Source organism: Sprattus sprattus, assembly GCF_963457725.1.
Source record: "Sprattus sprattus genome assembly, chromosome: 16".
Lineage (NCBI taxonomy): Eukaryota > Metazoa > Chordata > Actinopteri > Clupeiformes > Clupeidae > Sprattus > Sprattus sprattus.
In genome coordinates this window covers 5,796,611-5,867,119 of record NC_137914.1, presented here as the reverse complement: position 1 = coordinate 5,867,119, position 70,509 = coordinate 5,796,611, and the positions used below count along the sequence as shown (strand labels likewise).

Here is a 70,509-nt window from a genome sequence, read left to right as displayed (position 1 = left end):
GCTGTGTTTTGCACCAGTCTAGCTTCAGATAGCGGCGCTCCGTGACGTGAAGAGCCTCTTGGCTAGAATCCAGAACCTCCTCAGCGGGCGTAGGCGGCCCCATCCCTCTGAAGATGGTTTGTGGTGTCTGCGGCAATTGTTCCGACTGGTTAGGGTTGTATTTATTGGGATGGGGAATGGCGCCTTGAAATCCCCCGGTCCCTCTGCCCCTCGCTGGGCTCAGAAGTAGCCAGAAGACCACGACCGCAGCGATAGTTGTGTCTCTCTTCATCCTTGGATGGAGATTAAAAGCACTTTATGTTAGACACTGCTTCATGGAAATTTGTAATCGAATTTAACCGCTTTGCTTTGCGCGGAGACGTTTGTGTAAAACAAATGGAGAATTTCGAAAAGTGAACAAACGCTCAACACTCCAAATACAACTGGAAATCTGTAAAATATTCCATGAGCAAAATAAATGTACGTTTTATACGAGAATTTGGTCTAACAAAATTGTCATCAGCGCATACACATAGATTCACAGTGGCAAGTTACAATCAGTACACCTGAAAATGTTTGCGCTCACCTGTCGAACGTATGGCCACAAGCAGAAAACATGACCTGGTGTTCTTAGCAAGTCGAAGGGGCACCGGAGTGATGAAAACAAACACTGGACGAAACAGTAATGTAAAAAAGTTCATCTACAGCTTCTCTAGTTCAGATAGAAAGCACACACTAAGAGTTGTGCCACCATCGAGATGTCCCATTTAAATACATTGGCTTTGCATGATGCAGAGATGTCCACGCCCCCACATTTATCCCCCTCCCTCAGAGGGGGAAACAAAACAAAAAAACAAAACAGTCGACAGGGCCAGAGGAGTGCATAAGAACATAGATTTTATTAGATAGAATTTCAGTATACAGCAATCCCAACACAGATGTGAGCACAATGCCTTAGGTGTTTTGAAATTGAGTGACTAGTTAAAATATATTTTTGACTTGACATACACTGTTTTAACTTTGTAATATAGTAATGTGATGTCTGGGTTTAGGGCTTAGGGATGCTGGTCACTGTGTCTTCTTCCTGAGAGAAATTTGGGACTGATTTCTTGGCCACCACGTTGTCAAGACGCTTCCCCCTCAGGTATGGGTTGACGCTCTGAAATATCACAGGGCGAGACATGTTTGTGTTGATACTAGTTTCGGTTGGGTAAATGTGAAGTCAGTGGACTGGCTGAATTTCTCCCAGTCCCCAAATTCATCTCTCCCCTCTAAACCCATCCCACACAGGAAATCATGTGGTTTAAGAAAGATCACACAACAGATTTTCAGACAACGTCAAAGACAGACAACAATATACCCTTTTTCTTCTCTTTGGTCCACTCTTCAGTTTTTCATACAACAGCTCCTTGTTCTAAAAGAAAAGAAAGGAAAAAGTTCAACCTCTGTCCTCTGAGAGCAAATTGCTTTGTTTTGTATTAGGCAATAAGACATCGTTTTGTTTTTCCAAATACTTTCAATAGTTTAGTAAACTGCCCTGGCAATAGTTTAGTATACTGCCCTGGCTGAAAGGAAGTCATAATTTTTTACAGAGGGATTTAGTCAGCAAAAGATCAGCCTTCGAGTAAAATTATATTCTGTAAAAAAACAAATATATTTATAACCATTCAAAATGTCTGGCAGTTTGATTTCAGGTGACTTTCCCATGAAGCTGTATACACACACATACACACACATACACACACATACACACACGAGACGAGAAGTCTGAACAGTATATCTCAATGTACAGGATTATGAAAGCCATACTACCAGTAATACAAACTTATCAGACTACTTCATCAGTTATCAAAGAGAATGCAGGATAAGAAAGGAAAACTGCTGAGCGCAAAAAAAAGAGTGTGTACCCCCAGCGAGACAAACTGCAGGAGTTCTAAGACTAGGTCAATCAAATGGCGGTCATTTCACCATTTCAGTGCGATGGTGGCCGTGCACTAAAGTGACTTAAAAGAGTGAAGTAAGTGAGTCACTGTTCAGATGGGCATCTTCATCTGTTTCCACCACTTTCAGAACAAATGGCAGTCAGCTCATGGTTACATTGAGAAAAATCCATACAAAAAATACAAGAATACTTTATGAATTGGCTAAGATTTTGGCCTTGAAGGATGAGGACTCACCCACTGAGGACTGGCCCGTGCTGGATAGTCGTGCTCTGGGTCGTAGAGGTGCTGATGCTTCTGGAACTCACGGCTGAACTCTGCAGTGTCTGGGGCGTTCTCCAAACACTCATCGGCTGCTGAAACAAAGACTCAAAACATTCACCCAGGACAGAACACCATGGCTCAAGGCACATGAAAACATCCATTTGGATTAAAATACTACAGGCTGTATTTTATCTAACAGCATATTAATAATACAATCCTCCAAGCAATATTTCATCTACAATATATCATCTAAACCAGGATGGGATATGCCCTGATTATATAGCAAGCAGGAATGAGCTGATGGACCTCTCAGAATCTATGCATCAAGTGCGACCCTCACTCTCTCCGCAGTGTCCCCACACCTAGCAACCGTTTACCTGCTTCTTTACAGATAACATTGTTGCCCGGCGAAACGGTCAGAAGATAAGGAAAGGAAAGGTGGAGCAGAGGGGGAGAGAATAAAAAAGAGACGCAGCTAAATGCTGCAAAATAAGTAACGTAAAAATAAGTAATGTTCAGCAGTAAGGGACCAGGTAAGTCAAAAACAGTAGCTTAAACACACACACAGTGTGACTAGCTAAGTAACTAATAACAAAATGGACTCTATACACAGTTTGCTCGCTTACCTCTTTGTGAAGGAACTATAGCCCTCCACAAATATTGGCACCCTTAGTGAATATGAGCTAAACAGGCTATAAAAAAAATATGTCTGCTGTTTATCCTCTTGGTCTTTCTCTCAAAAAAGACTGAGAGGATAAACAGCAGACATATTTTTTTATAGCCTGTTTAGCTCATATTCACTAGGGGTGCCAATATTTGTGGAGGGCACTGTATCAAAGCAATGATGAGTGCAACCTAGCAGTCATATGACATTGAAGTCAATATGTTTCAGCTAGTTCAAAATAGTAATCCTGGACTATGGATTTGCCAGCAATCCGTCATACCACATAAACTAGGGAAACTGCACACACTGTACAGCGATAAAGGCTAGAGTAACGTAACCATGACACCCCATTACAATTAACACAGTAGCCAGTGTGCCACAGGCAATGAAAGATCATTAGCGCCATCTGCAGGTGCACTATAACATTACAAGTTACTATAATGATGATGCTTAAATTAGTCATTTGAACATTTGAGTCAACTCTTTATTTAATTCTCTTTTTTTTAAAGTGTAGGCTAATTGTTTTGTGTGTCTAGCCTTGTACATAGTATGTGCTATGATTGGTGTATTCCTTGTACTGAGTTTTTAGGGTGCACCCATAGGCAATGCATACCTTGAAAACTCAAGGCAGGCTACTTGTTGGTCATTCTAAATGTTTTTGTATTTTGTAATCTGGATAACTTGCCTCCTAGATAAACATAGCGGCGAAATGTATAGTCTGGTACCCGTTACATCAACAAATAGGGTTCTCCTACAAAATGTACGGTCTGGTGGTCTGCATGAAAAGGGTGGCCTGGGATGGAGTTGAATATCCGGGCCTGAATTAATGTTTCAGTCTGCCACTGTACAGTACCACGAATAACCTTTGTTCAGGTCTATAGTTCACATTTTAATGGTTCCACAATATTGCATTCAATTTAAGATACAAACCTGTCTTTCCTAGCGGGCACGGGTTGGGGGGGTCAGGGTACCCATGGTCTTCACTGAAGTCTTTAGGGACGTTGTCCCCTGTCAACTCTGCCACAATATTGGGGATGTTGCCGTACGGCCCGAGATGTTGAAGGCCCTCATGTGCTCCCCCTGGTGAACAAATATTGAAACAACATGGCGAATCGGAGCTAGATCCACATCATCAACGTATTTTTGGTGTGGTGACAGATGATGATAATGATCTAATACGCAAATTATTTGAACGTCAATTTGCCCTGAAATGTATATCAAAAATAAAAATCAACCCTGGGTGTAAAAATTGGCTTACCTTGGATACTCTGGGGACCAACAATATTGGTGGCCTGATGTGCAGGATACTCTACCCTGGGGCGAGCGATGCCCAGCTGTTCCATCACACCATGAAGCAAGCGCTGAATCTCATCCTGTGACACTTGATCCGCCGTGCGGGGGCTGTGGCCTGACACAACGGCCAACATACCCACCACTAGGCTCAGAAAAACGGCAAGTGTCGTCCTGATTGTCGAATCCATCGCCAATCCTCACTAAAAAGAAAACAATTGAACGGCGCTTGGATATCAGATAATTTAACCAACTTGAACCAAACGGTTATAATTTTCTATTTTAAGTGGCGACCCCCAAAAGAAAGACTAGATATTGATTTACGAATGAACCCATGATTTAGCTGTGACAAACAGTCATTACGTTAAAGTCTAAAAAAAAAAAGGTGTAGGCCTATTACTGTCTTCAACTGCTGAAAAATGTAGCTTACATGTAAAGGTTCGTAGGTAGTTGGCATATGCCTAACTCGGGCAGTAGCCTATAGGTTCATCAAGAAAATTAACAAAACAAAATACCCATTGTCGGACTATCGTCACTTTTATAGCCCGTGGTCCAAATTGCCACCATTTTATTTTCTTTTTTATTTGTTTGCATCAGCAACCTCGTAATAATGACAACCATATGGGGAAGCGCTCTCTGTCTCTGCGCAGTGGGCAAATAAACAGCAATGCCAGATCTAGACCACTGAAAAGATGGAGGATGCACCAGTCACCAGCAAGACACGCTCCGTCTAACATAACGCCGTCACTGTCGTTAAAACGGTACATGTGCAAACAGATTAAGTAGCTGTAAGAATAGTCAAAAACGTATAAAATGGTGGCGATGTTTACTCACGATGCAGTGTGGATGGTGTGAAATAAAACAGGTACAGCGAAGGATGCAGTCCCGTCCACTGCCTACATTACCACAGTTGCTACGCACTCCTATGACAGCCGTCTCCTGGATCGCCATTGGTTCACTCAGATGGGAAATTACGTTCGCTGCATTTCAGCCAGGTGGTATATTTCAGAGCCATGTTTTCTATGGCTCTGGTATATTTATTTCTGGCGCTAAGGCTACCTCTTCAGTCTTGGCATATACATTGCCCTCCACAATTATATAAGCAAAACATGCTATGAAAAAAAAATCTTTGCTGTTTATCCTCTTGGTCTTTCACTCAAAATATTCACAAACATCTTACCTTTTCATTGAAATAAAATTATTGAAAGAAAAAAAAACTGTTGACATTAAATAAATATGTTTCCCCAAAACATGTGTGCCACAACTATTCGCACCCCTAGAAAAATCTTACAATTAAAATCTAACTGAAGTATATTTCCAGCCATGTTTTACATTTTAAGTTCACCTGTTTGATTAGGAACTCTTAATAGGTCAACCATGACTTCCAGTTCCACTGGCGTAGAAATATGAGGTGACACAGGCCAAATTCTATTTGTCATTCATCACTATGGGAAAGACCCAAGAACACATTGGCAATATGCGGCGAAAAGTTCCACTATCATGGAAATAATTAAAGAGTTTAAAGCGATAGGATATGTTAAGAATCAGCCTGGAAGAGGACTTGTGTGTACATTGACCCCACGCACCGTGAGGAGGATGGTTCGATTGGCAAAAGAATCTCCCAAGGATCACAGCTGGAGAATTGCAGAGGTTAATTGAGTCTTGGGGTTAGAACGTTTTCAAAACTACCATCAGACACCTACATCATTGCAAGTTGTTTTGGAGGGTTGCCAGAAAAAAGCCTCTGCTGTCAGTCAACAACAAACTAAAACGCCTACAGTTTGCAAAATGTAAGTCAGTCTTTCAATGGGCCCAAGTTATATGGTCAGATGAGACCAAAATAAAGCTTTTTGGCAACATCAAAGGTGGTTTTGGCGTAGACAGAAAGATAGCCATACAGAAAAGCACCTCATACCCACTGTGAAGTATGGTAGCAGATCTTTGAATTTTTGGAGCTGTTTTTTTTCTTGTTAGGATACATGGTATCTTGGACTCCATATTAAATGAATACCTAACAGCCCCCTCTAGTGAGCTTAAAATGGGCCGTGGTTGGACCTTCCAGCAGGACAATGATCCGCACTGTAGACTCATCTATGAATACACCTTCAGGTTCTTCCACCAGCAAACATGGACACACAGAATGGCAATGCGCAGACTTTAATATTCCTTTTGATACAAAAACACACGGAACAATGCTGCAATTTCACATATTGATACAATTTGGGATTACAGTCAGACAACAATCTGATTAAAAACAATCATGAATAATAGTTATGATAATAACAATAAAACACTTAATCTTAAAACAAATTATTTAACTACACTACAACCACACAGTAAAGAACTGAAACAATTTAGACTGAGAGAAATCATAATAGTTTTACTAAACCTACGCCAAAGTTGTGAAACAATTGTGACAGTCTCAACACATGACAAAAAAACACAACTCTATATATAAAACACCTAAACTCAAGACAGAAAATCTCATCAGAGGCCAATTTATTTAATTTCTAGCCTGCCTCCAGAGGAATAGAGAGAGTGTATGTGTGTGTGTGTGTGTGTGTGTGTGTGTGTGGGGCAGTCTAGCTATTGTTAAGCGCCTTCATCTATGCCTCGTAGCAGCCCCTCATAAGCCAACCCTGTCCTTACAACCCCTCTCTATGAAGGAGTTTATCCTCTTCACATACTTGTAAACAGGGGTCCTCTGAAAATTAATAGGAGATCGGAATGCTTTTGGTGTTAGGGATCTGAAGTTAAGTCTGCTGAAGATTTTAACGTGGGCTGCCACCCTGCCTGTGGGAAGCCTTGTGGCTGTCGGTGTGCCCAGCACGATCTCTGAGGCACTAGTGCTTGGCTCCAGCAGACGCACACGCTCTTGGTCCTGGTGAGGGGCTGATCCACATGCAGTGTTCGCAGTAGTGTCTGACAGCATCTCCAGCTGCTGGATAGCCTCCACTAAGGCGTCGCTGCTTTGGTCAAGTCGTACGTCGTAACCACCACCGCCGCCGCCTTGAGTCGTTTCTTGAGTTGTTTCTGCATATTTGGACTCATTCAACTCGGTTGCCTGATAAATGGGGGTCGTAAACAGTGCTGCTCTAGCTATAATGGGGGTCGTAAACTGTGACGCTCCTGTATCCACGTGAGACAACGGAGTCCTCCCTGCAAACAAAGGGGAGTCACATGGTGACGAGGTGGGAGCTGAACATGCCGGGACTTCCTCTCCGACATGTGGATTGACTTGCGATGTGTTATTGTTTTGAGAATCCTTAAGCACACTACCACCATCTTGGATGAAACCACTCGTTTTAGAGGGGGAAGGTTCAGGCTCCACCATATGCCCTGGGTCAGAGGCACAGCACAGCACCCTCAGTAAGCCGGAGAGAGAGATTTTTCTTGGAGCACCGTCAGGCTTCAGGAGCTTTTCCGTAGTAGTCATTCCCAGAGGTGTCTCAGCAGAACAGCTTGGTGATGACCAAGCTGTTGGGATCGCTGGGTGATGATCCTCTTGTTTGCTTGTTGACAAACAGCGGATGTTTTCTTTAACAGTTCTACAAATAAGAGAAGACTAATTTGACCAATTTAGATTTTTAAAGACTAATTTTAAAATGTGTCTGTTAATATGAGTGTATACTAAACAGTTGTGAAAGTTGAAAGTTTTGAATAAAGGTATTTTTACCATAACCTATACCTAACCTTTTGACCTTTTCTACCTAAACCTTTACCTATAACTTACCCATTTGTACCTATACTTTTACCTATAACTTACCCATTTGTACCTATACTTTTACCTATACCTTACCCATTTGTACCTATACTTTTACCTATAAATTACACATTTGTACCTATACTTTTACCTATAGCTTTCCCATTTGTACCTATACCTTTACCTATAACTTACCTTTTGACCTTCTGGTAGACAGATGCACATCTGTTTATTTTTGTTGAGCCGCTAGATCTTTCGTTTTCAGCTACCAGAGGACATGAAGCGGTTGACTCTTCAGATACAAGAAAACAAGTAAACACTTGAAAAAGCAAATCATTCACTGGACAGGAAAATACATATTGTGTGTGTGTGTGTGTGTGTGTGTGTGTGTGTGTGTGTGTGTGTGTGTGTGTTTTACCCGAGTTGAAAAGAACACGTGGGAGCATTCCCAAACAGAAGCTGTGTCTCTCTCTAGGTCTCTGCTTTCTGCCCCGGCACCGTTCCTTCGAAGGCTGAGAGGAATGCCCTCCGAGTCCAGGAGTCACCTGCACTGGTTTTGGCAAAACTGAACCACACATACGCAAAAGATACATTTGGTACGTGTGTGATCCATACTCTTAAGGCTGATAGGGATAATATTTAGAACAGTGGTTCTTAATCTTATTGGAGGTATTGAACCCTGCAAGCTTCATCAGTGCATTCGCCGAACCCTTTGTAATTTGAAAAATAAAATATGATTTCTTCAAAACATAGGTATGTATAAAAACGCCCCGACATTGCTAGTGTGAATCGGGCTATACTGTGTGTGTCTTGACCCCTGCCGAACCCCTGAAAGTGACTCAACGAACCCCTGGGTTTCAATCGAACCCAGGTTAAGAACCACTGCTTTAGAACATCAAGTACCTGCATCAGAGACTCTTCGTCTCCTCTTCCGACTCAGGTCCATGTCTATCCCCTCTAACAGACATGCATCCAGTAGAGAGGGGACCGAGTTTATAACAATCTCAGGGATGACACCTAGACAAAACCGTCTACGTCATTAAAAGTCATATTTCTGACGGAGAGTATTGCTAAACACTCAATTTTTACAAAAAGGTTTGCAGTAGTTCTATGCTAACATACAATTACCTTAGTAAAGACACTTACAAACTGACTTAAGAAAAAAAAAAGAAATAGCTCTATGGTCATTTTAACTGGTTTTATAATAGACGTCTCTAACCAAACAGGTAATTTGACAAAGTGAGAGTCTTACCAATGTGGTGGGCATTTTCAATGAAGGTTTGCGTGACCGCAACTTTAAGCTTATCGTGGCCCTCAACAATCTTCAAACCGGTGTTGGAGGGGAAGAGGTTTGGAGCGAAGATCACTGACAAGTTATAAGCAGTCATTTTATTCTCAGTAGCTCTGAAACAAAACCACAAGGAAAGTTAAGAGATGGAACAAGGCAAGGCCAGTTACATTTAGTTATATGGGACATTTCATACACAGAGCCAATTGAATGTGCTCTACATTAATAAAAGCAAAATGAACATCCAAATTAAAAATGAAACCCGGTTGTGATTTATGGTAGCTGCACTTCTAAAAATTCATCCTGTAACTAAATGGAAGCCAGTGTGAAGATGTTAGAACTGGATTAATGTGCTCTGTTCTCTTGTTCCTGGTTAAAACTCTAGAAGCAGCTTTTTGAATGAGCTGTGGCTGTTTAATGGTCTTACTGGAAATAAAAGCATGAATGAGCTTCTCTTGGTCTTTTTGGGACACCACACCCTTGATTCTGGCTGTATTTTGAAGATGATTAAAAAGGCGGCTTTGGTGATTGCTTTGATATAGTTGGTGAAAAGGAGTTCTGGGGCTGTCTTTTTTTTGGGGGGGTGTGTAAGCTTGTCAACCATTACAAAAAAGAGTGCTGGTATTGCTGATACACAGGGCTGTAGTCTACGTGATACGCAGGTATACGCCGTATTACCACCTAAAACGTTCGTGGGTTTGCGTATATCCACTAAAACCTATGTCTCCACTAAAACCTAGGCCAGGGGGGAGCCGTGGCACCGACCCATCACAGACAGTATACCCACCACAGAAAACTAGACTACAGCACTGCTGATACATTGACAGTTAGTCATCATTAAACCTCTGGATTTCATGGACGACTGACTAACAGACACCTTTGTGAGAGCCTGTGGAGAAAGCTGGAGAGGAACCGAAGAGTGGCCGAGTTTCTCTCAGGCAGGAGACAGGACAGCAGCTGGGTGGCCGAGGACCTCTCCGTCTCAGTGGGGAGCTGCTGCGCTTGGAGCAGGGCCTGGCTCAACTCTGCTGGAAAGATGGGGTCTGGCAGCTCGCGGAAAAACTGCTTCACCAGGCTCGCCACATCACAAGGGAGGGCTGTGGTTAGGCAGTCCTCCTCCTCCCCCTGATCCAGCTTGGCCTGTGGAGATGCGTCATGAGATGAATGCATCCATCTATCTCAGTGGTTCTTAACCTTATAGGAGGTACTGAACCCTGCAAGCTTCATTAGTGCATTCACCGAACCCTTCGTAATTGGAAAAATAAACATTGCTAGTGTGAACTGGGCTATACTCCCAGTTCGAACCCCTGAGAGTGACTCAACGAACCCCTGGGGTTCGATCGAACCCAGGTTAAGAACCACTGATCTATCTACACAATGGAGAAGAAAACACTGCACTCACCTTAAGTAATTTCAGACGAATGACAGAGCTGGATTTCCTGAACAAGCCCTCAGTGTCAGCATACTTTGAAAGGTGCTGGCAAGCGTCAACCAAAAAGCTGAGGGAAATTCAAGCAGAAAATCCATGTATAAAAGGGGCCTAACTTCGCTGTATGTCAGTTTAGACTGTCTGAAATTATGTGAATTTACCTTGGTACCAGTCCATACTCAGTTACAGCACATGCATACACCTTTTCCAGTGGGACACCATAAACTTTCTAGAGTAGGGAAAACAGTGGTAAGGATGAAATTAACTAGGTTCGGTTATCCTTTCTTATTCATGCTTTACACCAACCTACTCATCACCCCAATATTCACACAGTATCGCGCAGATTGTCAGATACTCTTTTTTTAAACCAGCGTCGCAGCATTGTATGAAAATGAACAAATCTAAACCGGTGCAGACCGAACTATCCTGGGATGGTGTCCTCGAGCTTGAATTGTGTTGGAATCTCAGGGGAGTCTTCAGCTTGATTCCATATACAACACGAAGATGCTGCAACACTGCCAAACGAATGACGTTGTGGTCGGATATCTTCATCCTTGGATTGTTTACAGGAGTATCTCCTCTCCCTGATTTACCGTTTCACCACACGCAAACTAATTTTATTCCCCATTACCAATTCATTGATGCAACACAGGTGTGTCTAGACCGGCGGACGGGCTGGACCCTGCCGCCATCGTCTCGCGATAATTCATATCAAAATAAACGAATTAAAACAGGTGCCGACCGAACTCTCATATTATGATACTTCGGCACATCAAATTGATGATTGTAGCTATGCTGTACTATGCTTACAATACATTCAACTTGCTAGGACACAATGTCTGTTTCAGTGCAATTCCACCGAGTAATCGTATTTCCTGTTCATTTCCGGTTCCAAGCATTTCAAAACAATATTTAATTTGTTTCACATCTTACATTGTTCTCGTAAAGGCCACGCTTTATACTTGCATATGTTGTTAAGTGGATTAGCAGGAATTAAGGCAACAATAGAATTAGCTTCATCTGGACTTTTAGGCCTAATTACTTGTCCACACTATCAGAATCTGAAATTCAACTTCAATACCTGTTTTTCAAATAGTTGCAATAGTTGTATTGACATGCTCAAATTCATACATTTGAATCTATTCAAATTCAAACAGATGACAGAAAGTTCATGTACTGTTATGGGCAGCTATTTTTATTAAAACAGGACATATATATACAGTAAACGGCACAGTACAAATGCAGACACAGATGTGGGTGGAGAGGGGTGGGTTTGGTTGCTTAGAAGCACTTCCTGTGGACAATGGAGGGGCCTGCCTCATCGTACTCCTGCTTGCTGATCCACATCTGCTGGAAGGTGGACAGGGAAGCCAGGATGGAGCCACCGATCCAGACGGAGTACTTACGCTCGGGGGGAGCAATGATCTAGAGGGGGGAGAGGAGGAGACAGTAGTTGAATACCAGGGCTTTTGTTGGTGAATGGAGTTTGCTGAAATGCAGTAAAGTGTATGGCAGTAGACTGAGAGAGATGGCACGAGATCTCACCTTGATCTTCATGGTGCTGGGGGCCAGAGCAGTGATCTCCTTCTGCATGCGGTCAGCAATACCAGGGTACATGGTGGTACCACCAGACAAGACATTGTTGGCGTACAGGTCCTTGCGGATATCAATGTCGCACTTCATGATGCTGTTGTAGGCAGTCTCATGGATACCAGCAGACTCCATACCTGTCAGGTAAAGCAGACAAAGTTATACCCCATAGTTCACCCAGGTAAGTGTGGTCAGTGATAGCTTCAGATTATACCCAAGAGGTTGATGCTCGTCTTTGTACGTGCACTTTTTTCTTTGAACGCCAGAGGGCAATACAGTACTAAATGTTGTAAAATGCAGTAACGCGAAAAATGATCTAAAACAGTTTGAATAAATGACTGTGTCCGTCACTGTCAAGATGAATACTCACCAATGAAGGAAGGCTGGAAGAGAGTCTCGGGGCAGCGGAAACGCTCGTTACCGATGGTGATGACCTGGCCGTCGGGCAACTCGTAGGACTTCTCCAGGGAGGAGGAGGAGGCAGCGGTGGCCATCTCATTCTCAAAGTCCAGAGCGACGTAGCACAGCTTCTCCTTGATGTCACGCACGATCTCACGCTCAGCTGTAGGATACATGATTCACGAAAGTGTGAGTAAGTAAACATTGAAATTTAAATAAGAAAAAATGTAAAGTTATTTAACACAAAAATGGTAAGTCTTTTCCTTTTTTGGGAAAGAGAAGACAGATTGACTTGTGAAGCCACGCAAGTTCTTACCGGTTGTCACGAAAGAGTAACCACGCTCAGTCAGGATCTTCATCAGGTAGTCAGTCAGGTCGCGACCGGCCAGATCCAGACGCATGATGGCGTGGGGGAGAGCGTAACCCTCATAGATGGGGACATTGTGGGTCACACCATCACCAGAATCCAGCACGATACCTAAGGATCAGTGAATGAATAGTGAGACTGGTGAAGATACTGGAATTGTGTACAACTGAAATGGACATCATGTCTTTTATTATGATCAAATTCTAACTGTGTTTATGTTGTATTATAACCATGTGGCCAACATAATATTGTATCTTGCAATGCTTAGTACTACACTTCAAGGTTTAGTAAAAAAAAAAGGTTGTAATGGAAAAAATCTAGTTAAAAGATTTCTCTTCCTATATATATATCTCATTTGATCGATTGAAATTGCAAGTGGTGAGTAAATGGCAGAATATACTGACCAGTGGTACGGCCAGAGGCATACAGGGACAGGACAGCCTGGATGGCCACATACATGGCAGGGACGTTGAAGGTCTCAAACATGATCTACGGGCAGAGGAAAAGGAAGAGAGGCATGTTAGCTACACCATCATAGATTCTGTCCAATCTGACAGACATTCGACCTTGAGGAAGTGTTTGGCTTGACAGTGCATGGACACCACCTCACCTGGGTCATCTTCTCCCTGTTGGCCTTGGGGTTGAGGGGGGCCTCAGTGAGCAGGGTGGGGTGCTCCTCGGGGGCCACACGCAGCTCGTTGTAGAAGGTGTGGTGCCAGATCTAAGGGGGTTGACAGGAGACAGGGAAGAGGTATTTAGACACAGAGGTCCTTGATTCTTTTATCACTCTTATTTGTTTACATGGCTATGAAAACAAGGCTTTTATTGTATTTATCTAACTCATGAGAGAGTTGAGAGTATAATGTAAATAAATATCACACATTATCACTTTAGCTGATCTTATTTAAATGGATTCACTTCCTTTCTGTCTACGTCTATGTGGGATGCAGTGTTTTGTTTTTTATACTAACCTTCTCCATGTCGTCCCAGTTGGTGATGATGCCATGCTCGATGGGGTACTTCAGGGTCAGGATACCCCTCTTGCTCTGGGCCTCGTCTCCCACGTAGGAATCCTTCTGTCCCATACCCACCATCACACCCTGTTGGGAAGAACATCATGCAGAATGTCAGATTTCATACCGACGCTACGACAATGTCAACAAATGTGCGTGTTCAGATGCAACAATATAAATAGTAAGCAAGTAAGTAAAGTTTATTTTTAGAGCACATTTAAACGCAGCTTGCACTGACCAAAGTGCTGTTCATAGTGCATTAGATATTGAAAGAATAATAAATATAAGACAAGATGTATATGTTTAGCGCTTGATAGTAGCAGGCAGTGGTGAGCTTATGTCGAAGTTGTTTACCTGGTGACGGGGCCTTCCAACGATGGAAGGGAAGACAGCCCGGGGAGCGTCATCACCGGCAAACCCAGCCTTGACCAAGCCAGAGCCGTTGTCGCACACAAGGGCGGTGGTTTCATCGTCGTCACACATGATTGGTCGGTTCTGGGATGGTCTGCAGCAAATCCAAACAAGAGCAGTGGCTGTGTTCAAAAGAGACGAGTCTACTCAGAAAACATTCTCTCACACCAATCGAGTTAACTATTTTAATCTAGGCTACTGGATTCACTTTGCATATTTGGCAGGTTTTATCACGTTTGTTATTCAGTCTAAAAGATAATACACTGAGACATTTCCAAGCCCCCACAAATTCAAGTGACTATTTTGAGCAGCAGCTCTTGTCATTCCAACCAGTGGCCCCCCTGAGCCAGGAGCCTATCAGTAGCTATTTCACAGCTGAGGGGGTTTGTTCGCTGACAGCTGATTGCAGAGCCTGCATCCAGCCACAGCTGTCCCCTCAGGGTAGGCAAGGCTAGCCCCACTGTGTACTGCGTGGAACATCTAGCACCCGCAGCTGTCCCCTCAGGGTAGGCAAGGCTAGCCCCACTGTGTGCTGCGTGGAACATCTAGCTAAAGTCTTTCTGCCTCTGAAAACAGCTCTCATCTGAGTGTTTAGCCTTGAGAGTGAGGTAGGCTACATCACAAGACTGACCTAGGGTGACCTGGCTCCAATACAAGACGAGATCACTGTTCACACCCGCGATGATTGTCACAAAACTATGCTACTCCTACAACCATCAGTCCTTGCTTCCAACATCCTCTGCATCAGACAACACAGTACAGACAAATGCCATGATATCCTTAATATACATTTACATTCAAAATTAGTCTCTTATCCTTCCACTGCTGTCGTTTGCTGGTGTGCAAAACACCCTTCTTTCTGTGTATACTCCTAAAGTAGGTACTAATCTGTCTGTGTATCATCCTGAGGTAGACACTATTCTTTCTGTGTATACTCCTAAAGTAAGTACTAATCTTTCTGTGTATCATCCTGAAGTAGACACTATTCTTTCTGTGTTTCCTTCTGAAGTAGACTCTAATATTTCTGTGCATCATCCTGAAGTAGGTAATATTCTTTCTGTGTATCCTCCTGAAGTAGGTAATATTCTTTCTGTGTATCCTTTTCAAGTAGACACTATTCTTTCTGCGTATCATTTTAAAGTAAACACTATTCTTTCTGCGTATCATCCTGAGGTAGACACTATTCTTTCTGTGTAGCCCCTGAAGTAGACACTATTCTTTCTGCGTATCATTCTAAAGTAAACACTATTCTTTCTGTGTATCATCCTGAAGTAGTTCATATTCTTTCTGTGTATCCTCCTTAAGTAGGTAATATTCTTTCTGTGTATCATCCTGAAGTAGACACTATTCTTTCTGTGTATCCTCCTGATGTAGTCCATAGACAGACAGGTTATAAGTCACTCACCAGTTGTGCCGCAAGACTGGAGTTTCCACTGGGACAGAGGGCGAGGGTCTCTGATGCTCCTTAAATAAGTCCATGCTTCAGGGGGGCAGCGGGGTAGAGGGCTAGGGGGCGGGACCTCGGGTTCGCACAAGTCCAAATAAGAGCTGCCCAAAAGTCTCCTGCATAAACGTGCATCCTGGAGTGCTTAGGGCCTTTGACAGGACGCCACTAAAATGGGGAGATGTTTCCTAGGAGACAGGAGTCCAGCCCTGTTATAAAAATAAGGTTGACCAGAGAAGTGAGAGCATTCTGTTTTTTTTATATAACATTTATATCCTCATTAAATGATACCAGTAAGATTACATGTGAAGAGTTTTCTTCTCTTTTTTCTCTTTATTTACGTGGTTGTCAATCCAGCATCGAGTGAACACTTATGTGCTCAATGGAAAACACTACTATGAAATCAGGAGCATTATTATGCCTTTTGATGTGTGACATAGGAATGTGTATAATCATAGATGGATAGAATCTTCAACATATGCTAAAACATTTCTGTAACAGTTAAGGGAAATCAAGGGATTGAGTCAGTCCAGTGCTAAATGCCTTTTACTGAATCTTAAAAAAAAATTACATTCAAATTTCTCTACCTGGTATTATTGGCATCTGTAAGTGTGTTCTTGTACATTATGAAATTGGTTTTACGCATTGTGTATTACTACGCTTGGAGAGTTTGGTTACATATAATGAAATAGCCTGACCAATGACCAATAGTTGACACAGTGGGAGTTAATCATACATAACTACATAATGATCTGTCATTTCCTTTCTGAATGCAGTCAGAGGTCATAAAGTAACTAGCGAGACATTGACATGTATCAGTTTCATTTAGTTAAATTGTTTGACTGTGTCTCTGAAAAGTGGCGTTTATCGGACACCACTGAAACTAAGCGACTGTAACTGGATATGCGTCTTTCGATGAGAGGTGACAGGGGGTGAGTGGGGAAAGAAGGAGTCGTTGTAGACAAGGAGGCCAACTGCGGGGTATTCCACTTAGTCTAAGGAACCCCCTAGCCGCTGGTAAGTTATGTGGAGGCTCAAAACATGCAAGACAGCTGAAGAGGTGTCTGTGTGCTCTGTCTCGAAGTGTGTGTGACTGTGCTGTGTGCGTATGTGTGTATGGAGGAGGATTTATCTCATAGTGTGTGTGTGTGTGTGTATGTGACTGCCCTGTATGCGTGTGTGTGTATGGAGGAGGGTTTATCTCATAGTGTGTGTGTTTGTATGTGACTGCGCTGTATGCGTGTGTGTGTGTGTGTATGGAGGAGGGGGGGGATGACGCCTGTCCCTCTTCACAACTGTTCATGGATGCCCCGGTGGCAAACCCCTCATCTGCGTGCTGATTGGCCCAGCTCTCTCCTTTTAGGGTCATGCTGGGTGACGGGTGTCGGCGGGCGCACATCAGCGCGGTGCCTCCGCTCTGGGGCGGCAGCTTCAGCTCCTTATTCGTCACCTCCACCGAGGCACTTCCTCCCCTCCCGGGCCCTCTCTCCGTCACTCTAGGCTTGCGGGCTCTTGTACCCTATGAGGAAATGGAGTCTATTTTTTTTGCTATATAGAGTCTTGGGGTCAGGGCTCATTCACAGGGGGTCCCACAGTGCCACTGAGCTTAGTCAGAGGCCACTGGCCTAGTTATCTATTTCGAGGTTCTGGGTTTACATAACAGAATGTTCTATCAGTTACCTGGATTGGGAAGCAACAATGACATTTTAGGGAGCAGAGTTCTTAACGGAGAATCTGTTAGCTTTATACATCCAAAGATGGCAGAATTAGATGATGATTTTTTCCCAATTTCTATCTATGAAGCTATCCCTCTTTTAAATAGGAGGTAAACAATGTGCCCCCATAAGGTTTATCATGAATATTCATTATGTTTTGGAATTCCTGAGATAGGAACTAAAGACAACTCCTCTTTTTCTCCCAGTCAAACATTTCATTGGTAGAGCAATGATTAGTGTTAGTTCAAATATTAAGTTTATTAATCACTTTGATACTTCATAGGAGACTCTTGGTAACTCCATAGGCTTGAGGTCTGTGGTACAGTTGGATTATGTGAGAGCATTTTTGAGCTGCACACAGACCCCCTTGATGGACCTGCTTGTCTATTTTTAAACCTTTTTTACAACCACGGCATAGATAGAAGGTAGACGCAATCTACCAGGATACTCATGCACTGCTGTATTGTCTGTCAAATGTCACTGACCCCCCCCAGTCCCCCCCCCCCACCCCTCCCCCCACGTCCCCCAACCACCCCAACCCATACCATGTCTCCCTGCTTATCAAACACAGGTCTTGTTCGTGTGTTTTAATTCATGTGGCTTCTGCAGCTATAGAGGTCACTCTGAAGAAAATTCACTTCTGTGAAAAGTGTTTTAGAACATATTAGGGGCTCCGTCCTTATAGGGAGATAGGGGTAGCACCAGAATTGCCTGTTTTGGACAGCTGTCTAATTCAGGGCCTCCGAGAGCCGCTGCTGTTCAGCGTGGTCACAGCTGTTTGCCACAAATGCTCTTTAACAGTCAGACCCTCCTGGACAAAGGTTTGTTGACCGCCCCTAAATGTGTCAGTAGCTCAGAATAGTTTGGCAGTTGATCCACATACTTTGAATATTTTTGGGAAAAAATGGAAAAAGGTTTACTTGAATATAAATGTTAGGTGACATTGTTTTGAACAACTACAATCTATAAGATCATTATTTTTGCTTCAAAGGGTTAGAAGTTAAAAGAGGTTTAAAGGCACCCAGTGCAACTTTCGAGGCTTAAAAATAAACATTCAATTTCTAGTCATTTTTACACGTAGTAAGTTTCAATAACTCCATACCATTACATACCGACATTCAAGCAGCAAAGATGAGGCGTCTTTGTGTGGTGAGAACTGATAGAAAATCGATAACAACAACAATCGCCGCCATTTTCTTTATTTTTTGTAACCTACAATAAATAAAGCAGGATTCCAGTCAATGGAAAAATGGCTTCTCCCCACCGGCGATTGTTGTTGTTTACGATTTTCTATCAGTTCTCACCACACAACGACGTCTCATCTTTGCTCCTTGAATGTCGATATGTAATGGTACGGAGTTATTGAAACTTACTACGTGTAAAAAAGACTAGAAATTGAATGTTTATTTTTCATTGAATGTTTACATAAAGTTGCACTGGGTGCCTTTAAGGTTAAAAGTTGACTTGGTGCTGACAAGCATGATAATCAAGAATACGCACATAAATACTTTCCTGGGTAATATATGTGAGCACTGGCAGTTGATTATGACAACGCCAGTCCATCGAGCACAGAAGTGGGCTCTGACAGTTAAGATGAATTGTGACTGCATGCATGTGGTGTTTTATTTTATGACCCATGAGTGTCTGCCATACCAAAGCCATTGTGGCATTAGCCCATGGCTTTTTGCCATGGTGAGATCTAGACAGACAGGCAGACAGGCAGGGGCACACACACACACACACACACACACACACACACACTCTCTCTCTCTCTCTCATTAAGCTCCAGAGATTTTTTTGTACATACACCCAACAATTTTTTATGATAGTTCTATAATGTTATTTATTTTATGTAAACTCGTGAATATTGAACCTCGACCAGCAATTGAAAATAGGAAGGTTGGCCGCCCATTTCATGTTGTAGAAAGGTAGCAAGTGGCCATAGGTACGCCAGTATAGGCCTTGCAAGCATCAAGGTCCAGGATGGCGTGTTGAGCCCTTTTCAACCCATGATTATGCCGATTTTGCGGGAAATTGGGAATTGTGTGAATACTAACACCAGCATTGACGTGTTTCATTACAGTCAAGTCATATATACATTATTTTACAGCTCAAAAAACACATCTTCGGGTGCGCTAGAACTTTATTCAAGGCTACCCCCTACTGCTTACGGAATAATGGAACATGGTGCACTGATTCGTCCGTGCTGCAAATATAACTATTTGGTTGTCAACATGAATGCATTAAGGCATTTTCACAGGCATAAATCAACATTTATAATGTTTCCCTTTTGCATAACTCGATGGGGAGAATCAACCTCTAAGTGCGGAAAATAGCGTTCACCCTGACGCACTCGAACAGACCAAAAAAAAGTGAAATAAGGAAGTAGTTGGTCATATGACATTCTGTGCACAGAGTTGAAGTCATTCATCAACAGTTTTGTAAACGTTCTGAAATGCTTCCCACTGTACTGCTCTCTTAATGGCTTCATGCTACTTTGTAACGATTGCTTTCCTCTTTGTGTGGATTTACACAATCGGTGCCGAGTTCTATGTTGTAGATGATCAGATCGGTCTTGGGAGACGATTCGACGGAATTGGTGGTTTAAGCGGAGGAGGGGTAAGTGTTTCCTATCAGAACTGTCTCTCGCCAAATATAGTCGAATATAGATCACGAGGTGAGTATGTTGCATGTCCTTTATGTTACTTTTGTATTCCCTCCTTAGGCTACTACCAGACTTCTGGTAAACTACGAAGAACCGTACCGTACCCAAATATTAGACTATTTATTCAAGGTAGGACTACGTTTATACCTCTCACTATTCCATAGGCTATCTACAGCCTACCAGCTGTCCATAAGTCATTTAAATTTAGCTCTTTTGTTTTTCTAGCCCGACTTTGGGGCCTCCTTACAGATTCTGAAAGTTGAAATCGGAGGAGATGCACAGACAACTGGTATGTTAGGTCATGTCACTTGAATTGACCAATACAATTGGCGGTCAGTCCACTGTTATACAGGTCATAAGCATATCAGTGATGCGTATATATGATGTGGCCTACCTATTTTTGTTGGTATCTTGTAAGGGCTGACTAGTTTTATAATGTGATCTTTATAAGGGGTCCTAAAATGCACTGGCGGTGAACACACAGTAACAATTGCGACATTTTGCTTGCTCATGGCCTTGCTTGAGGTAGCCATAATATAAAGCCAGTAAACCAATGGATATGTATGTCTAAAGTGACACCTCTTGCTTACCAAGAAGACTGATGTACAGCTTTAACGCAGAAATGAATGCAGAGATGTAAATATAAGGTAGACATGGACTGTGTCGCATGGCAGACATGCAAAACATGAAACATATAAAGTGTTATGTAAAACATTAACACGCAAAAAGGCATTGAAGCATTGTGGACTAGTTCTGCCTTTCAAACTGAGTTCTGTTGTCACTCAGATGGAACTGAGCCCTCACACATGCACTATGAAGGCGACGAGAACTTCTTCCGGGGATATGAGTGGTGGCTGATGAAGGAAGCCAAGAAGAGGAACCCGGACATCGCTCTTATTGGTAAGACAATGCAACTGTGCATCAGAGGAAACCGATGGCTTGAAATGTGGTGTTTTTTGGTCCTTGATTGAAGCGTCTGTTTTGTTTGTCTTTCAGGCCTTCCTTGGGCATTTCCTCATTGGGTGGGAAAAGGTCAAGGTTCACCGTACCACTTTCCGGACGTCACCGCTAGTTATGTTGTATCTTGGGTCATTGGCGCAAAGCAGTATCATGACCTGGACATTGATTATGTTGGGGTGAGTGAATTACAGCGGGTAAAAGAAGTATTGAACGCGTCAACATTCTTCTTAGTAAATATATTTACTATGGTGCTATGCGCCTAATTCAGAACTGACTAGATTGCCACGTTTTGACCTAAAAGCTGACTGGTTAATTTCACTCACTCTGTCTTTTCTCTTCTGTAGATCTGGAATGAAAAGACGTTTAATGCGGATTATATAAAGGTAACAGATTATATCCAAAATGTTTTCGTTCTCAAACTTTCCAAGTCTTTTCTCGTTACTGTAGTTATATCCCTTGTTTTGTCTAGATTTTACGAAGCACTTTAGATAAGGCTGGCCTTCCTGACGTGGGCATCATTGCTGCTGATGGAAACTGGGACATATCAGTTGCCATGGAAATGGATCCCCATCTTTACGGGGCCATTGACATCATTGGGTAAATTCCAGCAAAGTCATATTGCTATCCTGTTATGTGCTGTATGTTTTGAATATTCTTATCTGTAAATTACACAGACACACCAGCTGAACTGATTTGGTATTGAAAATCAAAAGCTCTTTGCACAATAGATGTGTTTTTTCATAAAACTTAAGAAAGAGGTTGCTGACAATAGCTCCCTATTGGTACTCCCAGGGTTCACTATCCAGGCACGAAGACTATTCCGGAAGCCTTGTGGACAAAGAAGAAGCTTTGGTCCTCTGAAGACTACAGCACCTTTAACAACGACGTTGGTGCAGGATGCTGGGCTCGCATTCTCAACCAGAACTATGTCAATGGCAGGATGACCTCGTAGGTTGCCCATTTACATTTTGTCATTTATCAGACGTTTTTATCCAAAGCGACTTACAAGGATGTATACACATTTTTGCAGTTACACTGATGGCACAGTGCACATCAGCAGCAATTAGGGTTCAATTCAGTGTCTTGCTCAAGGACACTTCGACAGGGAATCGAACTAGCAACGTTGTGATAACTAAGCGACTTGTCTTCCTCCTGTACCACTGCCCATCCCCCCCTCATTTCAATGCTTGTGATTTCCCTCTCGGACTTGGACCAAGGACTTCAGTAGAGCTCACCTGCTCTACCATTATGTGTATCTGTTTTATTTTCAGCACCATATCCTGGAACCTGGTGGCAAGCTACTATGAGGATCTCTCATTTGGACGGGATGGGCTGATGACCGCAGAGGAACCGTGGAGCGGGAACTATGTGGTGGAGTCACCCATTTGGATAACAGGTGTGGTATCAGTTTCTTTTCAATTCAATTCAATTCAATTTTATTTGTATAGCGCCATAACAATACAATTGCCTCTAGGCGCTTAACAGAGCCCAGAGCCTAAAGCCCACAGTCTTTTCTCTCCTCCCTTCTTTCCTTCTCTCTTTCTTTTCCCAGCTCTTTGTTTAATAATTACTGTGTGAAATGGGAAAACAATTCCTAAAATGTGACCCAGTTTCTCATTACATTGCAGCTCACACCACACAGTTTGCAAAGCCTGGCTGGAGGTATCTGCAGACCATCGGGAACCTAACTCATGGCGGAAGCTATGTATCTCTGACAGACGGGAGAGGGAATCTTACAGTTGTCATAGAAACTATGGTTAGTGTATGGTGAAGTATATGTACCTGTACACAGCATATCCTTGGCATTACAATCTGAGGGTCACTGTTTTTGTTATTACTGTTTTCCAGACTCACGATCACTCCCAATGCGTTAGACCTCCGCTCCCACTTTACAAAGTGTCTCCTCAAAATGCAACATTTAATCTCAAGGGCTCTTTTGTAAGTCAAATCGTCCCATGCTTCTTCAGGTGTAAATAATGGCCTGGTCTGCTCACAAAATCAAAACCTGAATGTGATCTGCATTTACTTGCCGTAGGCAACAGTCACTGAGCTTCAGCTGTGGTACTCCAAATTTGACTTCAAGAGCTCGAAGCATACCCTCTTCAAGAAACTACAGCCTGTCAAGGTAAAAGTGTGTTTTGGACTCTACCGTCACATACTGACTGCACTCTCTAGCCAAATAATCAAGAATGGCCTTTCGTGTTGTTGTTAAACCTCTGTTGGCTCATTCTGTATTTGCGTGTTTATGTGTAGTTATGTTGGGGAAACTGAAACGTAAAGCACAATCTGCTGAATCTTCCCACAGGCCTTTGGTGGGTTCTTCACCTTGAGCTTAGGTGTCGATGAGGTTTACACCTTAACTACGATCACGACTGGACAGAAGGGCCATTACACAGACCCGCCTAACTCATCCCCGTTCCCTAAAAAGTATTTTGATGACTTCAATGTCCGTAAGGCCCTTCCGCTGTGCTTAATTTCATTCAGCCATGTTTGACTTCTTTATCCTCTCAGAACCAGAAGACAGTACTAAAGAAAATAGTTCTTTAGTACAGGGGTTTTCAACTGGGGGTCCGTGGTCCCCTGGTGGTCCGCGGCGCCATTGCAGGGGGTCCGCAACATGAGCCTATGTTGATCAGTTCACCATTGAATTTTTTTTTTTATACATTTCTTTTTGATATTTCAAGACATTTCCAGATTACACTGTCAAGTGCTACAGGCGGAATATGGGGGGGCGTGGCGGTGGCGGTTACAAACATGCACGCATCAGTGGGCCATAAATTACTTTCTAGTCAGAATGGTGGTCCCTGGGACAAAACCAGTTGAAAACCCCTGCTTAAGTACATGCCTGTCTGTGTCCTGTCAGGATGAAAGAGGAAAATGTTTGACCTTTTTCATGTTTTTATTAATTTTCTTTAGGGAATCCTTCCTTTGATGAGGCTCCCTTCTTTGCGGATCAAACCGGCGTGTTTCAGTACTTCCAAAACCTGACCGACCCCGGGCCTCATATCTTCACGCTACGACAGGTCGTGCCCGAGCGCCCAATAGCCTGGGCCAATGACGCAGATCAGACCATTAGCATTATCGGAGACCACAGCAGGTATGTTCACTCGCTTTGATTAAAATAAACTTAATGTGACAGGAGACAGCTGTAGATCTGGTCACTTGTAGTTCGATAAGAGTTTAAAATGGTCAAATGACTCCACGGTAGTCCAGGAGTTGTATTTGCATTGGGGTAGGGTGTAGTACCTGCCCTGCTCTCCCCTACCCTTTGTGGAAGTCGTGTGTGTTGTGTTCTATATAATGCACCACCACTAGGTGGCGACTACGCGTTGAATGTAAGATGTTGTAGTATCAAAGAAGATGATTCAGAATTGAGAAGAAGTAAAGAAAGAAATGAGGAATGACGTGTCCGTGTATTAATCCTGAACTACTAGTTAAAGATAACAGTTTAGTTTAGTACAATACTACTTTATTAATACACCTGGAACATATCAGTGTGGAAGTCATATCATCTCACCTTTGACAGCATGTCTTGCTTGCACTCTCACTTTCTACCCTCCCACCACTCTTGCAGTGTGGTGCATACTGGAGTGTTCACAGTTCATGAATGATTTATTTTATGGGTCTCAATATTAATAACGTGTGTGAAAAAAATGTAAAATGGGTATAATAACCCACTTGTTTTCTTTTTATTTCAGAGGAGATGTGACAGTGACCTGTGACGTCTTAATTGAAACCGTGAACACAGGAGGCGTGTTTATTGCTGCAAGGGTGGACAAGGGAGGGGAGTCTGTCAGGGAGGCTATGGGAGTCTTCTTTTGGGTGTTTGCCAATGGCACTTACAGGGTAACCAATGATATTGGTAAGTGACACACTTCAGTAAATGTAATTATATTTCCGTATACTGACAAACTGATTCAAAGCCATGTACGTCTTTATTATTAGGTGGGAAGATGGTACGAGCAGAGGGCTTATCGGGAACAAAAGCAGGAAAATGGCACACTCTGACCCTCACAGTCAAGGTAATAGTCAACAAGAAAAACTGAGTGCGCACTGTAGTTATCAACTTGCTCATAAACTGTTGCTTAAGTATACTTGTCGTGTTGTGTTCATCTACAGGGGCAGTTTGCTCATGGAATGCTGAATGGATATTTATTGTGGAAGCATGCTGTGATTCTAAATCCAAGGAATGGATGGGCTGCCATCGGAACATACTCTTTTGAATATGCCCAGTTTGATAACTTCCAAGTGGTGGCAGACTGAGTAGCTGCTGCTCCTCGCAAGGACACTGTGAATAATGAAGTTCCCAAGTGTGACCTAAGTTGTGTGGACAATCACAGCCCCACACTGGACTTGAACTCCTAATCTCAGGCATGGGAGGCGGACATGCTAGCAATGATGCTAAAACTCATGGATGCTAGAAACTGTCGCCAGCATGTCTCTTAAGTTGTCAGGGAGTAAGGTTTCCTCACTGCACAGCACTGTACCCACTGGCTACCATTACACTAGCACATAATTGTGAGCTCTGCCTTGTTACAAAATAGCCTGACAGGGCATGGCGTCGGGCTGCATAATGTGGTCTCCTTCATGAAGATTATCTTGTCCCGGTCACCAGTGGAGTTTTATTTACTAATCTCTAACTAACAAAGTTTTCCCTGCTTTTTTAAGTTTTAATTGAACATAGATTCAGTGAAGGTGAAGGGTTATTATGAAATCAATGAAAATGAATGTAAAATCAAGGAAAGGGATAGCCTACATTTGACATTTATAATTATCACATTCCATGAATCCGTTGCCATTTTATTATATTTCTACAATTTTTTACGATTGTACATTTGTTTGCAATGGAATGATTCTTATTTTTTTAATAAAGTTGGATTGAATGACTCAGTTCTTTGGGTGAGTGGACAGCGCAGCACAATATTTTCAGCCTTGACAACAGTGTCGCTTCTGCATAGCAACGGTAAACTATGGCAGACTACAAGGAAGGAGCTGAAAAGCGTTCAAAACGAATATTTGTTAACAAAGTACATTCGTATTCATCGAAGTACATCGCAAAGGTAAATACTATAAATTGTAACCTTATTATGTAGGCATTTACTGTTTTTCCCCATAATTTGTCCTTTTGACACCTGTTTTCATTCGTAATGGGATAGTTTCTGTCGACCTGTGTCGCTGGCGATTCTTTGGAAAACAACGAAGAGGAAGAGGATGAAGCCAGTCTCTCTCAGGATAAAGAGAATCCAGCGTTACAAGAACGAACCTTTCAGATTGTTGGGACTTGCGCAAACACTGACGGAGAAAAACAAAGTTTTACAGTTGAAGAATATTCTGTAAGTTTCCATAGTGCACATACTTTTAAGTCCGGAAATGCTGGGATTGAAGGCCACGGGGTCATTTGAAATATTAATCTTGTTAAAGAATTTTGATTCAATTCAGCCTGAACCCCCCTAGCAGAAGCGAAGGAAGGAGAAAAAGAGAAGAGAGAATCAGGAGCATGCGCATGAATTCATACACGTATTAAAGGATAAAACATATTAGCATATTAGCAAAGCGCAGCATATAGCCTAAACATGATCACAAGAAACATAGAAGAACATGAAATATAAATAATTAATAGTGGATACAAATGGAGAGAGCCAGCATTCAAAGTTGTAGAGAAGCTTAGTGGGTATACAGTGTCCTCATAAGGTTATTATTATAAGGATGAGCAGAGCAATGAAGCAGAAAACTATGTCAGTGATGTCATTTGTTGATATTATGGGTATAAAGGTTGGCATAAAATATGTTTCATGAACATATTACAATATGCGCACAATAGTTTAGTGGGAATGAGCAGCTGTTAGCCGAGGATGGTGCCCCTGGGACTTTGTTCCTGGGTTAGGATAAGGGTAGGAATTGGATACAAACCCAGGTTAGGGAAATGGAAATGGAAGGGGAGTCGTAGAGCTCACAGGATTATGAACCTGGATTAGGATAAAGGAGGAAACTGCGATACGAACCCTGGTGACCTAGTGGCATGACCACCTCATCTGTATCAACAACATAGTACAATATGATAAATAGAGAGAGGAAGAGGTACAAGTTGCCCAGCATGGTCAATTTTAATTCATTTTAGTTACACACAGGAAACGTTTTTTATTTCCTTGTGCTATTTACTGGGCAATTATTGGGTTTGGGTTAAGATGGACTGTTATCTTGACTAAACTTGGATTTGTGTCAGCGCCATTGGTAGATAAATTAAATGACCACACCGTCAGTGCCAATGAGAAAGAGCAGGAGAACAAGCCTGTCTGCGCCCCCCACCCACCCACACACACACACACACACACAGCCTCCTCCCCACCCACACACACAGCCTCCTCCCCACGGTGACGCCAGAGGGTGAGAAGGTGTATGACAATTTATAAATCATGCCTAGATTCATAGCCACAGGCTCAATAGTAGTGTCTAAAGGATGCATGGAAGAGGAATGTTTATGGACTAGAAGTCCTTCTTTGAACCTTAGTATGCAGATTTCTTCACTGATGAGCTTGATGTCTTAAAAAGTGAACTGAACTTTTATTCACTGACCATTCATTTTAATGACCATTGGGTAGTTCAATGTAACCTTTTTATCTTGACAATGATTGTTCCGTAGTCAGCACAGATAAATGGATTGAAAAAAAGTAAAATGTCCTGGTCTCCCGTTTTTTATGTATTACAGTCGGATAACAAAGATGAACTTTATAAACGACTGACGGACTGTGATGTTATAGTGTATAACATTACAGAGGATGCTAATGAACTAAATGAGGCGACATGGGCTATCACAAGTAGGTGGATTATTAATTTTGGCCTTCAGAAAACATTTAATAGTTTTCTAAAGAAAGTAATTTGTAGCAATTAATTTAGATTTAGCTGAATCTTTTAACAGATTTTTTTCAAACACTATGCATGTCGCTTTGTATTCTAAACAGCCCTTCATGGTTACATTGAGCATTTCGGAGCCCCAAAGATCTTTATTCTGGTGACACCACTGATGACATGGGCCTTGACCAGACATCCAGATCCGGTCAGTAACCTGTTGGTAATGGCAGTCCATAGTCTTCACAGTGATGAATGAACACATTTCAGTTGTGACTGTAAATGTTTTATCCAGGATGCCCCTGACCTAGCGCTAACAGAGGATGATTTCAGGAGACGGAAGCCACATGCAAACTACAAAGAACTTTCCCTTCTTGAGAAAACTGTGCTCAGGTTGGGTAAGACTGTAAGTAAAGGTGTCACTCAGGTGTAGGCTATTAGCCACTTTGTGAATGCCATATTTTGCTTCCTCCAGTTATAGTGTTTCGTTATACATCAAGAGAGAGCAATAAGTGGAAGGTTCCATGTTATTTTGAACGTGAGAAATATCCTTGGAATAGTTGTTGAACATAAAGAAAAATAAATTGCCTCTACTGCTCAAATTGCCGCTATTGCATTATCATTCTGAGCGGCTTTTGTCCCCCAAATCACATACAGTACTTCTGTTCTCTGGTCTACATTCACAACAACTTCCTTTCAGAGAAAATCAAGACTGTCCACATATGTGGTGACGTCAGGGCTGCAGTACGGCATGGGGGAGGGAATTTTCCACCCCTTTTTCAAGGTACCATAGCTAAGTCTCTAATGCACAAATGTAGAAGAACTTGGATCATGTCAAGTCAATTCTGTCTCCATTTAATGTCTTTTGCAAACTTCCTCCACTAGATGGCGTGGCTTGGACAAGTGGACACAATTCCCATTTATGGGAATGGCAGAAACTTTGTGCCCACCGTTCACATCAATGACCTAGCAGGGTATGATGTTTTTGTCCTCAAAAGATCTAATGTAATTTGAATAAGACATATAATATTATCTTTTTGTCCATTTTCTATGCATAGTTCTACATTTAATTCAAAATATATATTTTCCTTACATCAAGGGTGCTTCAAAATATAATTGATAACAAGCCGAAAGAACTTTTCTTTTTTGCTGTGGACAATTCAAAGAATACATTGGAGGATATAATAAAGGTAAGACACTTTACGTGCATAGATAAATAGATTACAAAAATGTGTTGATGTACTGGAACTGACGTATTTGTATATTTCTGATTTACCCATACTAGGCAATCAGCATCAGCCTTGGCACTGGGAAAACTGACATGGTTTCAAAGGAAGCAGCCCTACAAGCAAAGGTGTTAACGGTACTTGTAGTTCACTGCTTACCACACTTATGCCACACTTATGGAACAGCCTCCATGACCACCTAAGGGCAACGCAGACGCTGGACTCCTTTAAAGCTGGACTTAAAACATTTTTATTCAGGAAGGCATTTCTGGCCTTGTTTTAAATCTTTTCTGTTATGCTTATGTTAAAAAAATATATATTTTATTGTATTATTATAGTTAGTTTCTAATATGTAGGCACTCTGAGATTCCTGTGAATGAAAAGTGCGTTAAAAATAAAATCAATTATTATTATTATTACCAATCCTGGGTTACACTGCTCTCTCGGGACAGACTAAGGGTTATTTGTCACTGGGTCCTCTGGAACTGTTTTGGTCTGATTTTTGTATGTGTATTTTTGTCGTTTTTCTGTCTTACAGCCAGCAGAGCTTGAATACCTAAGCATCAACCTCCAGGCTGAGGCCTCTTCTGCGAAGAACAATCTCAATGTGCAGTGGGTTTGCGAAACTGGATTTGTGGAGAATATACATCACGTCATTAGAGAGTACAAACATACCAGGCAGTTACTGGTAAGTTAGCATGTGTGTATGGGGTTTAATCTGTGGCCAACTCACAACTCACACATAAGTTAGAGTAATGCAGTTTGCTCAACAAACATTTTAAGTTAGATTCTTTCAAATCCTCCCATTGTTTAATACAGCCAATCAAAATGTGCCTTCTTGGACCGCCTGCTGTTGGGAAAAGCACTGTGGCCAATAAACTGAGCAGATTTTACAAAATACATCACATCGACGTCAAGGCCATATGCGATGAGAAGATTAAATCTTTGGTAAGACATTTGGCATGAGAAAATATATCGTTTTGTGCTTTTAAATGGCTTTTCCTATTGAAAAACTTTTAACTTTTTTGAACTTTATTAGACTTTATTAGGCTGCAGTGACAATAATTGTTTCCTAATGTAGTAATTTCATGAACAGATTTTGATTACAGAGTCCTACGGATGATCATGAAACTGACGACACAGCGAAAGCAGCTGGTAAGAGCGTTATAGCTGAGTGTTGTTTAAGTGCTACTTGTATGATCTCTGTTAGCTGTAATGCTACCTACCATTACAGTTGATACTTGTGAAAGTGAATGCTGATTTTGTTTCACTATGTATTTGTTCTACTTGGTTGCGTTAAGATTCAAAGTTCTGTAATTGCCAGTTATAGAATAAGATGTAGAACATCAGTCTGCAGTCTAAAGAAAGAAAGGCTAAATAACTTCTGTTTGGGAAAAACACTGAATGAAACTGTCTTATACGTAGAGTTGTTGATGCCAATTTTATCTACTTACAGGAGAATTGGATGAAACAACTCTGTTTTACCTCATCAGAAATGAGTTGACTTCCATGCCCTGTCAAAACCACGGGTTTGTCCTAGATGGCTTCCCCAAGACTTATTCAGAGGCTAAAGACTTCTTCTATGGTACTCTTCCCCTATTCGACTCTTCAGGCAGTGCCAACATATTGACTGGATTGCCTTTGTTGCATATATATTGAAATTCAATCTCTATTCATCTTATTCTGCAATTATATCTAGATGACAGTATTGGATATGAGGACCAAAGATCAGCAATGCATATTTTTAATGCAAACATTATGCCAGGTCAGTCTAAAAAAAAAAATAAATAAACGTAATAGCGTACACTCACCCCTCCACTTCTCAGACTCATCCTCTTGTATCCATTGCAGAATATATTTTCTCACTTGATGCCACGGATGAGTTTCTGAAGGAGCGAGTCCTTAACCTGCCTGAGAGCACTGCAGTGCATATGGGCTACACTCAAGAGAAGTTCCTCTCCGACCTGGCGGCGTTCAGAGCGGCCAACGTTGAGGATCAGACAGTGCTCAACTACTTTGATGAGCTGGAAATCCACCCGGAACACATAGGTGATTGACACACACATACAGAGACATGTACAAAGACACGTACACAGACGCAAACAGCCAAAACTACACAGTCGAAGGACATTCTGTTATCAGAAATGAATCTTGAGCAGCGTGGTGTCGTTTTGAGACATTCTGATGTTTTTTTTTTTTAGAAAGCAGTGATGCAGAGGATCTTGACAACCTTGGCATTTTTGAACAAATGGTTGCCATAATTGGGGAACCCAAGAACTATGGGCTCACACCTGAGGAGCACAAGGCTGCGGAGCACAAGGCTAACCCCCTAAGGAAGGAGCTGCTCGAGCAGGAGGCAACCGAGAGGAGGCGCGTGGAGGCAGAGGAGGACGTCAGGATAGCCATCGAGCTGGAAAATTGGGTGAGTATGTGGGTGAGAACAAACGAGCAACAATATTTTTTGTGTGAATCATTAGTTCTTTTTTTTTTCTTCTAATAAAAAGTATTTGTTGTTTATTTCCATTCTTTGGCGGTATTTTTGAGCAGACTAAATGTTTTATTGGCCATCTCTATTTTCCTTTGTGTGCCTACAGAAAAAACACGTGACTGAGGTGAAAAAGCAGGAGAACGAGCTGCTTGAAGCACGCTCCTTTCCTCTGCGGAACTACCTGATGAAGTATGTCATGCCCACAGTCTCCCAGGGACTGCTGGAGAGCTGCAGAGCTAAGGCAGATGATCCAGTGGACTTTCTGGTAATCCCCCCCCCCCATATGTTGTCTTCTGGATTGTATATGTTTCTGTAGCATTAGACATCTCTGCAGCAGTCTATCGTTTTAACAGTCACCAATGTGTTTAGCTTATACCTTCTAGTAGTTAATATTAATGGGAGAAAAAGAACAGTCTCTTTGGTCTGGGAACTCACACACTGACCGTTTATTTTGCGCATGCTCACAATATCATCCCAGTGCACGCAGGCATGCATGTTCTAATATGACATCACTACATATATACTATTATCATGGCGTTGCTATATTACATGCTCAACAATTTCTGTGTGATTCCTGATTCTATATGTTGAATTGTGAATTTGTGTTACAGGCTGAATATCTCTTGAGGAACAATATGGAAGATCACTGATCCGTGATCGATCGTCATTAGATTTTGGATTGTAGGACTCGATGAAAGTCGTTCACTAATGTGTGCAATGTTTGTTTCTGTTGAATAAATGTTCTTTTATTTCTTCAAAAATGTTGTTTGCAATTGAATCTGATGGAGAGTGCTTGAAAGATTGCACAGAAAGCATTGTGTTACCAATTATGTATGCCTTTGTATACTTACTGATCAGAAACATATTTTAAAACATTAACATTGTTTGACAGTTTTACAAGCATTGTCTTGCTCAAGCGTGACATTTTTAAATAGAAAAATACAAAATTATGTTTTTAGATCTGTTATATTGCTATATGGCGGCGTGCAGCAGGGGTCTGGGGCATTGAGGACAGGCCCAGGCACATACTGGGAGGGGTCTGTGCCTCGGCAAGGCACACGATTAGTTAAAGCCACTGAAACGTCATTACGTTGTGGATCACGTTACAGCGAGCGGGAAAATTCAGCTCAGTTGTTTGATAACGTTACTGAGGAGAGGTAAGTTACACTGTTTTGTTTAGCTACTGAAATAATACAAATACTCGTACGTAGTGAAATCATGTAATTTGTGTTTGGGAAGGAACATTGTGTCCTCTTTTCAGGATTCGTTTGCCATTTGTTGATTTTGAAAGAACTTGGTTAAGCGTTAGAAAACAGCTAGCTATTTCAGTGGTCGAGGTGATTATTGATGTAACGTAGTTTTGCCTTAAATGATAACGTTAACGTTGTAGTTACCTGGACAGTAGTTTTGAGTATAGCTATCCATCCGAAAATTACATCTAGATAGCTGCCATGTGTTGCCATTTGATGTCAGTACTTAACGTTGCTGTTCAATGCAAGAATATCTGCTGACGTTGATTAGCAAGTTGGATATCTAGCTTTCTGCCAGAAATGTTGTTGTGTCTAGCAACCCTGCTAAGAGCGAGGGCTTTATCAAGGGCACAGCGTTAGGAGATTTTAGAAAGGAACTTTAGCTACCTGGCTTACGTTTGATTGTATGTCACTCCGTGTTGGAAAGCTGTCCTGTTTGTATAATTTAATTCAACTGGTATTTTATCCATACCAGTTATCCTTATGAGACGTAATATCACATGCGACACGAAGACGATGGTTAACTAACCAGCCTAACTTAGTTCTCATCTAATTAGTTGGCGGAACAGTGTTTTTCTACAATGCTCTGAAAGGAATTCGGATGTTGGTTACGTTAATAATCACAAACTAGCTAACTACTACAGTAGCTAACATCAAGGTAACGCTGCTTGTTAACATTTTTCCTATGAAACTATCATTTGTATTGCGTTATTTAAAGTATGTTAAAAATGTGTTTTACTTTTACAAGTATGTAGGCAGCTAACCTTAAACTGAATTTTATAAATTTCAAGCTGTCATATTCCGTTTTCCTTACACTGAAGTACTCTTTGCACAGAACACGATGGCTATGAGGAGTGAGGCCAGGGTGGAAGCAGCAGTAGTTGAGGAAGAGGAGGAGAGTTTTGGGCCCCAGCCTCTGAACAGACTTGAGGTATACTACAAACACGTTACTGTTCATGACAAACACGTTTTGAGACATTTATTATATGTAATAGCTGTTTGTTGTGAATCTGTTGTGGGGAAACCTATGTCATAGACAGTTCTACTTGTAGTATTCACAGCTAGAGCAGTTTGCCCACAGAATCAATATATGTTCCACAAATATCTCACAGTTAATGTCATTCTGTAATTGGAGGGGGATAATCTTCTTTAATTTAAACATTTCTGAAGTATAACTGACAAAGTGAGCCTCTTTTATCAAGTTATGAAAAATCCATAGTTGACATCTCACATTTTCCGTTTCTCACAGCAATGTGGCATCGGTGCCAGTGACGTAAAGAAACTGGAAGACGCTGGCTTTCACACTATCGAAGCTGTTGCATATGCTCCAAAGAAGGAACTTCTTAACATCAAGGGCATCAGTGAAGCAAAGGCAGAGAAGATTCTGGTGAGACATTTACTGTAATTAAAGTGACCAACATTTTTCTTCACTTCCACTGTTCCATTGGAATTCACTCGTATTATGGGCTCTGTAGGTTGAAGCAGCCAAACTAGTGCCTATGGGGTTCACCACAGCAACAGAGTTTCACCAGCGACGGGCTGAAATCATCCAGATCTCCACAGGCTCCAAGGAGCTAGACAAACTACTTCAGGGTGAGTGTGGAAAGTTCAGGAGATCTTAAACCAAACTGTTTCTCCTGTTGTCTGAGCAAATATTAACAACAGCTCTCAGTGACAAAAGGGCTTATACCTTGGTTTGATTGAGCTGAAATACAGAGCCTCTGGAACAACAGAACTTTTTAGTTCCACCCAGCACTGTACATCAGTGGAAGCAAAGCGTTTGTGTTTGCGCGTGCATCTTGAGGCTCATGACTCTGTAAGAACTGGAGTAAAATGTATCTAACTCATATTAACCTGTGTGGATTATGATCTTTTCTCTTTATTTTTTTCTTTATTTCTTTTCTCTCGCTCTCTTGCTCTCTTTCTCAGGTGGCATTGAGACAGGCTCCATTACGGAGATGTTTGGGGAGTTCAGAACAGGAAAGACGCAGTTGTGTCACACCCTTGCAGTGACATGTCAGGTAATTCGTGGTCAAATAATTTGAAGTCTGCAGTGAGTGACCATCCACTGTTCCACAGTCCATTTGAATGTGGCTAAGAGGAATCTTTTGTTGTACATTGACCACTGAGAATCACTTGCTTCTGAAAAGCATGACAAAATGGGGTTGAGGGTGACCATGTTCAAAATAGAAATACTGGTGTTGCACGTTATGAAATGGTCATTCAACTTCAGAGGAAGTGTGTTGTAAATGTTGTGTGACGTTTTCTGTTTGTCCTTCCTCAGTTGCCCATTGACCAAGGTGGTGGAGAGGGTAAAGCCATGTACATAGACACAGAGGGGACCTTCAGACCAGAGAGACTGCTAGCCGTGGCTGAGCGGTATGGCCTTCTGCTTTAAACGCATAACTTTGATTTTGAAACATAAAATGCATACATCATCTCAAATAAAACTGAGAAAATGTCAGGTGTTGCCTTACACATTGAGTATTTCATAAGCATTCTGTGGTTTTGGTTCCAGGTATGGGTTAGTGGGGAATGATATTATTCTTCAACATGCAACCATCATCTCAAATTAAACTGAGAAAATGTATGTCAGGTGTTGCTTTTACGTGTTGAGTATCTTCTAAGCATTCTGCGTTGTTTTGGTTCCAGGTATGGGTTAGTGGGGAGTGATGTCCTAGACAATGTAGCCTACGCCAGAGCCTTCAACACGGACCACCAGACTCAGCTGCTGTATCAGGCATCTGCCATGATGGCTGAATCCAGGTAGGGTCTCCTCCCATTCAGTCCAGGGATCTACTGCCATGCTCTGAACTGCATGGACCCATTAATTGTCTGTGGTTACCTTGTCCCACATCTAACCCATCAATCATTCTCCCCTAGAGCTGTTTACCTCCAGAAACTAAGCTGTGATCCATCAAGTTGCGCTAAATGCTATGTTTGTACTTGTTTCCATCAGCTGGGAAAAAAGTAACGTTTCTGAAGGCCAAAACTTATAAGGATGAACTAAGAACTTCTCCCATCTCTCCCCATCAGATATTCCCTGCTGATTGTGGACAGTGCCATGGCGCTGTACAGGACAGACTACTCCGGCAGAGGAGAGCTCGCCGCCCGCCAGGGCCACCTGGCACGCTTCCTGCGCATGCTTCTGCGCTTGGCTGATGAGGTGGGTGGGTCCTGCAGTGTTTGGGCCTTTTTATCATTCTCCCGCAGGAACTTTATTCTTTAAATCCCTGTGTAGCGAAGGGAGAGACAGGAGGGAGAGACAGGAGTCAACCCACACAGACTTGAACCCGGGTCTACAGGGAGCTAAACCTGCACGCTAGTCAGGCTCAATGGCATGGAAGTCGGAGCACATACTCTTGTGTAGTGACGGCACATCGTCACAGCCTGTAGTTCAGACCTTTTTAATTTCAGAAATGTAGTCACGGTGAAATGACTGAAATTAACCCACAGTCTGAGATGTTCCATCATGGCAATTTGTTCCAACAGTGCAGTCAGAAAGCATACCACAAACAACTGTCTGGTGATGAGTGCTTTCGTAACCCTTGCTTTCGTAATTCTGTCTGTCTGTCTGTCTGTCTTTCTGGCTGTCCGTCTGTCTGTCTTTCTGGCTGTCCGTCTGTCTCTGTGCCTCCTGTCTTGTGGCAGTTTGGAGTTGCGGTTGTCATCACCAACCAAGTGGTGGCTCAGGTCGATGGAGCGGCCATGTTCTCAGCCGACCCAAAAAAGCCCATAGGTGGCAATATCATGGCACACGCTTCCACTACAAGGTACGGCCAAAGCATCTGTGGTGTTCTTGTAAAGCATCTGTGGTGTTCTTGTAAGGCATCTGTGGTGTTCTTGTAAGGCATCTGTGGTGTACTTGTAAGGCATCTGTGTACTGTTAAAAAAACCTGTGGTGTACTTGTAAGGCACCTGTGGTGTACTTGTAAGTCATCTGTGGTGTACTTGTAAGGCATCTGTGGTGTACTTGTAAGGCATCTGTGGTGTTCTTGTAAGGCATCTGTGGTGTACTTGTAAGGCATCTGTGGTGTACTTGTAAGGCATCTGTGGTGTACTTGTAAGGCATCTGTGGTGTACTTGTAAGGCATCTGTGGTGTTCTTGTAAGGCATCTGTGGTGCACTTGTAAGGCATCTGTGGTGTACTTGTAAATCTATTCTTGTAGACCCCAGAAATTAAATTATGTACATTTAAAACAAGCATAAAAGGCCGTTTAAGAAAGCAGCCTTTGTTTGTCCCGTCTTGCCTAAACTGTCATGTTTTTGTCTCACACTCATCATTCTATTCCTGTTTTTCGTTATTGTATCCCAATAGGTTGTACTTGAGAAAAGGCAGGGGAGAGACGAGGATATGTAAGATCTACGACTCCCCATGTCTACCGGAGTCGGAGGCCATGTTTGCCATTAATGCAGATGGTGTTGGAGATGCCAAAGACTGAAAAGCAGTGTTTCTGTTCTGAGGAGCGCGCACACAAACACACACACACACACATAAAGCCGTTTGGATCCGCACAGCTTCAGTATATGATGCCCTGGTGGAAAGTCAAGCTAAAGGTTTGTCGTGAACTCGTCTGGCATCGTGAAGCTTATGAAACCGACACACAACACTGAGCTGCAGCTGAGATGTACATGTTTTGAAGTGGCACTCACCCCGTAGTGGCAGAACTGCTTGGGAGTTGAACGGTTTTGGCCCAGGTGTGCTTGGAAAAAAGGTGCACACGTAATCCATTAATTTATCCCCAGGTGGGGAACAGACATTTCTCATATTGGAAGAGTGCGCTGTGTACAGTAGATGATGCAATATTTAGTGTGGAATATCTTTTTTCTGTTTGTCATTGTCCTGCTGTCCTTATTTGTCTGAATTTCTGTGTTAACTATCTACACGTTGTGTATATATTAAAATCATTTTATGATCAGGACATCTGGTTTCATGGCTGGCTGAATCATGTCACTCCAACCTGTACCAAGTATAGACAAGTTATAAAAAAATAGACCTAGGCTGCATCTTTAAGAGTCCACTTAGGTTTTTCGAACGGAACACCCACTCCAAAGTGATGAAATCGGGCACACCATGAGCGCAAGAGCAATCCTACATACTACGATAAGGATGAATATCATTTGGAACCAAACTGAAAGGCCATCTACTGCAAAAAAAAAGGCTGACCTCTGATTTTCAAATCAAATCAACTTTTAATAAATACACAAGTCAGTCAGTCAACAAGTGGTTATTTAAATTAAATGTAAACAGTGCAGTGGTCTACCAATCAGTATAATCAACAGCTTTGCGTGGAATGTTAAGAGTCCTTGCAACAGACAAATATAGTATTGTATTGACTTTAAATAATAATCTTTGTAAAAAAATAATTAAAATTATACTTAAGGTGAGAACAAACAGGCTTCCGCTATTTGTATTTCTGGTCTTCATATGTGTGGTCTCGACCTTCTCTCAAAGGTCACACAGTTAGCATGATCATAAAGGCAAACACCAATTATGAAACATTTTTTCAGACATGAATGTGGAATCATCAAAATGGAATCATGCACTTTATCAACAAGGTAATGAAGGAGTATTTCCCCCAAAAAAACTTTAACTTAATTCATATAAATCAGTGCTATATTTTATGTTTAGTTAAGATTGTTGTCAAATGAATATGACATTCTAAACTAACCTTCTATTTAAGTTTTCACAACACCAACAAATGGGGAATTCAATATTGCTGAACAATTGAGGGGAGCCTTGTCAGGCTGGACATGCATCCACTTGCAAGATAAACACAATGAATGGCCACATGGCCTTGATAATGACCACTCATATTGTGCTTAATTGTACCAATAAAGCACTTTGGGGAAAATCAGGATCAAACTGAATTAAAGAACATAAAATGAAAGAGGGAGGTGCATTCAACACCTACTTCTGCCCTCATCACTGACAAAAGAGTATTTGCAGGCTACACCTTCCGTCCACATGTAAATGCACCTCAAAAGGTGTGACACAGGTGAGTTGTGACAGAACAGCCAAATCATCAGATAAGTACAGAATTAAAATGACCTGATCCTGAAATGTTTGGTGCACCTTCAACCACAATGGACGCAACATTGCACATGGTCATCTATAAAATTGAATAAGTACTGCTCTGGTTAGCAGGCGTCAGTGCTTCTTGTGTGTACCCCTGTTTATACAGACGTTGCAGGAACGGCCTAGTAATCCCCGTTAGATGGAGACCGATCTGATGATGTGTTGATCAAAGCCTTCAGGTCCTCCTCGAGAGCAGAGTTGCTAGTCTCCTAAGGCAAAGGAGAGTCTTGTCACTTTATACGCTTTCATTAAGATGGCTCAAGTCAGAATACAATTACATTGAAGAAGATGTGGAAGGCACAGCGACTTTTACCTTACACTGCAAAAGGAATATAAAGTTCTGTTTACAGGGGTTGCGGATTTATCAGATGCCTGAAAGTTCCAAATCGGAAATCACGTGACGTCATACACAGGGGGTTCAGGAAGTGTACGTACTTTAAGGCATTGGTGAGGTACCAAGACCTAGTTTTTAGCCTTATACTCTAACCCTAAAAGTTGACTGACACTTAGAAACACTACGTCACTTCCGATTTGGACCTTTCAGGCATCTGATAAATCCGTGGCCGTTAACAGGGTATGATGTTGCTTGATTAGTCTGCTGAGGAAACGTGCTCACCTCACTGGAGACGCTGGGCATCTGTATTGCCAGTCGGGCCCAATTGCTGGCCTCAGAAGTGTTCCCAAGCTCCTTGTGACACTAATCCAACCATGGTGGGAAAGTATTTTAGTGTCATTTTTATTATTAAGTAGTACATTCAAGTTAGATGCATTATTAATAGGATACATTATTAATAAAAACTAAGTTGGATTAAGTTGACCAGTAGATGGCACTAAATGAAAGGACAGCGGCCGGTTAATACACCCAGCCCCCACCCCCCCCAAATCTGCCTTTCAACAAAAAAGAAAACCAGTTGAAAGGGGAAAGTGGGAGTAGAATGAGAGAAAGGACAAAAGTACTCTCCTCTCAGTTTTCACTGGTATTATAGTCTAGAAATGCTCAGTAAAACAGAGCTGGTTAGACCAGATTTCTGAACCTGCCGCTGAGAAAGCTAGGGGGAGTGATTCAGGTAATAACATGAAAACTGACTCCAACAGTATCCCAAGTGTTTGGGAGGAAGGGGGGTTGGGGTTAATACACACATCACTTTTAACAAGTTTTAATGGATCGAGTTGTGGAAAGCTGCATCGGCTTGTTACTGATCCGATGGAATACTCCTAAACCACAAAGAACACAGTGAATAGAGTCAGGTATTCCACAGGGCGCAGAAAGGTTGTTCAAGACCAGGCTTATCCATGTAAACCTCTAAAAAAGGGTTACCTGATTTAGAACCCGTAGGCAGAAGAACTGACAAAAAACTGACATTACCTTGGCAATGTAAACCCTCACTGTCTTGGAGAAGCCAGGGCTGAGCTCTTCCGCCTGCGAAGAGAGAACACGAGTCAACACTGCCCAATCCTGCCCAACACATTCATCTTGTTACATAGGGCCTCCAGGTTTATCACTTAAACTGTTACCCTCCTGTCTGAAAACATTATTTTTTGGAGAGCACAGCCATGCAATCTCCCAAACAAACTGATCTGAACGAGAAACAGCAGAGGTGTGTGTGTTTTTTAGAGTGCCGTTGCTGGTGATGCGACGTGGTCACAAAATAGAATAGAATAGAATAGATTTATTTGTCATTGCACAAGTGCAACGAAATTGAGGTGGCAGCTCTCAGACTTCAGTGCAATTGAAAAGTAAAAAAACAATACAAATATATACAATATAACTATACAGATTTACACTATAAATACTCAGCTTAAGTAAAAACAAGTGAAATACACAAGACATATTACACATCATAGAAAAGAATAAACACAAGACATATTTCACATCATAGAGACAAATACAGGTTGGTTAGTTAGTTAGTTAGGAGTACCCTGAGGAAGTGCTCCAGAGCTTCATGCACAGTAGAGGAAGGTGGGGTCTGGTACAGCGCCGCTGCTGCCTTCTTCTCCAGCCAGCCCAGCATGGACACCTGTGGACGGGATCACACTTCAGCTAGATAGATAGATAGATAGACAGATGGATACTTTATGGATCCCAAGGGAAATTAAGGTCATCCAGTAGCTTACACTTAACTCACAAACATACAAACATGAATCACAATAAACAATAAACACAATACACACAATACACATAGGGAGAACATGTACACAGGGAGTGGGGTGTTTACAGGTACAGGATAGCTACACTTCCTCAAAAAAGAACTTCAGAACTTATTAAGGAATCCATTTTAGAAAACAAAATACCATGGCAGCTCCTGTGTTACTACATTTTGACCTGCCATCTCTGGTGTGCGTTCTGTAGAGAGGAAGCAGCTATCGTGTTTATCCTTTCTCGTAAGGAAGGATTACTGACCTGCTACGCATTCTACGGAGACTATCATATATCAGTTTTGTGTTAATCCTTTGCGCCCTCTCTAATGCACGGTCTCTAATCTCATTTGGGACTGCTCAAAAGTTCCCTCGGGTCCTGGCGTGTCTCCAGGCCTTGAGTAGAATAAAACCGCACTCTCAAGCTTTTCTCATTGATATTAAGACCAGTTTATTTACAGACGAGTTTCGGCCTAAGCCATCGTCAGTGTGTCTCCAGGCCTACCTCGTAGCACCATCGCCCCAGCAGATAGAAGCAGAAGGGGTCATCGTCCCTCAGTGCGATAGCTCGGTCAAGATGCTCCTGTTAAAGCAGTAAGTTACAGTTAATACAGTCATTTGTTCTGGTTTTTGTGGTCATGAAATTTAACATTTTCTTTTCACACAGACTTGGGGAGGGGAATTCTGAAATTGAAAAAGACCCTCCTCATTACATCTCGTGAATTGTGAATGATGCTCGGGAAAGTTTCTTTGTGTACTTGCTTGTCACCATGGTTACCTTGAGGATGTGACTGCTTTTCAGTTTGCCATGCATGCTCTCGTACTGCGAGGTGAGGCCAGTGAGAAGGGCAAACCTAAAGGAGAGGAACACGTATGTTCAGAAGAGGGGAGAAACACAGGACGGCTATGCGGGACTCTGACCTCTGACCTCTGAGAATGTCTCACCCACCATTTATGGCATTCAGCGTTCAGGCCATTCCTCTTCAGCGCTGCCTCCGCTTCGTCTCGGCCTGAGGGTGAGGGAGTGGAAAGGATCGCAGAGAGTGTGTGAGTGAGTGAGTGAGTGCACAAGGAAAGTCCCCTCTCTTGAAAAAGGAGGTTGATGTTTGCAGAGTTGTATGAAATTTCACATGCTGAGAGTTTCCCTCATTTGATAGAACTGTTGAGGTTGTCGAACCACACAAAGCCACTGTGTATTTCAACTTGTGTTTTTTTTCTCTTGCCATTGTACCCTGTGCCGACCATAACTGCAATAGAAACTGAACATTCGTCCACAGTTTGATAATATTTTCAATTCAGGATGGAATATCAGTATGGCAAATGTACTCAACTGAAGTGGCATGGCATTGGTAGATCATGTCCCCCCTGACTCAATAGCATCTGTGCCACTACCATGCTGAAGAGTACAAAAATGGCTGACATAGCAAACACTTACATAAGTGGAGTGAAGATTGCCCTCTCACCTTGCTCAGCGTAAGATCTCTTCTCTTCCTTATCCTCAGTGATCTCATACATGTCATTGTAGGCGCGCGCCAGTCGCCACAGAAACTCCGTGCTGTCAGAATACTTAAATCACAGACCAACCCAGTGAGACGGAGGAAGAGTTAAGTAGCTACTACACAGTCAGTTACATAATCAAACAACACTTTCAGAGAAACAAGGCCACACTTAATTCTACTCTTGTCAAATCACATTTCATACCCCATTCACTTTACATTAAAGGTACAGTGTGCAATTTTAATCCAGTACACTTTGTGTCACCAAATAGCTCCTCACAGTGCTCTGGATATCTGTTCTTGTGTGTGCGCTCAAAAAAACTCTGGTGTCGGAGCACAGACCTAGCTCTGTAAGTGGGAGAATAAATTGGCTCGGACCAAGCCATACACTACCCCAGCCAATCAACATGGAGAGTAGGGGTGTCATTTGATTGGGTGTTGAGCACAAATATCAACAGCTTTTTGCCAAAATCGCAGACTGTACCTTTCAAATGACTGTTGCTAATTTGGTTTTGACAAAGATGCACATATGTTCACCAGAGGTTTGTTAGAGTTGAGCAGGTGGAAGCCCTCCCTCTTTGCTCCTCCGTCCCCCTCATGCAGGAGGTCACTCTGGGACACAAGCAGCGCCAGCTCTGCGCTGGGCACGTCTGTGACCATGGGAACCATGGTAGCCATGGTGGGCCACTCCCGGTCCGCCTCTTCCTCGTCGTCCAACTCCGCCTGGGACTGCGAGTCCTCCTGACGAAGGGTAAGCACAGTGGCAGTGCTGCGATCTTCATCATCCTCTTCCTCTGACTCTTTGTCCTCCTCCCGTTCGTCCTCCTTGTCCGTCTCGCGGTCCGTTTCGCGGTCTGTGTAGTCTGACTCTGCGTTGGCGGTCATATATCTGAAAAATGATGATGAATCTAATATTACTCACCACATGTCTCATTCCTACAATAATTTCAATATCTTCACTCTTGAGTTATTTCTAAGGACGCCGACAAGAATTGGTCCACGTTTGGCAGATGTCCTAACGTAAGTTGAACATTTTTTGGCAAGTTATTTACTATGCACTAAATGGGGAAATGGGAAGCTTCAGTATATATCTCAATGGGAGTCGTACCATTAACTCTGACGTACTGTTTCAACAAGAAACCTCTATGGAAACACCTAATCTAATCTAATCATCATGGTGAACTGTTGGTCATAGTTACGGCCTCTTACCCAGCCTCGCTCCCCCCTCCGTACATGCTAGCTGGGCCAGCGCTGGCGCTGAAGTAGATGGAGCTGGAGCTCATGGAGTCCGTCCGCTCCCGTGGCATGTAGTGGCGACGGCGGCGGATCCGCTGGCTCTCCTCCAAACCTTTCCTGTGGGGCACAGAGGTCACAAGGTCACGTCACAGAGGTCACGTCAAACCACAAGGAGTTCAAAATGAACGTTGCGGGGGGCACTGTGGCGCAACCAGTAGCCCCGTCCACATTCGGGCTTGATGCCCATAGAGGACACAGGTTCGATTCCGGCCTGATGTCATTCTTCCTGTCCACTCCCCACCTCTTCTCCCTCTCATTTCCTGTCCCACTCTTAACTAAAAACTATCGATTAAAGGCCAAAAAGCCCAAATGAACGTTGCATGAACGTTTTAAATGAACGTTGCAATCAGCTGACGCTTAGCAGTCGACAGGCAGGCAAGCACACAATGTGACACTCACTTCACATCCTCAATGATCTTCTGGGCGATGTCGTCCAGGCTGCCCCTGAGCTCAGACACCTCGCTCCTGAGGCCTGCCACGCACGTGAGCACATCGTCCAGACGGTCCCTCAGCTCCACCTGCTGCTCTGTGGAGAGGCCCTGCTGCAGGGCAGAGCTCACTGCTGCCACCTCTGATAGATAGATAGATAGATAGATAGATACATAGATAGATAGATAGATAGATAGATAGATCAATACTTTATTAATCCCGTGGGGAAATTCTGGGATCTTGCAACTCTCTCATATTTACAATTATTACAAACAATATACAGACAATATGATACAATACAAACAATCCAATTCAGCTATGTACAGTGTAGGATGAAGGATGTATGGTGTAAAGTGCATAATAATCAAAGTTTGAATGGCAGCTGGGACAAAGGACCTCCTATGTCGCTCAGTCCTTGAACGTATCATGAAGTGAGACTGACGTGACACATGCAGAACAATGTGTTCACACATACATGTAAATCCATGTCTGTTTATATTGTTCCTTTTTTAATAGATTAGTTTATATTATTCCTGCTGAACGTACATCATTCTCTTATGATAATAAAACAAGTCATTTTATAGGTCTAGTAAGGAAAGTTAAAGTAAATTATGAAACATCATCTAAACAGCATGAAACTCTCTTAATGTATCAGTTGATAAACTTGTGTTTAAGCAACACAAGAGTGTGCACCCCTTGACCCTCTTTCTAACCTTGCACTTCAAAAGCATGTGTGTATGGTCCGTCCACCATATGAACCGGTGTGCTCGTAACCAAGGTAGTGGGGCTCGTCTGAGGTTCATCGACATCTTCGTTTCGCTTTCTGGAAACTTCCTTGTATATCAGATATCCGACTACACCAGCGCCAGCGGTCGCCCCGATACCGAGACCTATTAACCCATTCTTCCCGCATGTATTCATGATGCCACTTGCCAGCATTACTTACTACTCTCAAACAGTCAACCAAAACAAAGACACTTTACAAGCACATGCAATAGAGACGCTATTCTACTAAATCTTATCTGATATATAATGACGATATTCCACGTTCAGTATAGATTTCATAATGGATATTTTCAAGCTAACACGTCCTCGCTAACATTACAGCATTGTTACACACACTAAGACACAACTTTCGTTTTCATGTCTACGTTTAGGCTTCTTACAGGTCTATCAACATGCTAAGTAAACACTGAATGTAATGTAATGGCATTCCATAATGCCCAAAAATAATAAAACTAATCGCTGTTGGCAAGTCAGCTATTTGACTGTTCGTTCTCTTCGGCGATTTTGTATAATTTAATATAGCCGTATGACACCAGCAGACAAATACACAAAACTAGCCACTTTTAGTGTATTAACTTAAAATGTCAAATACACAGCAATACAATGTTTGATCATTAATTGTTAATCAGCAAACGAGATGACTTGAGTATTGGTAGACGACATCACGCAATAGGTTGCAAGCACGCCACGACATGCCGAAGAGATGTTAGCCTAGGGCTGATTATCTGATACTCTTAACATAAGCCAATGTCAAACCTGTGAATGCCACATCCTAATCGAGTTAATTCTTGAGAGTATAGTTTGAACATTGCTTGATCTCAGATAGGCGTATTATAAGCAGCGGGTTTGCTTCACTATCTCCCTCATGTCTGTGACAGTTGGACCTAGTGCCAAGGTGGATGAGAACGAAAACATGATAGTGTTGCAATATAAAACTTCCGGTGGGAAACGTCAAGGCGAAATCGATGAGGATTACCCTATCCTACTCAAATAATGTTGCTGATTCGATCTGACTGTTTTACTTGTACGGAACATCAAAATACATTGTAATGCACCACATCCAACACAAACAATTCTAGTGTTTGGAATGTATGAGGCTTGGTTTGCAAGCCTTAACACATAGGAGTTTGCTTAAGATATGTTGAGCTTTTCTTGCTAAGTGAGGAAATTAAAGGTCATGGGTCGAATTTATGAAAGACAGAAACATATCTTGTACACGCACAGCTTAGCAGCGATGACAGATTCATCACCCATTTAGCCGATAGCGTCTAACGTGTTCACTACTTTAAGAGTCCTCTGGAAACACAGACGAGCTAAAGGGCCTTGACTGAAGTAGCGCTTCTTATGATTTCTGATTTGTTTATGTTAGTTACCTGGTCCAGGTCGTACAGTCCCATGGTGTTTCAGAATGAAGGGAGTAGGACGTTTCTAAGTGTGGGGATCGAATAGTGCTATGAGTTTTGTGAAGAGGCAGCCGGCACATGAAATATTAAGATGTCAACAAGGTATTGTATGCTGAAGCTGACAGACTGACAGGTGTTCTGATCGTATAAACATAATTTTAAATGCAGCAAAGATGAATGAAATATGTGGCCAAATCTGCAAAAGAAAAAGCAGAAGTGTTGAAGATGCCAAAGGCCCATAGTCAAGCGGAGAAAACAGAAAAGACCCAGCTATGGCAGCTAATCACAGGCCAATCACACTTACATCCAGCATGTGTAAGATGGTGGAGGGAGTTTTTGGTCAATAGGTTGTGCTATTTTATGTTGGACTTGAATGCTGGGAATGTTTCAGAAGAAAAGCTTTATGATACAACTGAAGAATTGAGGGTGTGTAGAAGACTATAGAACTGGATTTGAAGTTTCTTATCTGGTCCTACTATAGCCTACAGGTCTGGGTAGGTGCAGACTGATCTTGAGTGTCTTGGTGGAAAATGGTACCGTGCAAGGAAGTGATATTAGCCTTGTTCTGTTCAATATGTATGAAGTGTTATGTGTGTGTATATATATTTCAATTTTGTTTTTATTTCCTACTTTCACTTAATTTTTGCTCATTCTCTCACTTCGTGCAGTAGGCTGCGTCTAGTTTCTTACTTAAATACAGCATTGTGTGTAGCCAGCAAGTGTGTGTTTGTCTGAGTGGTGTGTTTGGCTACATAATGACTAATATTGTTATCACCTAATGGTGATACTTTTGGCCTGGAGAATGGTGCTACCGTGGTTGGAGATGATATGTCTGGTCCTGCTATAAAGAAATATTTAGGAGCCAGACAAACCACCATGCTGGACAACCATTTGTGAGTAGGGCACAATAAGAGGATGTAATTAAAACAATAAAGAGCAGCTTCTTCTGACAGGGTATAATGATTAAAGGATAGAATGACAACCAGAGATGCCTAGTGACCACGCCACTTCTCATTTGATTGTTATTATAATGCAGTGCAACAGGAAGGTTAAGCACTTAATTACTATTTTGCTACATGCTTGTGCTGGAAGTACTTTTGTTGTTAAACAAATAAAGCTAACATCCGTAATTCTGAGGACATGATTACCAACTGTGATTGTATTGTGTTCTCTCCCTCTCTCTCTTTCTCTCTCTATCCCTCTCTCTCTTTCTATGTCTCTCTCTCTTTCTCTGTTTCTCTCTATCTCTGTCTCTCTCTATCTCTCTCTCTCTCTCAGGGGGTATATTTTCAATGTTCCCTCAGAGGAATATATCATTATTTTGACTACATTTTGTCTACCTACTTAACAGCTACTAACTGTACCTTTAATCTTTTTTGTAACTATCTGTGCTGTAAATTGTGTAAAGAACTTCACGTCATTGGATGGTAATTGTTCAGGTAAGCAAGTGAGTTCTGATGACTGTCTCTGCGGTGGGGAGTATCATGTAGACGGGCCGGCCAGGACTGTCCTGGACAAACTGGAGAACATTTCTATTAGCGTGGTGAGCATGACCGGCGTGGACCAGACACTAATATGGTCTTTGCACAAGGACATCACCAAGTGGGCCGAACAGCCATCCTGTGTTATTTAAAGAATGTACACAAGACCATTAAATCCTTATCTACGATTGTGTTAATGTTTTCATGTGCTAGCTCACAAACCATAAGCACAAGCTTTAATCGAGTGAACTGTTGTGTGCATTTTACTGTTAACTGAAGTAAATAGGTGTCATTGTACATTATTCAACCTTAAACTCATTACATAGTGTTTGTATTAGTTTTCTTAACTGTCATAGATGTGTCTGTGTATGTATGAATTGGATATGTGCATAGTCAGAAAATTGATATGTTGTTCCTGTCAAAAGCATGCTGTGCAGCTACCTAAATGCTGTGCAGAGACAAAAACAGCTTCCAATTCATCAAAAAAGTGTCCATCTCCCTGGGTAAGAAGTTAGGCTCTCTCAGGTGTCTTTGGTACCACACACTGCATACACAGCACACTCACACACTCTGTTTTTTTTGTGTTTTTTTTCACAGTTCAAGGGATGCGTGTGAGAGCTGATTTTTCATAAACGCGTCACTTCCCCAGTCTTCTCTTGCGTTGGGAAAACTGGGTTTCGGGAGAGGAGTGTAACTAACACATTCCTGAGAAGGTGTTTTGATAGAATGCCTGGAAGGCACCAAGCCACAGATTGCCACATGCACTCCACATACACCACACCCCTCATCAAACGATTTCATGTAAAAATTAGCTATGCTTTATCTAGGAAAGGACATGTTACAGCCGCATGAACTGTGTCATGTTATTTATTCATTAGGTTATATAAACTTCTTCAGAAAGGTTCATGACATGTTTCGGATCTGCTTGAAAATGTGATGTGTTCTTCTGCTATGTCAGAGACCATAAGACGAGAAAGCTAAAACACTGACTGTACAAACCTCATTTTTTTTTTTTTTTTTTTTTTTTTTGATAAATCCCGAAGTTTCCCTTTAATCAATGGCTTTCATTCAAGACATGCTTAAGAAGAAATCTTGAAAAAAATCAAACAGCTATTGTACTAATGACAATAGGCAGATTTATTTTGGGTGAGAAAGACCAAATGCCTGTTCTCCTGTCAGTGTAGAGCCCCTGGTTTCTCCTAGCACCTATGTAACAGGTCCTTATCTACTAGTCAAATAATGGCTGGAATGCAGGGAACTTCACATAGTATGCCATTAATCAGTGACAGGGTACATCATGAGCTCAATACGTTATCCCTGCTCTTGAACAGGTGCGATATTGGATGTTACACTTGATGGAAAATGTTGAACGGGCCCTCAAGTGCATTCACACAGAGTCTCTTGGTGGAAGATGGTTGAAGGGCCCTCAAGTGCGTCACACAGTGTCTCTTGGTTTTTCTTGTCAGCTCTGCACCTGTTGGTGTCTGCAGCCTGAAGAGGATTCCACTCTGTCTGTGAACTACAAACTACTCAGGTCATTTTTAACCACTTTGTGGTAGATACAATAGCTTTGAACTCTAATCTGTGGGAACACAAAAAAAGAAGATAATAATAAGAATAAAAGTTAGAGAAAGTAATAAACTACTTAACATTAGTATTCAGAATGCAATCTCATGCCTAGTTCACATTAAAGTGTCTCTGGATTTCATATGCTTGAGCTTATCCATTTAACCTGGTGAGAATGTTTTGGCATCCCCACATGCAAAGGTATGCCATAATGGTCGCATTCTAATCGAGCAGAACATTGTGTTTCATAGTTGCGATGAATCTTCTGCATAGTTTTCATTCAGATGCACTCCACTGAAGGACGTGATGTGAATAAAAGGACATTCCATATGCGATGACTATCATTGATGTGTCATTGTCCCATGAAATACGTTCCACCTCCATTGGAACCCTTCCAGGCTTTGAGAAAGACCAACTAAACAGTCGGCTACGCAACAATTAGTCTGCCTCCGGTGACAAGTTCATTGCTTACGGGAGATGAATGATGCACAAATTTGCGAGACACATTCTTCCTTCGGGGTGGCTCTCGTGTTTTAAGTCTTATGTCACTTAACACATCACACACTATTGTGTGTGTGTCAGTTTGAGACTGGTAGTCATTTCTAACAGAGAAATCATACGGCACTGCTTACACATTGATTTATTCTGTAGCTTATTTGTCACAAAATGTTTACTGCTGGCTCTAGTTGCTAGCGAGTTAGGGCCCCTGCCAGTCATTTGGGTACCTAAGCTGAATCAGTTTCTTGTTATCAGACACATCTTCATAATATACGTACACGGACAATGTGTGACGTTTTCAAGATCATGTTTGCTAGTCAGCTTATGGAGGTCACTAACGTAGGCCATAGTGCTCGGTACTTCATGCAACCATAAGATTTTCACCTTTCACAATTAACGTTGTGATTTGATAAAAAAAGAAATCTATTTAATAAATGTCATACACAGTCAGGCTTTCAGTACATCTTGCGCTAGCCTCTAGTTCAGATACGGTTGCTTCAGTGCCTGTGGATTGACACCATGGCCCACCACCTCGCCAACAGATCCAGCCCAACCATGCCTGGGTCCTGGATGTTGGCCAGGCAGAATGAGTGGTGGACCACGTTATCAGCAACCATCAGCTGCCACGACTCCTTCCCTGCATCTGAAACCCTCAGCACGCCACAATACGTTCAATAGATGCAAGAGTGTCATCCCGCAGTTTTAACTTTTGCTCTTTGCTGCTCCCACCATGTATTTCGTAAATTGTAGCCTATAACCTTCAAAGGCAAAATCAAAACAAACAGGATAAGAGGAGGGGGCACCACGGGCCTTCAGGTTATTATTTCTGGAAAATATAAAGTGGACCACGTTATCAGCAACCATCAGCTGCAACGACTCCTTCCCTGCATCTGTGCCCACTCTCCCCTGACTGTGGCTATGCGGCACGTGTTTGCCTTCCAGTCCCACGCGGACTCAGCTCATTTGTTCCAGGCAGCGTTCTGGGATGATCCAGGGCCCGGCAGGAGTTGCCTTCATGGAGTTGGCACTGGGCAATGACGTGCAACTTGGCCCATTTCCCAACAGCGGTAACACCACTTTGTGGACTGCTGCACTGCTCTCTGTAGTCTTGCTGCGGTTGTTGTCGGAGTGTGGCAGTGGCAGTGGCTTGTCGTGTCCTCCTCCTCCTCCTCCTCCTTTTTCTCCGGATCGTACCTCCTGGCGTGCGTCAGGTGACCACAGGACGTGCTACATGGGCTCCGTCTCATCCAGGGCTGCTCCCGGGTCCCTCCAAGTGAATGTGAATGTGCTCCCGGGTCCCTCCAAGTGAATGTGAATGTCCTCCCGGGTCCCTCCAAGTGAATGTGAATGTGCTCCCGGGTCCCTCCAAGTGAATGTGAATGTGCTCCCGGGTCCCTCCAAGTGAATGTGAATGTGCTCCCGGGTCCCTCCAAGCGAAAGTGAATGTGCTCCCGGAGTCACGCCGACTGCAGCCTCTGGATGAATGCTTGAAGTGTGAGCTCTTCCAGCTGGATGTTGCTAAAAGTGGGGTTGCCATGCCAGGCATGCAGGGAACGATCAGCAGCGTAGGCGCTCAGGCTCTCTTTCTCACTTAAGGCGGCTGCTTGGTTCTGCGTTGGTGTCACATTGTTGCGCAAAATTTACTCATAGCAATTCACGCTCCCTTAATGGTTGCGGGTGTTGCCAAGCAATTCACACTCAGAACAATAGGCTTGCGTAAAAAATGGCACAAGTCTAGAAAAAGGGGCCGACGCACGCAAGACGTGAAAAGACGCCCAAGGGGCTCGCAAGGGGCTTGTGCGGCCTCTTGCACCTACGCTTGCGCTTACACGTACGTCTCTGACCATAAATCAGCCTTTAGGCCACTATGCTGGTAAGAGATTGGTGTGGACGTGCCTCAGTTTGCCCTCCAGAGCCAGGAGAGCTGGACCCCACCTCCTCCAATGACAGGGTCTTAAACTGGGCTGCCAGCTGGACCAGAACCATGTTTGTCTCAACAGGGTTCTCTCCACTGTAGCGGGGCAAGTGGCAACCTCATTGCTCCTTGCAAGAGAGAGAGTTGCTGCGGTGTCAGTGTGCTGGTGTACCCGGCCCCAAGTCCTGGCAGGGCTGCGGCGTTGTCCCCGAGTCCTGGTGGAACGGTGGTGTTGACTTACCGCTGCTGTCATCTGAGGCGGAGGGCACTGGCTCCGTCAGTGGCTTACCCCGGTGACCCCACATTCTTCTGCACCCCGGTCAGGAAACGCTCCATCGGCGACCTCCTCCGGTCGTCCCCGGGGCAGGGACACGGCCGTGCTCTTTGGATATGAACCTTTGGCTGTCCCCGTCACTCTGCAGCTGGTTGTAGAGCTGCTCGATTCTTTGTAGCGTTGTCACCCTCGACTAAAACAAACGTAATGTCGGTGGATTCTTCAAAGAAGACAACAGCGCATTGTTTCCCTTTTTAGGGTCGTGGACTTTGATTGATGTGACACACACAGAGAGGCAAGAAGAACTGATACCACACTGTGAGTGACGTGACACATATGCTAACGTTGCTAGCACAGGGGCTAACACACAGGCCTCAAACAGCAACAAACACGGACAACATGACAACACTCACACACTACCACCCGACACAAAAGGGAGACATGAATCACGTTACTGGGACAGAACACTACAGATTAACAGGCACGCTGGCTGAACGCCGTCTCTCGCCTAAAGCATGCTGGGAAACCCTCAGCACGCCACAATACATTCAATAGATGCAATAGTGTCATCCCGCAGCTGCTCCCACCATGTATTTCGTAATTTGTAGCTGTCGTGTCTATGCGACTGCTTATTAATAAAATAATCAGGCTCACTCTGAGGTTAAGTTCACACGTGAAACATCACTTGGTTTACTTGAGGTTCTGCACTAAATGTATACATGCGCATGGCGAACAACCAACAGGAGAACAAGACAGAGGGGAGCACCTACACACAAGAAATAGATCCCCATTAAACACCCCAGTAGCCTATAACCTTCAAAAGCAAAATCAAAACAATCAGGAAAAGAGGAGGGGTCACCACGAGCCTTCAGGTTATTATTTCGGGAAAATATTAAGTATATAGCCTACATTGGTTTAATGGTGAAGTAGTCTGAAAGGTAGATTGGAAATTACTCTTATCTATTTAAGTGTATTTTATTTATTTGGTTTTGGTGCACTGGGTAGCGGCGGCCATGTGCTGAGGTATTTCAGGGAAGCGATAAATGACTTTATTACTTTATGACTTTAAGGGAAGCAAAGAGGTACTTATGTTGGTTTGAGTTTCACTCCTCTTATTGGATCCTTTTGAATTTCATATGATCACAAAGGGGCACTTCATCAGAGAAGTGATAAGCAAGCAGGTGTGTTTCTTCTCTGCAAAGGGTCAAACCATGTTTGGATCAAAGTCCTCCCTGAGACAAATCAGTGGTGATGACAGATGATTTAATTTAGCTCTGAAATCATTCATGTGAAGTAATTAAATTATGTGACATTATTAATAGGTAACTTATTCTGCATATATTCTCTTACCAAAGCTGAAGGGTTGTTGCAAGGGTAAGACAATCCAACAGATCAGATGACGAAGTGGACGCCAGGCTGGGTGTATCCTAATCTTGACAGGTCCTGCTAACACATTTCAATACTCTAAAATAAGCATAACCCCTTTTTTTTAACAACGTTTTTATTTTTTAAAGGTTGACAGTGACATATCAACATCATGCTATAAGTTCACCACAGCGCACCTTGGGCGTAGGGTACTAATGTGAACAAAGGAGGAGGAGGAAAGAAATGCAGTCCAATTGCTTGTAACCCATGGCTGTTGATGGACCAGGAGATAGCCTCTATCTCTTAAACGTTCCCACACTCGACATATTAGGCATTCTTTAAGATTGATGTGGTCGTTGGCTTTCTGTTTTACCTGTTTAGGCCACATTCATTTGAAACGGCTGAACAGTCCCAGCAGTGTTCCTTTCTCTGGTGTTATGTTGTAAAAGCTATTTCCGTGAAGAGGAATTTGAGATGTCCACCCTTACAGGAAAGAACTAACTAAGAAACCATGCATGTGAAGGGGCTGATGTTATCACCAGCATTCTAACAATCATCCAACTTTTGAATCAATTAAAAGCTTTGTATAGCTGAGAGATCTCTGACAAGGATCAGTCTGTTGTCATTATAGCGACTGCCGGGTGGCCACACGTTGACTCAGTGCGACTTGACCATTTGCTCAACGCCTTGGCGATTCTCTTTCGAAGGAATTTATGGCGATGAGGTAACATTATCCCCCCCCCCCCCACCCCCCAGCAACATGAAGCCTTGGTCTCAGCTTCCCCGCCTCTGGCCTGTGATGTGAATGGATGCAGGCTCCTCCTCCCACTCCTCCCCATTTAACTACCCCGATACTTACCCCTGCTGAAGGTCTCCTAGAACACACTCTTACTGAGACCTGGTCTGTGGCAGGTTGTGTTGTTTTCTTCACCCTTACTACCGTGGGATATTGTGTTCGATAAAAAGACAGCGGCTGAAAGGTCAATAGGCTGAAACTGAGTGCAGATAAAAAAGACTGACGAAGCTGATTACAGAAGTGGAGAAAGTCAACTGGCTTATCACTAAGGAGAGACCCACATACCTCACCAAAGCGGCAGAGGTTTGTGTTAGCTGGAGTCCAGAACCTGTTGTGGGACAAGACATTGGGAGAAAATCACAGGAAGAAGGTCTCCCTCTCTCTCTCTTTGCCTCTTCACAGATCAAGGGAGGACAGACATTGGACTTATAAGGCCCTCTCAGGTAAGCCTGGAACTGTGTGAACGGATAACAATATAGTACATACGCTACAGGGATTAGAGTGTTAAACACAATCGAGTAACTCAGAAAGGGATTATGTTTATTGTATAACTTAATACCAGCAACGTGGGTCGTGTTTCGTGTTTGTTTTGATGAGGTTTTAGTTTCCTATCAATGTTTCGTTTGTCTTTTTGGGTAAAGGCAGTGCTTGGTGGTGGTTGTTTGAACGTTTTGTACCCATGGGTGGTTATGTTATCCAAAGGAGAACCCACAAAAACTTTTTCCCACATAGCTGAAGCTTGTCACACCATTCCCTTACATGTAACGAAAGGAATGTTGTTGCTTCAAGGTAATGGCATGTAGAGGACATAGCTAATGGAGGAGAAATCCATGTGCCAGTTAGTGTGCTTTTTAACTCAGTTAGAAAGTATCTCTTTCTAACAGCACAAGGGTACATCCTTGTATATGTATGGCTGTACAATTTAATTTAGTACAGAATAATATTTGTATTTCAGATGCAGCAAGTTAAAGGGAATGCATTCAGATATGAATAAAAGTTTAAGGGAACGATTCAGATATAAATAAAATGCTGGCAGGTGCTTTGTGCAGTTTAGGGGTCAAGAATGGTAATTGGTGGTGTTGGGTTTGAAAGATTTCTGCCCTAAAAAAAGAAAATAGGCCACATTCCAGCGCTTCATAATTCTGAAGGCTTGAACTGCCTCAGGTGCCTTTTGGCGTGGCAGAACACACACAGACACACACACACACACACACACACACACACACACATACACACAGACACACAGACAATAAGGAAGACTGAGATGGCCTGCATATCATGTCCAAGCTCAACTGTCCGTTTTCCCCAGACAGTTGTACTTTAGTCTGAACCATCAGAAAGGGAAAATGTTTCCAACCTTTGATCTTTGAGATAAGGTGCTACAGTGGAACTAGTGCCAGTAGGAACATGTCTTGATTGCCACATCATATCCCTGCGATGCTCATAACCTGGTGATTTGAAAAGAGATATACTCTCAGGGAATACATGAATTGTTCTTCTGAAACATAGTGCACATGTAACTTAGAAGCTGGCCCTCTCTGTCTCACACAAAAGATGCCACTAAAGTCTTAACTGCACTTCAAGTCTGCCACCATTTGCTGGTCTTGTCTCAATTTCCTCATAATAATATCTATTCTATCCTCATAGTCTGGAGATTTAAAAGCGCGACAGTTTTAAGTAGTAGTGGAGAATGTGGCCCTGAAACATGTTGTTGACATAACTTTTAATCTGTCTCACAGACCAGAACATTCTAAAGACCTTACTGTACTTCCAGTTCGACAGCCATGCACTAGTCATGCCTTGACTACCTTGTTTTATCAATGCTATAGTCATAAACTGGCCATTTCAAAGCTGTCATGAGGAGTGAAGAAAAAAAGTTGTCTGAAAACATGCGGTGACTCTCTTGCCTTTTTTCCCCACACCAGATGCTATGTTCATAACCTGCTTTTAAAACAGTCATAAAAGAAGAGACTTGGTCCTAAAACACTGCTTATGTAAATATCTCTCTCCTTTAAAACAGTCATAGGGAGTAAATGAGACTTGGTCCTAAAAAACTGCCAAGGTTAATATCTCTCTCCTTTAAAACAGTCATAGGGAGTAAATGAGACTTGGTCCTAAAAAACTGCCAAGGTTAATATCTCTCTCCTTTAAAACAGTCATAGGGAGTTAATGAGACTTGGTCCTAAAACACTATCAAGGTGAATATCTCACTCCTCTAAAACAGTCATGGGGAGTAAGGGAGACTTGGTCCTAAAACACTGCCCATGTTAATATCTCTCTCCTTTAAAACAGTCATGGGGAGTAAGGGAGACATGGTCCTAATACACAGCTGATGTTAATATCTCTCCTTTCTCCCACAGCAGATGCCGCTCAAAACCTCGATGCACTTCAAGTCGGCCACCATGCGGTGGCCGCGCAAGCAGAAGCCGCGGGCGCTGCTCTCAAGCAGCATGATCAGCCAGCCTCTCGGCGACTTCCGCCACCTGTCCCACATTGGCCTGAACGAGTCCTTCGGCGACGTCTCTGTCTTCCAGCGCTCCAACAGCCTCGTCGTGCGCGGCTCCCACAGCGACACGAGCCTGTACCTCACGGGCCCGCCACCCCCGAAGCCGCCCCGGCTCCTCACCCCCGAGGAGGCCGCTGCCCAAGCCCGGAGCTCGACGCGCCCCACGCACAAGAAGAGCCACTCTCTGCCCCTGCTGGATGACGTGGAGGTGGAGGTGGAGCTGCCCTGTAGGGATGAAGTGGACAGGGTGGGGGGTGAAGTGGACAGACCTGCCGGGCTGAACTCCAAATTGTCCCCTAAAGCCAGAAGGTCCGGTCTGAGCCTTCTGCCGGCGGATGACCTCCTCCTGTCTCTCAATCTGGACCTGGGACCCTCCATACTGGATGATGTCCTAAGAGTGATGGACAGCCAGTAAGAATAAGCTGAGCAGCCATTACATTGGTAGACTGCTGTACATAAAACTGTCCTTCGGCCCTATGAACTGCACAGACGAGAGACTGTATGGTAACGGAATACTGAAACAGGGTGTGGGACCATGAAGGAAGCTCTTTGTTCTGCCTATGATTATCTACTTCCCACAAAATTTTTAACCATCATGGCCTCTAAGCTATTCTGGGGAGATATGAGGCTTAAATGAAATACCCTTTTCTTAGCAGAGTGTACAGAGACTATGGTTGAAAGGAATCACCATCGCAGGGCATCTTTATTAAGTGTGCCTCTTGGTACATTTCCCTCTATATGGAGGAAACATGTCTTAAGATAAAATTGTCTGACTGTCTGACCAGACTGTAAAAATGACTCCCGCCTCAGGTTCTTGGCTCAAGAACTCTTTGGAATTGTTGTACATACTATTCTCACATGGCTTAATGGTGTGATCATACTTATTATCCAAGTCAATAAAATATATTTTAAGAATCACTGATGATTCTTTGCGTTTCTTGAGCTACATATCAATTACAAAAATATAAAAACTAAACTGATTTAATGATTGCGGTACTTTCTGACATATTGAGAAGCCTCACATGCTTCACTGTGCTACACTACCCCCTACTGGTGAACTGTTGCTACTTACCCATGGAATTCGTTTTTGTTTTGAAAAGAGTACATACCTAATTTCTGCCAAAAACATGCCTCTGTTAACTCCCTAGCCATGGATTGACAAGTTATCTAGTCGATTTTTAGTCATTGGCGCCACTTAGTGGCCATAAGCTAAATTGCTTATATTTTCTCTGTAAATGTACCACTCCACTGTTTTAACTTCCACTGAAATCATGCTGATATATTTTAACAATTTTCTATTGTGTATCAACAAATTCTAAATGACAACAACAGTAGTCTTAAGTCTAACCTCTGTGAACACTCAGACATAATCAAAATGCACTTCAGATATAATTACAAATATAGCCACTGAATACATCCACCATTATCACTCAATCATCTTCACAGACATTGACAGCGCTATAGAAATATATATTATTATTTTTATATCTCTATGGTTCTTGTTCATGGGTGATGGCCTGTAATGGTCTATGCCTAAGTATTGTGAAAAAACACGCATCATCGGCAGCACGTCAGTAGCACAACTGAGAAATTGTTTGTGGTGCCATGATTCTCTCAGGGATGCAATGAATCAGCTTTTGTTCAAACTGGACCCTCCTTCTGCCAAGCTATTGTAACCGGTGTAAATCTCTGCGTTGTGTTATAAAAAATGTCTCGTGGACAACTGTTGTAAGATGGTAATTTATTCCTGTAAACACACCAACAGAAATAGTTTCCAGCCTGCTTGCTTCACCTATACTGTAAAGGCTCATGCATGCATAAAACAAACAGGCAAAATAAAAACAAACATGTAATATATACATCAAAAATATACACGTAAAGAAAGATAATTAAAAACAGTATCACACCTGTAAACACACCAACAGAAATAGTTTCCAGCCTGCTTGCTTCACCTATACTGTAAAGGCTAGCCCCCCACATGTAACAAAAGGAAAACCACATTAAACATATGTAAGAATGATATTTCCTATAACTAGTTTATATATATAATACATATAATAATAATATGCTTTAAGAGGCTATTTAATAAGATAGATGCTTAGTTTTAAAGGCAATATCTATCAGATTCATCCATCCCATTAATCCTTCACCACCTACCTCATTCATGCATAAAACAAACAGGAAAGAGGAAGGGGGGAGAGAGGGACAATACAAGGGGAGACAGGGGGGGCTACCAGAGACCCCAATACCAGTGTGATACCAAAATAAAAGTAATAATAAAAGAAACTGAAATACAGGTAACAGATCTTGAGCAATTATTAACACAGCTTTTCTAACCTGTTACACTATTCTTTCTGCCTAGCACAAGTAGGGCTTTAGAATCACAGCTGGTCCTGACATATTTCTTTCAGATCGCACCTTCATAGGGCCTTAATGAACCCAGCCAGCATGCCTGTGTTAAAGACCCATGATTTCATGCACATACACTAACATTTTAGGTGTGTTATAGACAACATGTGATTGTTAGCATTAGCAGCAGGCTAATATCAAAGGGGCTGCACAGGGTGAAGTAGTTTGCTTATCAGTAAAAGTACACCCATAAGCATTTAGTTATAGTTGCCAGAACACAGTTTCAGCATATCAGTACATTTTGAAAACTAAACTTAGAGGATAAAAGATGGTGGCGCCAAGTTAGCATTTCAGACTAGATGTTAGCAGGCATAGTAGGCCTAAATGCTCAATTGTTTTGGCTCTATGGGATTTACATATTTTTTCCCACAGTGACTGCATCAGTTTAGGCAGTGGTAGCCTGGTTTGACCAGCTGCAGTGCCACACCTACAGAGGTTTGCTTATCTGCCATGTCACTGACATGATTCATTTAGACTTTTGAGTCAGATAAGAGACGGTGGGAAACCAGGTTGTGAAATTGTGAAACGAATCATGTCCACAAAGGCCGACAACATACATGTTACTATACGTTAGAAAGGTATGATTAGGTTTTGCATAAACTTTCATACTAAATCTCAATGTAAGTATGGAGCAAGAGGTGGATTCTGATGTTCCAGATCATCCACAATCCACAGAAGCACATGTCATGTTCTACAAATGTATTCGAAAATACATTCAGAATTACATTCAAATGAAGGTGAAATATGACAGTGACATATTTTTCTGTTCACAGGGTTTGAACCTTAGGATTTTACAGTATCTGTAATATAACCTGAGGATTTTATTGTCACAGAACCATGTCTGTTCACATAGTTTAAACCTCAGGGATTTCATTGTCACTGGCAAACATTTTCCAGAAAAGAAATGACTCAAATTCTAATTTGCAAATATTTTTCTGACCCAAAACAAGGAATACATTTTGTGCGAGACTGAAGCTGAGATATGGTTTCACGGTGGCAAGCATTCCCTATCTATGGTGCTGACAGAGAATCTGCTGATACTAACGGAAGTTGGCCGAAGTCTGGCAGGAAAGGCACAGTGTACTACTGCAGCATAAATTCTGCTGGTGCGGTTCGGATTAGTTCCAGATGGGACAATCATTATTTGGACTAGGCACGGTAATTCTGTCTTTTTCTCGTTTGCGAAGTCTAAGAAAGGTGGAGAAAGTCAAGGAGATTACAATCACAGTTAATGACAGTAGAGGCCACTCACATGCAGACAGGAATACGTGACCTTTTTGTTTGCTGTCAGTGGTGGTTTTAGGGAGGCGACCATGGAAATAATGAGCTGATTCAAGCGTTCCGAGGGTGGAGCTATCCAGATGTTGTCGTTTACTCCTTCGCCCTTTCTATAGCCAGAAGTGGAGATGGAAAAGTAGAAGGCTGAGCTAGCCTACATCCCGTTCTCCGTGAACTTGAAGCAACGGAACTCAGAACACCGGTCGGATTGAATCTTGTTGTTTTATTGAAATCAGCAAGAGGATTAGACAAGGTAAGATATAGTTTCTTCATTAGAGGAGAAATATATTAAATGACAAGCGATGACAAAGTGGTCAATCTCAACCTTTCCCCCTTTAAAAAAAAACTCGCACAATACAAAACGATTTATTTTGGGATGAGATTTGGATTTTTAAACCCGTTTTGTGAACGACAACTTTTTTAGATGGCGAATCGGCTTTCATTTATGATTAAGTTTAGGCATATGTTCTCATGAAATAGGCAGGCCCTGCACGTCCATTGAGAGGAAAGCAAAACAAAAAAAAATCACGATTTCAACCATTTCCATCCTGCCCAGATTTAGTAAACACTGCGACAGGCGAGCAGTGGAGCCACAATGGAGTGAACTGCTTGTAGTCAGCTGAGAGAGCAAACATGACTCGACATAATGAAAACTTTGGTTCTTAAGGCACTGATCCTCTGTCTCATTTGAAATAACAATCTGACAACTTCACCTACCGTTTCACTCCCTCCCCACAAAAGGCTGAGTTATCACAGATGCACTGAGCTGTTTCAAAACGTGAAGTTCTGAGGGCTGAAACGTCTTCAGATGTAGGCTAGACTAGAGCATCTAACCACTGAATCCAGATTTAAAATGACGCCTGTGGGGTACAGTCTGAAGAAGCGGTCTATGTTATTCTCAAGAAATATGATGTTTAAAACTGGAACGATATTTGAAGTGCACCAGTTTGAGCAACTATGATGGAACAGTTTTGTTACACAGGAAACGTGTCCCAATTAAGCTACCCGTATGACTGTCGTGAGGGCGAGATTTGTTTTATTTGAGAACGGATACACAGATTGACCACTGCTGATCACACTGGTTTTCTCGGCTTCCTTGTTAAGAAGCTTATGTTGTGTTCATCAGATGTTGTGTCATCCTGCTGACTAAAGAAATCACCAGGATGGAGTGGTTGTGAAATTCATAGGCGGGTGTTTTAATGCAAAAACTGTAGGCTTAGTAAGGGTGACTTGACTCTTACATGTTCAATGCATTTGGCCTTGTGGAACATTTAGGGAAGTCTTGAAATAATGCAATTTAACTGGAGCCGTAATCGTCATGTGCTGACTATGGACATGAACAAGCACAGACAATTGGGATCTAGCAATCTTTTAATTCTGTTGCTGAAACAATAGTCCAGTCAGCCTAAATTCCCCAGCTGGGTTGTCACGTTAACACAAATTACACCATCGGCATGCGTAGGGACATCTCTTTGTCACATCACTTCAGCTACTGTGGTCAGAGCTTTGTCTTGCATAAGGATGTTTTTCACTCTTCCAGGTGTTAAGGTCATTAGCCAATCACATGATAACAAATGAAACATTCCAACGTCACTGATAACTCAAGCGTGTACTGTATGTCGTGAAGCATATATTAGTCATTATGCTAACTGTCTCTAGAGCTGTGATGAGCCTTGCAAAACTCTGTAGTATGTTAGAAATGAGGTCTGGAGTTGACAAATCTTTTGGCATGCTGTCCTCCGAGTTAATAGACACTCCTCTTTTCTCTTGGCATGACAAGAGAATGTCTGGCATGTTTTTGTCTAAACGAATCCAAACTAATCTAATCTAATTTTATGTATGCGCATAGTTGTACAAAGTTTAGGCCCTCTATGGAGGTTTGTTTGTAATGAGTGTAAGACATTGGATATCAATTGTGAGTCCGCCTTTTTTTGTGAGCACCCAGACAGGAATGTTGAGGAAAGATAAGGTAGCGGATATCAGCAGCCAGGTAGTTTGATGAAAAATAATCCCAGATTATGTCTGTATTAGGCCAAGCACATTGCTGATATTAATCATGTTTGTAGGTGGTACACCCCCTGTTTCCATGGTGATGCTTTGTAGGCGTTTTCCACAAGGCATTCCTAGAGGTGTGGCATGCCCAAGTCATTTGAACCACTCATGTGTGAAAATCCTTCCCCAGTGTCTCTAGCCCAAGAGAGGAACGTCAGGTTTGGCTGTAGATGCCTTTCTTGCCCTGCCTGCCACTGCATGCTCTTCTGTGTTGTTTCGTAACCGGGGCTTTGAGATAGAGCCTGCAGACCAGTCCATGCCTGACCAAGAGTTTCCTGCCGTGAAAGAGGCTCCTCTTGGCTTCTTCTCTTGAGTGTGGGTGTGTGGGTGTTTCTGAAATGTCCTGTGTGTAGTCATCCCTACCGCCCCCAAACAAAGCTTGTTAAGGCTTGGGCAGTCTTGTTCCTTTAAGGCAATATCTTAAATAAGAGGGATAATCTTCCAGGTTTAGAGGGGAGGTTTAATTCCTTTTGTCTTCCTCTGAAAATGATAACCCACTCATTGTGGTCATATGGTCCTATCCACAAATACTGTCCACAGATGTCTTCACAAATGGGACAGAATTTATAACTAATATCCAGTGTAAATCCTACTTATATCCTACAAGTCACAATTATAACAGAAGGTGAGATTCAGTCTGACAGATTAGATAATGCAGTAACTTGGCAAGTGATTTTTCTGGAACTGTGCAACACTGTGCAGATAACACCGAGGTCATTTAGAGGACCATCTGAAAGGAATCTCTGTATACTGTGGCAAAAAATGGGCTGAACAGATTCTCAAGACCTACTTATTTTATCTGGGAGCGCACACACACACACACACACACACACACACACACACACACAGAGAGAGCATGCACTCGGCTGACTCATCAGACCCTGGTAAACATCACACCAAACTGAGGATCTTATTGGCCTACACTGCATGGGGTGAACACATGACCGCCAAAAGCTGTGCACTCATGTGCCTCATTCAGTAGTGCACAGCCCCGTGCCTCCCTTGGAAGGGTCCATAGTTTTCTGTTACATATTTCACGTCTAATTTAAACTGTTATGTAGGGGAGAGTGGGGTAAGATGTGCCAGTTTTTAATTAAAGTGACTTTTAAGCAAGGCCATGATAGTAATGCTTCCAACTAAAATATGTACATATATTTCAGGATGTGGTGCATCTTTGGGAACAATCACTTTGGATCTGAAATATAGTAAAGAAATATAGCTTTCTGAAAAAAAGTGGTCTCGTGGCACAACTTGCCCACGGCCCTACAAGCCTATTGCGCCACATGAGAACATCAAAGGTACATTTTCTTAAACAAGGCCTAGAGCTTCCTGAACACATCAGAACAAAGTTGAGTTGAGCCAATTCTATTTAAAGGTAATTTACATTAACACTTGTAGTGTAGCTTACCAAAGCACTAAAACACGTGTGAAATGTTTTTAAACTTGTCTAAATCCGTTTAAACACAACAATCAAAAAACCGTGATCATAGAAATTTTACTTTGGAAGGCAAAAAACTGTTTTTTGAACTTAAATGTGCTTATCTCTAATGCAAAGAGGCTCTCTTCTTTGCAGGATGAGTTAAATGGCTGACTCTTCAAAAATGTGTGGTCACTTGACCAATTTTTTCTATGGTTCCCTAGAAATTAGGGGTGGCACAACTTCCCCGCTGGCACAAATCACCCCACTCTCCCCTACTCCTATTTATTTAACATAAGAGTGAATCAGAGTTCTATGCATGTCCTTGCCTTGCTTTACTGGAACCTTGGGCTGTACTGAGTCATGGTGTGTAATATCTTACCTCAGAAGCAGAAGTTCTCATCATTTGACTTTGAGCATCTGTTTTGTTACGCAGTGATTCTTGAGATAAGGGACAAAACAGGTTTTGATTTTCCCAAAAAATATTTGGATAACTTCCAAAATATATGATTACATTTATGTCAAATGAAGTTTGGTCTATCCAAACATGTTTTGGTTCAACCTCAGTTGTAGATTTTTTATTTTAATTGAATGTTTGCCGGATCAGCGCTTGATTTTTGTCAACACCATCATACACATAAATATACTTATTATGGAAATTATTTAAAATGATCTTATCAGAAATATTTTCACTCATTAGTTTTCCCAGTTCCCCTTATAATTTACACAGGTCTTTAAATCATTAAAAACAAAGGTTTAGAGCCAAAGAAGTCAATGTTTAATGAGTAGAATTGAAATCATATCATGAATTCCATTTGTCTTTAACTTTCAGATTTAACAGAGACATTTTTAAGCATTAAAAATACACATCTACATTGGAAATGTGTTAGTCTTTGAACAAATATCCTTCAAGGAATGAAACAGATACCCTTTTAATAAAAATACTATAAAAAATATATCTGAAGGAGTTGATGAGGCATCATCGGAGTTGACAAGGCTCCTATGGAGTTGACAAATTAAAATGGCAGGGACGATAAAGTCATCATCAACTTAAAAATTCTCATCTTGAAAAGGTCCTCTGAACTCTCACAAAACTGTAATAGATGAAGGAAGCATCTAACATTTATAATTTTCCCCCTGAAAAATGACTTAAAAACGATTCATAACGATTCATAATAATAATAATAATACATTTTATTTTTAACGCAGGGGGTTCACAAATCTTTCAAACACAAACTTAGTATAATCACAAAACAAACCCAATGTCTTTGATAATTATTGAAAATTTGACATAGCTTTACAAAGTACTTGACCCTACCGACCTCTTTACATGTTAACGTTAGCCTGCTATACCATTTTAAATGTTAGCTAACATGGAGTCCCTCCACTGTCTCTCTATGAACTGAGGGGACCTTGGCATGGACAACATTGAAGACCCCTGAACTACAGTGTAAACCATCGAACAATAATCCTACAATAAGATAAACATTAACCGATCACGCATTCCTAATTCCTTCTGTGGAATAACATTTTCTAGTTCAAAACATCAATTATTTGAAAAAATAACAGGCACTGAAAGACTTCTATTTTTTTAAATCCTCTATTCTTCTTCTTTAAAAAAATCTCATTCTAAATCATGGCATTGTTTAAAGCGTAACTATGACATTATGCGACTCATAACCATGTTTTTCGAGGTTACGAGAGAATTTGGTACAGCATAGAAAAGATAGTGGCCTTGGCAGCTAAAGCTAACCTAATGGGCCATTTGAATTAAAACTGAAACAACTAGGCAAAAACTTCCAAAACAGGCCTACGGGTCACATAATGCTCGAGTTACACTTTAACCCTGGCAGGAGATGAGACACATGTTGCTCTTCAATACAGTCCATGACCTCAGGGGAGATCTGGTATATATTTCTGGTGCTGCTTAGGCGAACGGTTGAAGCTGGCTTACTCAGCTTCACCAGAACATTTTGAAATGGCACGAAGCAGATGTCTGGTCGTCCTTTTTTTGGCCCGTGAGGATGAAAGTATTCAACCTGTACATCATGATGCTCAGGGTCAACACCTAAAGCTTTGGCCAGCCACCAGTGCTGGTCATACATGACAACAAGCCAGTCGTCTATCTGAATATCACTAGGGCCTATCCCAGTTGCTGTGCCCTCAGGCCCTCCGCTAGGTTCATTCTCCATGGCCTCCATCAAAATCGCAAGAGGACTCTGGACTGCAGGACATCTGAATCCTGAGAGATGCAATCCCAAGCATGGGTAACTGGACTGAAGCACATGCAAATATGTGGCTCATTGCAAAAACATGAAAGGTGCCTACAATGGATGACATTGCCCTCAGCTACAACTTGATGGAATTTTCTTGTTCCAGTAATAGATTTCAAGGGTTGCATCAGTAGATTGTCATAAGCCTGAAAGTCATCAATGGTGACAAGCTGAAGTGTGATACCACTAAGGCTGTTGGAGACCTTCTCATAAAAGTCTTTGTCATCAACAATGTTCTGACCTCTAAGAACTATGCTGTCAGCACATCTTTTAATGGTTGCCCCAATGCCATCAGGGGCACCCTTGCCATGGGACGTTGGAAAGAAATTCCATGTTGCATTTTTAAATCCCAGCCGGGGAGGAGCAACACAAATGAGAAGAAGGTTCTTCTTGTTTTTCTACTGTTTGCTTGGTCCATCTGACCAAAAGTGTACCGTCTCAACAGTTGGACATTTTGTGCGAACAACTTTCAGAGTTTGATCCATATGTGCCCAGATGGCTGCAGCATCCTGACGCTTGGATTGCGAGACAGTGCAGAATCCTGCTTTTTCATGTTTAGTGTGGTACATGCCCGTATGGAGAGTTATTTGTGGCAGGTTTTGACCATAGTGACAGGATTGAATTTCTGTGGCATATTTGCATTTCCAGGCCTCAGAGAAGTCCACATATACAATAACAGTGGTATCATCACAGTTGGTTATCATGTCCCTGTACTCTTTTGTTTGATTTTTTTACCAATTGGACATGTGTGGTCGTCTCATTTTTTAGTTTGTCTTGGTAGAGAGTCAAAAGCTCCAATAGAGTACCAGTGTGTCTCACCAGTTTCGTGTTGAAATGAACTCCATCATCTGTTCGCTCCTCAATCCGTTGCCACTGCTCCCATCCTGTTTGTTTGTTCTGGCATCGAGAGCAGGTGCGTAAAAGTCACGACTCACTTGCCGGGGAACAACACACTAGATAGAAACTCTCTTCAAGTTTGGCAGTGGACACAACATTGGTTAACTTCAAGACCTCAAGCATCATCTTTGCATTCTCATGATACTGACATTGACATGTCTTTCGGTCAGAGGCTCTTGGGGGTGTGATGTAAAATGGGCGCAATGCACAGAAAGATGAATAACTAAGCTTAACATCTTCGTGTTGGTGGAGAAATGCAGTGTGAAAGTTTTGCATTGTGTCAATCATAATCATCCTTTGACTTTTTACTTTCTTCCTAGTGATGGTATCTTGTTTGTCTGTAGTTATCTTTGCATTGTTCTCAAAAAACAGTTGCACCTTCCGGGAGACAGTCTGAAGGAATGAAGGCTTCCTATGGTTTGGTAACTTTTCTCTCAGTTTTTTATATGTCAAGCCAAATTCATGAACCCGGTGTATCAGTCGATATTTCTTGAGAATTCTGCCAGACAAAGCCAATTGTGAATGCTGTGATGCAAGTCTGCCTCTCTTTTGAGCGTGAGAAGCATTTCTTCTCAGCTCTGAAGTCATTGCATGGTGAAAGAGCAATGACCTTTTTATTGAAGGATTTCTGAGTCTGCTCCCTTCAAGCATATTCTCAGTCTGTGTCAGAGGCGAGTCTTGTGCAGTCTTGTGAGCTGTACCTTCCTGAGTGTGCTTTCTGCGTTTAAGCCGCTTTCTCAGCTTGTCATTTTTTTGTGCCAACTTATCAAGTTTGTCTTTCAATGCTTTAGTCTCTCTGGAATGTCTTTTTCTAGTTTTAGCTCTCTCCCTCAAACCTGCATGCAGCTGTCTGTTGCTCCTTTCCTCCTCAACGCTGTTGTCTAAAGGACTCTGTGGCGGAGTATCTAATTCTTGGCCTTTTTCTGCTCTTTTCTTTCATTCTCTTGATTCTTTCTGTGCCTGTTTCCAATACCTTCTCTTACGCCTCTTTTCTCTCGCATCGAGATGGCTAATCTTTTTAATTTGGCCCTTGTTCACCCTGTTTCTCTATCTTTCCTTCTCCTTTGCCTGGAACTCCTGCTTCAGCTCAGGCTGGCTGTTCATTTTTATTGTCCTTCTCTTTTGATACTCTCTGTTCCTTCTCCTTCGCTCCTCCACGGACAACTTCTGTCTAGCCATTCTAGCCTGAAATGCATACCATTCTGCTATCAGGTTTTTATTATGGCTAAGCATGCAACACGTCATTACATATCAGGTTTAGAGGCAGATTCTTTACATTTAACATATTCAAGTGAACTACTCTATATTTAAACTAGATTTAATTCGACACATGAAACTGAAATAGCAATAAAAATGCATAGGAAGTGATATTTTTGGCATAAACAGCATTCAAATTAGTCAACACCATCAGAGAAAGCGTCAACACCATCAGACACAAATTTTGATGGTGTTGACGTCTGATGGTGTTGACAAAATCATTTTACTCAAATGTTGACACTTTAGCCATTTTGGAGTTGATACGCTATGGTTGTGACATGTGCATATTAGTAAATAGATGTGAAAAACAAAGTATTATTAAAAACGTACCAGAGCTCAAATTTTCACATGTCACCAGGAACATATGACCAGAAAGACCATGGAGGAAGGAAAGGGGTCCTTTGAGTTAAAGCTGTCCTCAATTATTCCTGATTTTTTTTTTCCCAATTTAAAAAAAGTCGGATGGTGTTGACGAAAACTCTGGACACATGTTCAACTGACCAGAAAGTACATTCAAAATGTTTCAAAATTATTTGTTTTAATGTCTGTGAAATAAATACTATGTTATTTACATATGATATAGATAAAGTTCAATATGATGTCACTTTTCAGACTTTTTAAAGCATTGGAGTGTGATGTGACCTGCTTTCGGACATGGGTTTTTGTAGGCACTGGTCACATATCACATCATTAAGAATTAAAACAAAATGTTAGACAACAACAAAACACACTTTGTTGTGCTACCCTTTTCCTGTTGATGAGATTGGTGAGGCTTTTAAAAACGTATTATGTACATTTTAAGATGAAAAACTGTGATTTATGTCACGGACATGTTTTGTCCCAGGTCTCAAGAATTACTGTACGGTGTTTCTGGTTGGGAGGTGCGGGGAAATATGTTTTGTTACATTGTGAGTTTGACGTTCTATTGTCTTTCAGTTATGGTTCGTGCACATCAATAAGTGTTTTCATTTCAAGCTGTCATCATATGAACTAAGCTTTAACTGTCAATTTACGTGACTAAAAATAAGGACAAACGAACTAAACTAACGACACCGTTAATCAGCCAAATCAAGCTTATTATTTAATGTTCGTGGTATCTACAGCTAACCTGCATACATCTGGACCTTAACAAGGCATCGTTGGTATGTTTTCTCCTTCTTTGTGGATTTTGTCAGACACAATGTTTATTTATCGAAACTGTATGCAATGAGTATATTTTTTTGTCTATGTCTTTTGTAAGTTCAGTTTTACAGTTTCTACTATCATTAAACCTGTGGACGTGAACTATCTTCAGAGTCGTGATTCTTAGGAAGAGTTTAGCTGGCTGTCAGCGTATAGCATACGAAGACGGCACAGTAAAACAACGAGCTTTCAAACAGGAAAGATAAAGCAGCGCAAGCTAATGTGGTCGCCATGGCAACCAGTGGAATAACGTGCCCTTTCTCTTCCCAAACATCTCTGGTTTCAACACCCACCTGCCCAGAAGTTTGCCATGCTCAGTGAAATAGAACCTGGCTGATTTCAGGTAGTTGGGTGTGTCCTTATTAGCTGCAAATAGATTCCATTTGACCTCTTGTCATGATCTGTTTCATCCTGAGAATGATGACATGAAAGAGCATAAAGGTTCCACACACTGGAGCATCACCTTCTCAAGGGCCAGATCTCAATATTCCCAAGCAATGTATGCCTTACACATGTATATTTTTCCACAAAATGCAATACAATGTAATACAAAAACACCAGATTTAACTTTAACAAATTATGTATTTGTAAGAGTGCAAAAATATCAATAAAACAGTCCTGGCACAACAACAAAGCGGCATTCTAGTGCCGACGAAACAGCATTCTTACTTCCAAAAACTGAAGATCTAACAAAAGTCTGAGTATCCTACGTAGAAATAAGGGAAGTATGTGAGAACAACACAATTATGTTTTCTGCTTGAGAGAATTTTGTGCCATATATGATGTC

At 42.2% G+C, this 70,509-nt stretch overlaps 8 protein-coding genes across 9 annotated transcripts in view; 4 read left to right on the top strand and 4 right to left on the bottom strand.

Annotated features, from left to right (window-relative positions):
• The window catches only part of grem1a (gremlin 1a, DAN family BMP antagonist), a gene marked incomplete at its 3' end in the record, with an annotated part of 963 nt that extends 263 nt beyond the window's left edge, over window positions 1–700 (bottom strand). The window contains exons 1-2 of the mRNA XM_080853677.1: window positions 566–700; window positions 1–272 (exon numbers count right to left, since the gene is read on the bottom strand). The exon at window positions 1–272 is cut by the window's left edge and continues 263 nt beyond it. Of these exons, the coding sequence (XP_080709803.1) occupies window positions 1–272; window positions 566–597 (304 nt within the window). The 5' untranslated portion in view covers window positions 598–700. The remainder of the gene's footprint in view (window positions 273–565) is intronic.
• A 227-nt stretch (window positions 701–927) lies between these two features.
• On the bottom strand, window positions 928–4,328 carry scg5 (secretogranin V; the record flags this gene model as incomplete). Its single annotated transcript, XM_080853412.1, has 5 exons — window positions 928–1,138; window positions 1,340–1,393; window positions 2,157–2,275; window positions 3,778–3,927; window positions 4,106–4,328. The coding sequence occupies 5 exons, from the start codon at window positions 4,326–4,328 to the stop codon at window positions 1,028–1,030; spliced, it is 657 nt and encodes a 218-aa protein (XP_080709538.1). The 3' UTR covers window positions 928–1,027.
• Window positions 4,329–11,731: 7,403 nt separating this feature from the next.
• actc1a (actin alpha cardiac muscle 1a) lies at window positions 11,732–15,794 on the bottom strand. 2 transcript variants are annotated; one of them, XM_080853546.1, is made up of 9 exons: window positions 15,743–15,794; window positions 14,281–14,431; window positions 13,885–14,013; window positions 13,524–13,634; window positions 13,318–13,402; window positions 12,863–13,024; window positions 12,518–12,709; window positions 12,103–12,284; window positions 11,732–11,982 (listed from the first exon to the last, which is right to left on the bottom strand). In XM_080853546.1, exons 2-9 carry the CDS (start codon window positions 14,407–14,409, stop codon window positions 11,839–11,841), a joined length of 1,134 nt encoding a protein of 377 aa, XP_080709672.1. In that variant the 5' UTR covers window positions 14,410–14,431; window positions 15,743–15,794; the 3' UTR covers window positions 11,732–11,838. The 2 variants fall into 2 exon arrangements, with proteins under 2 accessions (XP_080709672.1, XP_080709671.1); XM_080853545.1 differs by having other exon boundaries at window positions 14,281–14,459; window positions 15,743–15,789.
• A 4,183-nt stretch (window positions 15,795–19,977) lies between these two features.
• On the top strand, window positions 19,978–25,602 carry LOC308376787 (galactocerebrosidase-like; the record flags this gene model as incomplete). The annotated part of the gene is made up of 17 exons (XM_080853256.1): window positions 19,978–20,115; window positions 20,222–20,290; window positions 20,387–20,450; window positions 20,948–21,061; window positions 21,158–21,297; window positions 21,466–21,504; window positions 21,591–21,718; window positions 21,914–22,069; window positions 22,393–22,517; window positions 22,750–22,877; window positions 22,970–23,059; window positions 23,157–23,246; window positions 23,427–23,571; window positions 24,038–24,218; window positions 24,820–24,983; window positions 25,067–25,143; window positions 25,241–25,602. 17 exons carry the CDS (start codon window positions 19,978–19,980, stop codon window positions 25,382–25,384), a joined length of 1,992 nt encoding a protein of 663 aa, XP_080709382.1. The 3' UTR covers window positions 25,385–25,602.
• A 489-nt stretch (window positions 25,603–26,091) lies between these two features.
• On the top strand, window positions 26,092–32,331 carry LOC308377129 (adenylate kinase 7-like; the record flags this gene model as incomplete). Its single annotated transcript, XM_080853693.1, has 18 exons — window positions 26,092–26,181; window positions 26,278–26,454; window positions 27,828–27,936; window positions 28,081–28,175; window positions 28,263–28,373; window positions 28,668–28,751; window positions 28,853–28,941; window positions 29,067–29,157; window positions 29,253–29,330; window positions 29,732–29,881; window positions 30,013–30,141; window positions 30,303–30,348; window positions 30,650–30,778; window positions 30,893–30,958; window positions 31,045–31,242; window positions 31,395–31,615; window positions 31,788–31,946; window positions 32,293–32,331. 18 exons carry the CDS (start codon window positions 26,092–26,094, stop codon window positions 32,329–32,331), a joined length of 2,061 nt encoding a protein of 686 aa, XP_080709819.1.
• Window positions 32,332–33,772: 1,441 nt separating this feature from the next.
• rad51 (RAD51 recombinase) lies at window positions 33,773–37,373 on the top strand (the record flags this gene model as incomplete). Its single annotated transcript, XM_080853486.1, has 9 exons — window positions 33,773–33,862; window positions 34,181–34,318; window positions 34,407–34,524; window positions 34,861–34,952; window positions 35,216–35,310; window positions 35,584–35,697; window positions 35,968–36,097; window positions 36,583–36,704; window positions 37,250–37,373. The coding sequence occupies 9 exons, from the start codon at window positions 33,773–33,775 to the stop codon at window positions 37,371–37,373; spliced, it is 1,023 nt and encodes a 340-aa protein (XP_080709612.1).
• An 844-nt stretch (window positions 37,374–38,217) lies between these two features.
• On the bottom strand, window positions 38,218–46,036 carry rmdn3 (regulator of microtubule dynamics 3). The gene is made up of 12 exons (XM_080854533.1): window positions 45,081–46,036; window positions 44,338–44,509; window positions 43,852–43,995; window positions 43,180–43,531; window positions 42,610–42,712; window positions 42,096–42,156; window positions 41,925–42,000; window positions 41,652–41,729; window positions 40,930–41,028; window positions 40,377–40,430; window positions 39,627–39,707; window positions 38,218–39,219 (listed from the first exon to the last, which is right to left on the bottom strand). The coding sequence occupies exons 1-12, from the start codon at window positions 45,304–45,306 to the stop codon at window positions 39,133–39,135; spliced, it is 1,533 nt and encodes a 510-aa protein (XP_080710659.1). The 5' UTR covers window positions 45,307–46,036; the 3' UTR covers window positions 38,218–39,132.
• A 10,778-nt stretch (window positions 46,037–56,814) lies between these two features.
• LOC308376921 (cdc42 effector protein 2-like) lies at window positions 56,815–57,372 on the top strand (the record flags this gene model as incomplete). The annotated part of the gene is made up of 1 exon (XM_080853415.1): window positions 56,815–57,372. The coding sequence occupies one exon, from the start codon at window positions 56,815–56,817 to the stop codon at window positions 57,370–57,372; it is 558 nt and encodes a 185-aa protein (XP_080709541.1).
• Between the last annotated feature and the right edge of the window lie 13,137 nt (window positions 57,373–70,509).

Bases quoted from the DNA above. Each gene is read 5' to 3' on its own strand.
- actc1a (XM_080853546.1), bottom strand. From the start codon at position 14,409: ATGTGTGACGACGATGAAACCACCGCCCTTGTGTGCGACAACGGCTCT. The intron at 13,635-13,884 runs GTTAGTATAAAA...CAACCCCCTTAG, and splicing joins ACTGGGACGACATGGAGAAG to ATCTGGCACCACACCTTCTA. The intron at 12,710-12,862 runs GTAAGAACTTGC...TGTATCCTACAG, and splicing joins TTACTCTTTCGTGACAACCG to CTGAGCGTGAGATCGTGCGT.
- rmdn3 (XM_080854533.1), bottom strand. From the start codon at position 45,306: ATGCTGGCAAGTGGCATCATGAATACATGCGGGAAGAATGGGTTAATA. The intron at 41,029-41,651 runs GTAGGCCTGGAG...TCCCGTCCACAG, and splicing joins TGGGGCGATGGTGCTACGAG to GTGTCCATGCTGGGCTGGCT. The intron at 40,431-40,929 runs GTACTCCTAACT...CTCTCTTCGCAG, and splicing joins CTCTGGAGCACTTCCTCAGG to GCGGAAGAGCTCAGCCCTGG.